General features: G+C 34.4%; 4 protein-coding genes and 6 long non-coding RNA genes across 15 annotated transcripts; 4 read left to right on the forward strand and 6 right to left on the reverse strand.

Annotated features, from left to right (window-relative positions):
• The first annotated feature begins 776 nt into the window (after positions 1-776).
• On the forward strand, positions 777-2,166 carry LOC124454567 (uncharacterized serine-rich protein C215.13-like). The gene is made up of 2 exons (XM_047005341.1): positions 777-1,377; positions 1,691-2,166. The coding sequence occupies exons 1-2, from the start codon at positions 777-779 to the stop codon at positions 1,948-1,950; spliced, it is 861 nt and encodes a 286-aa protein (XP_046861297.1). The 3' UTR covers positions 1,951-2,166.
• Positions 2,167-7,045: 4,879 nt separating this feature from the next.
• LOC124448448 lies at positions 7,046-9,323 on the reverse strand. Of its 2 annotated transcripts, XM_046999467.1 has the most exons (9): positions 9,225-9,323; positions 9,016-9,117; positions 8,621-8,722; positions 8,485-8,557; positions 7,998-8,089; positions 7,699-7,792; positions 7,512-7,611; positions 7,185-7,302; positions 7,046-7,090 (listed from the first exon to the last, which is right to left on the reverse strand). In XM_046999467.1, the coding sequence occupies exons 4-8, from the start codon at positions 8,548-8,550 to the stop codon at positions 7,244-7,246; spliced, it is 411 nt and encodes a 136-aa protein (XP_046855423.1). In that variant the 5' UTR covers positions 8,551-8,557; positions 8,621-8,722; positions 9,016-9,117; positions 9,225-9,323; the 3' UTR covers positions 7,046-7,090; positions 7,185-7,243. The 2 variants fall into 2 exon arrangements, 1 of the variants encoding a protein (XP_046855423.1); XR_006949065.1 differs by lacking the exons at positions 8,621-8,722; positions 9,016-9,117; positions 9,225-9,323 and having other exon boundaries at positions 7,998-8,063; positions 8,485-8,604.
• Positions 9,324-9,466: 143 nt separating this feature from the next.
• On the reverse strand, positions 9,467-10,507 carry LOC124448527. Its single transcript, XR_006949115.1, has 3 exons — positions 9,983-10,507; positions 9,798-9,877; positions 9,467-9,586 (listed from the first exon to the last, which is right to left on the reverse strand). It is a non-coding gene; the product is annotated as an uncharacterized LOC124448527 (long non-coding RNA).
• Positions 10,390-14,228, forward strand: LOC124448624. The gene is made up of 4 exons (XR_006949183.1): positions 10,390-10,468; positions 11,425-11,493; positions 11,839-11,888; positions 14,042-14,228. It is a non-coding gene; the product is annotated as an uncharacterized LOC124448624 (long non-coding RNA).
• Positions 14,229-15,559: 1,331 nt separating this feature from the next.
• Positions 15,560-17,207, forward strand: LOC124448604. 2 transcript variants are annotated; one of them, XR_006949169.1, is made up of 3 exons: positions 15,560-15,715; positions 16,761-16,848; positions 16,998-17,207. It is a non-coding gene; the product is annotated as an uncharacterized LOC124448604 (long non-coding RNA). The 2 variants fall into 2 exon arrangements; XR_006949174.1 differs by lacking the exon at positions 16,761-16,848.
• A 644-nt stretch (positions 17,208-17,851) lies between these two features.
• LOC124448649 lies at positions 17,852-31,032 on the reverse strand. The gene is made up of 3 exons (XR_006949198.1): positions 31,021-31,032; positions 18,702-18,750; positions 17,852-18,167 (listed from the first exon to the last, which is right to left on the reverse strand). It is a non-coding gene; the product is annotated as an uncharacterized LOC124448649 (long non-coding RNA).
• Positions 28,339-29,058, forward strand: LOC124448665. The gene is made up of 2 exons (XR_006949204.1): positions 28,339-28,389; positions 29,019-29,058. It is a non-coding gene; the product is annotated as an uncharacterized LOC124448665 (long non-coding RNA).
• A 4,577-nt stretch (positions 31,033-35,609) lies between the features above and the next one.
• LOC124448428 lies at positions 35,610-44,299 on the reverse strand. Its single transcript, XM_046999448.1, has 14 exons — positions 44,095-44,299; positions 43,504-43,590; positions 42,796-42,972; positions 42,320-42,391; positions 41,214-41,285; positions 41,063-41,140; positions 40,653-40,763; positions 39,607-39,696; positions 38,785-38,846; positions 38,647-38,692; positions 38,460-38,501; positions 37,807-37,920; positions 37,668-37,703; positions 35,610-36,902 (listed from the first exon to the last, which is right to left on the reverse strand). The coding sequence occupies exons 2-9, from the start codon at positions 43,582-43,584 to the stop codon at positions 38,829-38,831; spliced, it is 699 nt and encodes a 232-aa protein (XP_046855404.1). The 5' UTR covers positions 43,585-43,590; positions 44,095-44,299; the 3' UTR covers positions 35,610-36,902; positions 37,668-37,703; positions 37,807-37,920; positions 38,460-38,501; positions 38,647-38,692; positions 38,785-38,828.
• A 9,064-nt stretch (positions 44,300-53,363) lies between these two features.
• Positions 53,364-56,960, reverse strand: LOC124448509. Of its 3 annotated transcripts, none has more exons than XR_006949103.1 (10): positions 56,875-56,960; positions 55,623-55,661; positions 55,265-55,329; positions 55,017-55,127; positions 54,739-54,799; positions 54,578-54,640; positions 54,420-54,484; positions 54,255-54,335; positions 54,078-54,161; positions 53,364-53,568 (listed from the first exon to the last, which is right to left on the reverse strand). It is a non-coding gene; the product is annotated as an uncharacterized LOC124448509 (long non-coding RNA). The 3 variants fall into 3 exon arrangements; XR_006949097.1 differs by lacking the exon at positions 56,875-56,960 and adding an exon at positions 55,873-55,911; XR_006949089.1 differs by lacking the exons at positions 55,623-55,661; positions 56,875-56,960 and adding an exon at positions 55,419-55,484.
• A 4,235-nt stretch (positions 56,961-61,195) lies between these two features.
• Positions 61,196-68,440, reverse strand: LOC124448459. Of its 2 annotated transcripts, XR_006949071.1 has the most exons (7): positions 68,258-68,440; positions 64,878-64,937; positions 64,714-64,755; positions 63,576-63,641; positions 62,199-62,506; positions 61,946-62,014; positions 61,196-61,513 (listed from the first exon to the last, which is right to left on the reverse strand). XR_006949071.1 is itself a non-coding variant. In XM_046999480.1 (5 exons), exons 3-5 carry the CDS (start codon positions 64,750-64,752, stop codon positions 62,279-62,281), a joined length of 333 nt encoding a protein of 110 aa, XP_046855436.1. In that variant the 5' UTR covers positions 64,753-64,755; positions 64,878-64,937; positions 68,258-68,433; the 3' UTR covers positions 62,259-62,278. The 2 variants fall into 2 exon arrangements, 1 of the variants encoding a protein (XP_046855436.1); XM_046999480.1 differs by lacking the exons at positions 61,196-61,513; positions 61,946-62,014 and having other exon boundaries at positions 62,259-62,506; positions 68,258-68,433.
• Between the last annotated feature and the right edge of the window lie 3,649 nt (positions 68,441-72,089).

Below are 72,089 nucleotides of genomic sequence, written 5' to 3' on the forward strand. Positions count from 1 at the left end.
CTGTGTATTAAAACTGCATTTTGAATTGTTGCTTTTATTATGTTTAAATTGTGTTTTCAATTGTATGCATGTTGCTGAAACTGGGGATTAAAAATACACAGTTTTCTTGCACTTAAAGGTTACGTAAATGATGTGATTAGTTTCATGTTTGTAGATGTAGATCGTCCAGGTTAGTAGAGTTTGAGAAGGACTGTTTTTGTTGTTGTTGACTGACGTTTCGACAACCTTAGCGGTAGTCATCTTTAGAGTCAAAGTGACATTAAATAATTTTAACGTCCGTCAACAACAACAAAAACAGTCCTTCTCAGGACTCTACTGACCTAGACCCTAAATAATTTTTACCTAATTGGTGGTGCACTTCTATGTTATAGAGGACTAGCTCATTCCAAAGAGGCCCTCTTCCGTCTCAATACCACAATATTCGACCACGACAAGACAGAAAATGCTGCTAATGAGAAGGGTTAGATATGTGTTCTTTAATGTATCTTACGGTATTGGAGCAGATGTTAAAATATCAATTTATAATTTGATTGGTTTCGGAATTTTCTATAATATCAATGTATAATTTGATTGGTTTTCGGAATTTTCTATAATATCAATGTATAATTTGATTGGTTTTCGGAATTTTCTATAATATCAATGTATAATTTGATTGGTTTTCGGAATATTCTATAATATCAATGTATAATTTGATTGGTTTCGGAATTTTGATTGGTTTTGGACTTTTTTTGTAGGCTCAGACTCTTCATCAGAACCACGGCTATCATGTGGTGGTAATGTATTATCACCTATCAACCACTGGAGGTCCAACCGTCTGGGATTATGCTGCAACTCCTGGCTTGGCGACAGATTTTATTAGCAGCAGTGGTGTAATTGGAAAATCAGCCAGAAACTTGTTTCAAACCGGGATGAAGAAGTTATGGCAAGATAGAAATGAAGATAGTCAATCTACAGATCTTTCATCTACAAATACTATCCCTGCCTCTACTTCCCCTTTCGTGTCGTTTTCTGTTTCCCCTTCTATTTCAGCATCTTCATCTGTAACTCTTTGTAGCTCTGTTACAACCTCTCTTCCAGTTAGTAGCGCTGTTTCAACATTCATTCCTATACGCAAAGATCTTCATTTTAATACGATTTCCGCGACTTTCGAATCTTCCTTCCTCTTTGCTGCTACAAATACCAATACAAATGTCGTCACTGATTCTTTTAGCACTAATCCCACTCTGGCCTCTTCTAGTAGATGTACCTCTATCGGCAATTCTTCATCTGTTTCAACCTCTTCTTCCTCTTCTTCAAGCTCCTTCGTCGCTACAACATCTGTGTCTACCATATCTAAAACGACTGCTCCATCTGTCCCTACAGCAACTTTTAGCAAAGGTCAGGAATAGTGTACATAGGTGTTAGTATTAGAATGGTTGATTTTTTAGTTTCTTAGAAGTTATCAGGTTGTCGCAAAACAAGTTCGATCTTTTGTTGATTAATTTTGTCATCAACATTGAACACATTTGACAACAATAGACATGACCAAACACACATGACTACTTTCAGCTTTAAAATGTTAAAACTTGATTTGGTTCTTTGGCATCTACGTACATGCCGATGATGCGTAGCAATATTTCTTCTGTCATAAATAGTGATTAACGAAGCAAATGGCTATGTCTTGAATTTAAATTGTTTCATGTACACTTAGGAACTGTTGTAGCATTGGCCAACGAGAATGGTGTAGCGTGTGGTTTTGGATGTGTCTCAGGAATGTCGAAGGTGCATAATCGGCCCGTGACTCCCGGCTACCTATCTGTCTTTTTTACTAGTGTGGTACCGGGGAAAACAGTTGCTCCACCATTTCCTGGTCCATTCGACGAAGATGTCGTAAGACCTGGCGAGTCTTACATTTCGCCAGTTGACAGAATGTTTGTTGCTGGACCAGATGATTTTACTCACAATATATAACTACGTAAATCTTCCGCAATTTTTTTCTTTGTGGATTTTATTATTTTCGTAAAGAAACTTCCTTGTATATGTATATTATAGTAAATTTTCTATTTTTGTGCCTGATCTTAAAGTGGAAATATTTTTTTTAATATTGTATTATAAAAAGAACAGATTTTATATTATGCGCGTCGTATCACGTAAGAAGTCCAAATAAAAAATTTCCGAGTCGTGAAATAAGACATTTATAACTACTTTGAACTTCACACTTTTTGTACTGCAGAGGAATTTCTTGTAAGTTATTTCTTAAAGTTTTCACACGGTATATCAATGAATGGAAAATGGCGATTTTGATGGAATAAAAAATGTAGGGTAAGGCAGCGTGCTAAAACGTTTATGCATGTTTTACAACAGTGGAATGAACATGAGCGAGAAGACTTTAGTTTCTCTTACTAAAATGTTTACAAAAACAAAGACATCGTGGAATCTTTATTCAATTCTTCATTTGTTCTTCTTTGAGTTAAATATTTTTTAAGTTTACGTTTATGCGGATGCTTATGTCATGTCCTTTAGAAATCAGCCAATAGTGAAATATTTAATGCGTGATGATATTGTTGTGCAGATTTCACTGTTACAATTTACGTTAAATTTTAAAAAACAATAACTTGAATGCTAGTTGCAACATAGATATATAGTTTATAACCAAATGAAATGAGATGCACTTTCTCACGTAAAAATTGACGTATGAAAAATATCTGTAGTCGCAGCCTATAGTGACAGAGCATAAGAAAATACAACAATAGATTAAATGCTAAATATATGTTCTACTTCATAGATCATACACTCATTCTTTCATAATTGCATTAAAAATATTCCAAAATAAATAGATTAGAAAATAAAATTTGCGATATGTCTTAGAACAACTAGAGCTCATTTATTATCTAAAATATTTATGTAATACACGTACACGATTTTATTCAAGTGTTGTTCACCTATTAATCCCAAAATAAAGATGATTTAAAAGTTTTTCTATGGAGATGCATAATAAATTCAGAAAAAAAGCGTCAACTGTTGCGTCAAAAAAACACACTAAGACGCCAACAACCAACGAACTATATTCTAGGTGTATCAAAAAAGTAGACTCTTGGAAAAAATTTTCTAAAATAAGACGCGCATGTGTATTTTAACGTTCTCTGGTACAGCTGATAATGATTTATTTGCAAATTGAATAAAGTACAATATGAGATTAAGAAGCCAATTCCAAAGGTAAGTAAAGTGCGAGAAAGCAAAAAAACGTCAAGTGTTTTAAAGATCTTGCGTTGACCAGCGCTTGCTCTCAAATTGCTTGCAATTACGATAGCTTGCACAACCTCCTCCATATTTTGACTCAGGATAATTAAATTGTCTTTTCAATGAAAATTTTTCGTGCGCAAGGCCTGTTTTGAAGGACTTTTACCAGCAGATTTTTCACTGCTATAACATTTTGCATTTTTGAAGCTTTCATTTACACTATATACACTGTTTAGGCTATACACATTATTTACGCTATATAGGCTATATACACTATTTACACTATATAGACGGAGTGTAACACAAAAGAAGAAACAATGGAAAGATAAAAGTATTATTATAATGTATAGTAAAAATATTGTGTTTAATATATTGTTTATAACATACATCAAACGACTTTTTCTGCATACGGCATTCCCACATCATACCTTGACGTTCTATAAAGCAATTGGTGACGTATTGCTTGCCATTCATATTAGAAAAATCGGTAAAGGCTGCTTTCATAGAGTTAAGTACGAATTGCACAATTTATTAACCAAATTTAAAACAGAAATGTCTACAATCTTGATGAAACATGTTTTCAATCACTTTTGTTAACAAACAACTTATAACAGCTGCAAATGGTGAATGGCTTCCTTACATCCAGGGTGTCTGAGATATAGATATGTACGTAGTAACCACTTTCTTGAGAGCTATGTACTGGAATTGAACCAGTATACCAGCTAGTGGCTGGTAGCCATTCATAGCTTTTTGGTTACGTGAGTGAGAATGAGCGATTGTTAAATCAATAAATCTATCTCAGAGGAATCAGAAATCTAAATATCCATAATTTGTAGAAGATCATAGATTGTTGCAAAATAGGCCGTTTGCACTGGACAACTACAAATGCGTGTATCTTCTTAGATGTATATACTTGCAAGTGTACGTGCATACATTTTATTTACAAAAGAGGAACATGCAAATAATTTTCTATTTATAAAAGTGCACACAAAAATATGATAGCACAGCTTTCAGCAACAAAACACTACGAATTATATGCATCTTCTTCTTCAACATCTTCATGAACGTCATCTTCATCACTACAGTCTAATTCACTGTCACTACCGTATACTTTGACTATGGACTGTTCTAAGTCGTGAAAGTATTGAAAATTTTTTTCATCTGCACTCTAGCAAATGCAATTCCACTGTTTGTGATAGCGAGACGACCATGCATAGTCTTTTCGCACACAATAGCGATGTTTATATTCATCTAGAAGAAAGATCTATAAAACAAACATAATCCTGTCAATAAGCATGTTCGTATTTTAAAAGATTGGTGTCATTTTCTCTACTTATCTGACCTCTGTTTCAAGGAAAGAATAGTCATTAGATTCATCAACATTATTTGTAAATACTAAAAAAATAATTGCAAAATATGTTAAACGCATGTACATTACACTGTATATAAATACGTAATCTTTAAGCTTGTTTTAACATAATACGAACATTTATCTGTATACCTATCCTATCTTTAGTCTTCTCTTTTCCTTCACAAAGGAGAGGCAAAACATTTTCCAAATAATAAATCATATAATTTTTCATCTCCATGTTCAAAAGTGCTTTTTCCTCTTCCAATCTTTTAACTACCATGTACTTATCGACAATTTGTGCCTTGAAACGCACAGGTATATCTAAATCTTGTAAAGTAAAATAGTTGAAACTAAAAGAGAGCATGGACGTCACAATATACATAGAACTGTAATTGCTATTGTTTTACACACCATGTGAAGTCGTACTATCTATGTCACACTGGTTAAACGACTAAACAAAATCTCCAGACATGACTTCTTCCGCACTTGTTGTAGGAAGCACACAGACTTGAGAGGCAATTTAACTCTTCTACGGTGGATGTTATTTTGGACTTCTCTTCAGCACATTTCCTTCTCATGGAAGATCTTCGTTTGCTAGAATCTACAGAACGTGCGTGTCGTAATTTTTCAGTAATTTGGAAAAATGTTTTGAAATATAAGTCGACATATTTCTACCAGGATGGCGTAGATAGTATTTATCCGTTAACTTTTAGATAAAGCACGATTTATCTCGAATAAAACTGTTCCATATTTTGCATTTTGTGTCGCCTACATCTAAAATCTAACTCACTTTGATTTTGCTACGAACTTTAAAATAATGCTTACAGTTACTCATAAAAAAACCTCCAACAAAACTCACCAGCAATAGAAGTTATTTCTTTTGTGCGTCTAGTGACTGAAAAATACAACATTTCTAATCTCTTCTGCAGCTTTGCTACTGTGATTTTTGCCAGCTGCGACTTTCCTTGCTCAAGAAGCTGCTCCTCTGTCACATGTCCATCTAAAAGCTGTCTTTTCAATTCCAGCAATCTTGTTGCATTTTGTTCAAGTTGTTTCACTTTGTTTTGAGCATCATGAACGAAACACCTATCACCCAAAAATGTCCGCGTTTGATCATCGTTGGCTTTTACAAAATTCTCCAAATGTTGAGCATTATCAACAGTTTGATGCAAAAGGAAGAAATCTTCGGCGGCACTTTTCAACGAAGAAACTCCAATTTGTTGTTCTAGACAAACAATAAAAAAAATTAATTTATCTACGTAATTACTAAGCACTCCCTGAGCCAGGCCAAGAATTATTTAATATAGTTTCGTTTTAAATGATGTTTGAACAAAAATCAACCATTAGTACAGAACTGTAAAATACTAAACCATGTTTCTAAAAAATATTTGAAAGTAAACAATGTTACCTCTCGCAAATTGTTGAACTTCTTCTTTCCACTGCATTATCGAGTCGTCCAAGTCTGAATCCTGGACATTAAGTTCGCTTCTTAACTTTACATAATCGTCTCTGGCAGATGAAAGTTGCCTTTCGGTCTTCGAAATTGCCTTGCCTTGCCTTGCGTCATCCAATGCCAGATGGCTCAGGTAAAACATGAACGTATTCCAAGTGGCAGCGATGGCGATCTGCTATTGCAGTCGACAGGTCTTGTCCAGACAAGCCTGTTTCTTCCTCAATGATGTTCTTGAGGGTGACAAACGGGCGCCCAATTCTTCTTTTTGCTGAGGGTGTCCATAGCAGAAGCCTACCAGCGGGCTCTTCATGACGACTAACATTGCCCGCAAGAGTCAAACGCAGCTGACGAACCGTTTCAGACACACGAGGAAGCGTACCGTACAGAGATTTGTTGCATGGTAGGATGGCTTTTCCAAGAGATGTCATAGGCGTGTCTAAGCATTCTTGTGTATGTGCCGTCGAGACGCTTTTTACGTTTCACATTTAGCGTCCATGAATCTGACCCGTAGAAGTATGATTTCAATGCAAGCCTTGAACACTTTAGTCTTTGTTGACTTCTTGATTGGAGACTTCCAAACTGCCTGAAGAGAATGCAGCGCACTCCATGCCAACGCTATTCTGACAGACATATCATGCTCAGTATCTGAATAACCGCCAAGGTACTTGGAGTCTTCAACATAGTCAATTTTTGAGCCGTCCGATGCAAACAGGGGACACATTATGAAAAACAGTGAAAGGACAATTATAAAAAACAATGAAAGGACACATTATGAAAAACAGTGAAAGGACACATTATGAAAAACAGTGAAAAAGAAATATATTAGCGCAGTAAACATATTGGGTTCAAAAAACACCTATACACAACTATGAACTGTAAATTCATGTCATGTTATACACGTACGTAGCACACATTAGAATCATGGACTCACACTAGTATAATTTTGACAATTAACTGAAGACATATACAACGTGTAACCTTTTCATTCGAATAACAAGGAGTTTGCCAAGTTTAAAATTTTCGCTTGTTCCAACTCAGAAGGTGTTCAGTAATGCATTCTTCTCGTCCTTAATACGTACAACCATTAATGTGCACATTAGTTCGTGGACTTAATCGATCAAAAAACCTGAGTGGATACGCAGATAAGAAAATAATACTCACCGGAAGTCGTCATATTTTTAGTAGTCGAGCCAAGTCTTGACAAATACGAATTTATTTGCTCAACTTCTTCGCCAGAAGTTGCTGCCGCACCACAATGCAATCTTCCGCTCCAAATAACCTAAAAAGTGTGAAAAAAATCATCCATTCAAGACAACCCATTTCAGATTTACGTAACAACGGTTTAGTTACGTGAAATACAGTATTATTACAGTTTGACAAAGCACGCTTCGTCTCATAACATCTTTAATAGAGCATTATCGTCGGCGTATGTGGTATTTAGTTTACGAGTTGTTGGGTAAACAATCATAACCTACGTATGTAACGTACCTGACATGACCAACTGTGTGATTTCCCATGCATTATAGACAGTGCTGGTGCAATATTTCTTAGCGCATTTTGATTTTCTTCCTATGTAACACGTAGAACCCTGCGTAGAACATGTAGAACACGTCGAAAAAATGCTTTAACCTAATAATAGATTACTACCTTTCAATCCTACTTCATAACACATTACCTGAATTGACTTTGAACCAAGACTTTTTAAATGAGAGTCCACAAAACTATTGTTTGCAATCAATACATCACGATAATAACACTGGACTGGACCCCTGTGGTAAAAGTAAGTTATCAATTTAGAACACAAGCCCTCATAAACTTAACAATGCAGGTAAAGAATCAAACATGAGCAGTAGGTCTTTTTCTTGGATTTGTTGAAATTGGTTCAAATTATTAAAACATAAAAATATCTGAATCATTTACAAAGGGTAATTCCATTTTTGCAAGTTTGAGAATTTGCCATCCAATATCACAAACCTTGGTACTTTGCTGAATCTGTACACTTTTTGATTTCCATCAACATGACATGAATGTTGATCAATACTACAAGGAGGACAATTTTTCCATGTCTGCTCATGAAGAAGGTCAATTTCATGTTAGCAATAGCTCCATTCAGCAAACAATTTTCTGAATGTGACTGGATTGATAACATTTCACATCAAAACATAGCACAATTATATACTATTTGTTGATTATGCAAAACCCAACTGTACTATAATATATTCTCATACTTTAACATACACATTATATGAAGCTACAAAATTGACATGTGCTTGTTACAAATTTTAAACAAATTTTCCTTGAATTTCCAGAATTTACTAAAATTCACAGAAAGAAATGATCATAAAGAATTATTTTGAAACCAAGATTTACGTCTTGTAGCTTTTGGTTTGTGAGGGAAAAAATATATACAAAATAAAAAGCACACTAACAAAGACATGTAGATAGCATAAAAATTAATCACCCTTCCTCTAGAGCTGCAAATATCTTCCAAACTTCTTACAAAAGCAGATTGTGATGACCCAGGCATCCTCTTTCTAAATGCATCCCACAAATTAAAGACATCTGACTAAATATGTAATGAACATTTTCAGGGCTACCAGGCCACCAGCCACTCTCAATTATACTGTCAACAGAAATTGGTGACTACTTCCATTGAAAAGATGAGCGATGTACAGTGAACCGATTAAGACCAAATCGTCCTGTTGAAAAAAAATATAATCAAAGATAACCAGTACAGTGCTGAAAATATGTGCTTCGAAGAAATCAAATCCTGGGGTTTCATAAGAAGCCAGCAACTTCATTGATGATTTGAAGTTTTTAGTTTCAATTTAAAGTTCATGAATTAGTGTACAATCCAACCTGCTGCCTATGTATTTTTCTCAATAATCAGCCCCTAACAAATCAGATTTTAATATGATGCATTATATGTACATCCATATAACAAAAAATGTTATTTGGACTCAGTAAATAAATTGTATAAGGACATTTTCACCTTCACATGTGATCATAATCATAAGAGAATTGTTGGTAATTTTCATAATGGATTCATTACACAACTGACATGATGATGGGTAAAGGATGGGACATGATCAATCTACAAAGATAACAGCATCATCACAGAAAAACATTTCTCTCACATAGGGCACAACAAAAAACAACAAATATTTATACAAAATTCAATAGTATCTACATTATACTTACCAATGCTGCAAATCTTTCCATCAGATGAAATGGATTGTGTAGGCTCGATATATTGAAAATAACCATCCAACCACACTTCTCGATCATGGAGAGGATTGTTCTCATGGACATCATTATCGATTCTCTACAAATATATCTCAACACACCACATTGTCTGCATCTTAGTACAGCTTCATTTTATTGCATCTCCAACACTTTATAGAAGATAAAGGAGGAGCAAATGATTACACAGTGACATTAAATAATTTTTCCCTCATACTTTCCCATTTTTCTTCTCGATTTTCCATTTTTTTGCCAGGCAGATGGCCCAGTATCCACTTCTCCAATAACCAACTGAGAGCTTTCAAGAATAGCTTCAAGATCTAAAATGAAAATGAAATGATTTTATGACATAAAGCTGTTTCCTTTTCTATTTTCTTTTCTAAAATATGATACAAGAGTACATTGAAGTCTTAAAAGCACAGTCACATGTGTATAAAATATAAAAACTATGTATAGATGCAGTGGCCTGGACAGCACAAAATTTTTGCTTCTGTTATGTAAAGTTGAGATGTAAGAAGTATTATCAACAACCTCTTTCAGTAACACTGTCATCACATATCATTCCTGTGGAACATCATGTAAATCTGAAGATGTTGTAAGCATTTCCTCACCTATGATAGTAATAACAACAAGTAACATAAAACGTAACATACAAGTTACACAAAATCTAAAATGCTGCTATTTCTTTGATAAAAGTATTATTTCCGAGCACACACCTCTTTGTGTATTTCTATTTCTCGAAGTGCTTTGCTTGGCTTATGAATAATCCGTTCGCCAACTTCACTTCTTTGAAGAACTATATCTCTTCTGGCATTTTTCTTCTTAATAGTTTTATTTCTACCACGAACATCTAGCATTAGGCAAAGAACTGGCAAAGGAGCCACTCATGTCACAAGGCCTGTTGTTTGAATGGACGTTGCAAATTACTTATAGAGTCAATTTGAGGGTATTTTCACAATTAGCGTATAGAGTTAATTTAAGGAAGAGACTGGGTTGTGTATGTCAGTCGTATGTACTTGTATGTACTCGTATGTCACTCGTATGTACTCGTATGTACTCGTGTAGTGTTTTAGTCACGATCATCTCCCACTAATTTATCACGACATTGAGTTTTGTTTGAGATCATACAAACATTTTTTTTATAACGTATACAAGACCATTGCACATAAGTTAATTGGAAGTTAAGTAATCTGGAGCAAAATGTAAGTGAATTCCAGTTGAGCTGCAATGTAGATTATAATTATCTGTTTCTATTCAATGTTAGCTACATTGCCACAACATATACATTATAGGTATATGAATGAGACATGCAAGGCGTTCAGAAAATTTAACATGCATTTTCTGCACGATTAGTATGTACAATTCAAAAAATGTTAATCCTTAACATAATATTTCGGAATTTATGTAAAGAATATTCTTAAGATGCATTTTAAGATGCAAACTTTTTTGCGTTTTGCATGCTTCCGCACACGAGAATTTCACATAACTTATATGAACTTATATATCAAGAAAATGGCATTAGCTACAAATAGACAATCAGGTCGAAAGCTAATCGCATATTGACCATTCCTAAATTTACTATTAAAGTCTAGAGGCAGTTTGATGTTTCTTATTGCTATATAACAGTAAATATAAACAAATACATCGAAATCTACATAAATCTTTGTGAAGGTTTAGTTATAATGAAAAATTCCTAGTGTGCAGCATGCATATAATAATCTTATATAATAAACATGTTTTCTTTACTTTGGTAATGTTAAACTATTTACGAGATGATGAAGATGCTGGATTTGTGGCCATAACTTTTGCTCACGAAAATGAATTGCGTTAAAGGGACTCTACACAAGAAGTCTTTTTCTCCAACTGATTTGCATATATTACCAAGGAAACTATCTATCACATAGCTTGAAAATTATGTCTTGCTGTATTCGCTACGGGCCGTATGACTCAAAACAATTTCTCTTGTGTTTCTTGCACGCAATAAATATATTTCTCTACTCTTTATACTCTTGAGTGGTAATTTCACAAAGTTTGGTGAATTAATTCAATTTGTCATAACTTGTCACTTGCTAAGTATTTTGCTGGCTAAATAAGAGCTTTGAAATGTTTTTATTAATCTGAATTTTTCGATTTTAATGGAGGTTTTATAATGTTTTAGAAAGCAGTTTTGAATTGGATAAAAAATGGGAATATAACTATGGACTTTTACGATCTCGAAGGGACGAAGGTGCTGTTTCGTTTGTCGTTTGAGGGACTGCTTGAGACCATTTGACGAGTTCATGTGTGTTCTTTTATTAGTATAGAATAATGTTTGATCTGTTTTAATAACCATCGTATTGTTATATTCTTTTGCCATATTCAGTTTTTTATTGATCTCCGCAAGCGTCGGCCAATAAATAGCAAAAGTAAATCAGTTTTGTGCTTTTTTTGCCTGAAAAGTGCATCTGCATTCATGAAATTCATAGACTCATTGTAACAACACATTCAGACTATAAACAACTGTTTGAAAATTATGAGCTTTAACGAAAATGTGTAAACACAATCTTTTCTATTTAAATTTATATACATACAGTTATACTACCATTTCTGGGGCTGGTAAATAGGAGCAGTGGCGGATCTAGGGTAAGTCAGAACACATTATTGTACCTCATTTTGAATCCAAAATACCATTATATTAAAACAGCTGGGTAAAAAATTCTAAAGAATATGTTAAAGGCATAATCTTGTCAATCTGATCGTTTATAAAGTATTTTGAATTGTAAAAAAAAACATGACCAGACGACAATTTAAAGAAAAAAATAAAAAGCCAATTCCGAAAACATAAGACATCTTGAGATTGCAAAATATGAATCAAAATAAGACGAGAAGTGAACTGTAAATTTTCGACTTTATTTCAAAGTCATCTTCAGACAGAATGATATTCAAAACCATACATACACATATATATTTACAACGCATGAAATAAGTAAACGGAAGTAAGCAATAAATTGTCGGCTGCTCATGGTTTTTGGTCTAAACTCGGAAACACCGACTTTGATTTACACAAACAATGCATACGCTAGCAAAGATCACGACGACATTATGAGAAAGCTCTACATGATTTGAAATTCTTAATCAATTGGTAAGAATAATCAAGTCTAACCTAAATTTGTAAGATGGAAGAATATCACACAAATCCCCAGCAAAAATAATACGCATCAATATAGCTACTTTTTCTAAATGAATTCGGCGCAAGATGTCTATCTTCCAAAATAGCCTGTTATGTTACAAGCGACATATACAAATTTTCTATTCTGAAACCATTGCGCGAGAACAATTCAAGAATGTTAAAATTTCAATTGGCGTAACTTGTAACTTGATTGATTTCCCCCTTTCTATTTGAAGACATGCGAGAATTTGTCAAAACACATTATTTTACCGCTGACTGCACCATTTTCTGTCATTTAAGACGACGCACAACCTGGAAATGTATAGCTTGTATTGTTTTATGGAATATGTATGGTTTTAGCTTGTTATTATCTAACAAATTATTGTAAATTGCATAATTGTCTTAAACAAAATGAAGATAAAAACCCAGAAATAGATGAAAGGTGAAAGCCGAGCATTAAGATCTTGAATTAAAGAAAATTGCACAGTAGATTGTAATGCACCGCCATTCCATAAATTCCATCTCAGTAAAACTTGACTAATATATGTTGTCTCCCACTAATTTATCACGACATTGAGTTTTGTTTGAGATCATACACATTTTTTTATAACGTAAACAAGACCATTGCACATAAGTTAATTGGAAGTTAAGTAATCTGGAGCAAAATGTAAGTGAATTCCAGTTGAGCTGCAATGTAGATTATAATTATCTGTTTCTATTCAATGTTAGCTACATTGCCACAACATATACATTATAGGTATATGAATGAGACATGCAAGGCGTTCAGAAAATTTAACATGCATTTTCTGCACGATTAGTATGTACAATTCAAAAAATGTTAATCCTTAACATAATATTTCGGAATTTATGTAAAGAATATTCTTAAGATGCATTTTAAGATGCAAACTTTTTTGCGTTTTGCATGCTTCCGCACACGAGAATTTCACATAACTTATATGAACTTATATATCAAGAAAATGGCATTAGCTACAAATAGACAATCAGGTCGAAAGCTAATCGCATATTGACCATTCCTAAATTTACTATTGAAGTCTAGAGGCAGTTTGATGTTGCTTATTGCTATATAATAGTAACTATAAACAAATACATCGAAATCTACATAAATCTTTGTGAAGGTTTACTTAAAATGAAGAGTTAATTTCTAGTGTGCAGCACGCATATAATAATCTTATATAATAAACATGTTTTCTTTACTTTGGTAATGTTAAACTATTTACGAGATGATGAAGATGCTGGATTTGTGGCCATAACTTTTGTTCACGAAAATGAATTGCGTTAAAGGGACTCTACACAAGAAGTCTTTTTCTCCAACTGATTTGCATATATTACCAAGGAAACTATCTATCACATAGCTTGAAAATTATGTCTTGCTGTATTCGCTACGGGCCGTATGACTCAAAACAATTTCTCTTATATTTCTCGCACGCAATAAATATATTTCTCTACTCTTTATACTCTTGAGTGTTAATTTCACAAAGTTTGGTGAATTAATTCAATTTGTCATAACTTGTCACTTGCTAAGTATTTTGCTGGCTAAATAAGAGCTTTGAAATGTTTTTATTAATCTGAATTTTTCGATTTTAATGGAGGTTTTATAATGTTTTAGAAAGCAGTTTTGAATTGGATAAAAAATGGGAATATAACTATGGACTTTTACGATCTCGAAGGGACGAAGGTGCTGTTTCGTTTGTCGTTTGAGGGACTGCTTGAGACCATTTGACGAGTTCATGTGTGTTCTTTTATTAGTATAGAATAATGTTTGATCTGTTTTTAATAACCATCGTATTGTTATATTCTTTTTGCCATATTCAGTTTTTTATTGATCTCCGCAAGCGTCGGCCAATAAATAGCAAAAGTAAATCGGTTTTGTGCTTTTTTTTTGCCTGAAAAGTGCATCTGCATTCATGAAATTCATAGACTCATTGTAACAACACATTCAGACTATAAACAACTGTTTGAAAATTATGAGCTTTAACGAAAATGTGTAAACACAATCTTTTCTATTTAAATTTGATATACATAGTTATACTACCATTTCTGGGGCTGGTAAATAGGAGCAGTGGCGGATCTAGGCTAACTCACAACACATTATTGCACCTCATTTGGAATTCAAAATACCATTACATTAAATCTGCTGGTTAAAAAATTCTAAAGAATATTTTGAAGGCAAAATCTTAGCAATATGATCGTTTATAAAGTATTTTGAATTGTAAAAAAAACTATGACCAGCCGACAATTTAAAGAAAAACAATATAAAGCAAAATCCGAAAAAAACAAGACATCTTGACATTGCAAAATATGCATCAAAACAAGACGAGAAGGGAACTGTAAACTAAAAATGAACTGAAATAAGCAAACGGAAGTAAGCAATGAATTGTCGGCTTTAAATTGTCGGCTGGTCATGGTTTTTGGTCTAAACTCGGAAACACCGACTCTGATTTACACAAACTATGCATACGCTATCAAAGATCCCAACGACGTTATGAGAAAGCTCTACATGATTTTAAAGTCTTAATCAATTCTTAATCAAAGAATAATCAAGTCTACTCTAAATTTGTAAGATGGAAGAACATTACACAAATCCCCAGCAAAATAATACGCATCAATATAGCTACTTTTCTAAATGAATTCGGCGCAAGATGTCTATCTTCCAAAATAGCCTGTTACGTTACAAGCGACATATACAAATTTTCTATTCTGAAACCATTGCGCGAGAACAATTCAAGAATGTTAAAATTTCAGTTGGCGTAGCTGGTAACCTGGTTCATTTTCCCCTTTCTATTTTAAAACATGCGATAATTTGTCAAAACGCATTACTTTATCACTGACTGCGTCATTTTCTTTTATTTAAGCGACTCACAACCTGGATATGTATAGCTTGTATTGTTTTATGGAGTATGTATTTTTTTAGCTTGTTATTATCTAACAAATTATTGTAATTTGCATAATTGTCTTAAACAAAATGAAGATAAAAACCCAAAAATAGATGAAAGGTGAAAGCCGAGCATTAAGATCTTTAATTAAAGAAAATTGCACAGTAGATTGTAATACACCGCCATTGCATAAATTCCATCTCAGTAAAACTTAACTAATATATGTTATCTCCCACTAATTTATCACGACATTCAGTTTTGTTCGAGATCATACACACGAATTTGTGTAATTTTCACAAGTTCCTCTTGTAGAATCAAGAAAATGATTAAAACTGAACATTTTTTTATCACGTATACAAGACCATTGCACATAAGTTAATTGGAAATTAAGTAATCTGGAGCAAAATGTAAGTGAATTTTAGTCGAGCTTCAATGTAGATTGTAATTATCTGTTTCTATTCAATGTTAGCTACATTGCCACGACATCTATATTATAGGTATATGAATCAGACATGCAAGGCGTTCAGAAAATTTAACATGCATTTTCTGCATGATTAATATGAACAATTTAAAAAATGTTCATCCCTAACACAATATTTCTGAATGGATGAAATGAATAATCTTAAGATGCATTTTAAGATGAACACATTTTTACACTAAAGCTATTTTTGTGTTTTGCATGCTTCCGTACACGAGACTTTTCACATTGAACAACATTTAAAATTAAAGAAAAAAAGCTTGAAATTCCTTTACAACTTAAACGAAGCACGAATCAAATCAATCGCAACCTGCAATAAGGCTTATTGAAGAAATTGCAATTTTTCTCTTTATTTCAGCTTTGTGTCATAAAATATCTTTCATCTTAAACAATCAATCACTTTGATTCATTGTTTGATATTTAACTTATATATCATGAAACTGGTAATAGCTAGAAATAGACAATCAGGTAGAAGGCTAATCTCATATTGAACATTCCTAAATTTACTATTAACTTCTGCAGGCAATTTGATGTTGCTTATTGCTATATAATAGTAACTATAAACAAATACATCGAAATCTACATAAATCTTTGTGAATGTTTACTTTCCAGCGAACTGAACAACTTTAAGTGGTTCAGTGAAGCTAACTAACTGGCGTTAAACAGTTACATCAATATTTGATTCCCAGCTTTGCGCAAAGTTTAATTACTGAAATAGCTCAGAAAACGGTAAATGCCTACTATATAGCACTAAGTTAGAGACTATGAAAACAATCTTGTTTGATTTACAATCACTCTTCTGGTACAATCTAGAAAATAATTACAATGGAGTTTTGGATTGAGAAAATGTACAAAAGAAACAAGTAAATTGCAAATTCTGAAATAAAGCAGTCCAGTTGCAATGTTAGACCACAACAGCCACTAAAACTAACATCATTGATAATTATACTTGACACTTACATCATGTTTCCTAGCTCACTGATAAAAGGATCATAGTTATCAAAGCTATGAATATGAATTTTAAGATGCATTATAAGGGGAATTTTTTGTGTTTCCTGTTTGGTAAGTAGAATAATTAATCTAAAAAAAGAATATGTTGGAATTTGCATAACTTTTTTATGTAGCTATTATTTTCATTGTCTCACTCACTATTGTGAATTCATGAGGGAGTTATGTATATCCTCCACCCTAAACGAAATTTTCATTTTTAGGCTAACAGCCTTTAGGAAAACATTGTCGTTGATGGTAACTTTCATGGTGCTTACTTAAAGGTATGAATTTGTACATACAAAGCCTAAATATAGCTTTCAAATAAAAGCATTTTAAAAAAGTGCTTGGGTATCAATTTACAATTGGTGTTAAAATTCTTGAATAAAAACGCACATTTCCGCTGTTCTATAGTTGTTGTGGATTAAAAATAATGTCAGTTATCGAATATATTTTACTGATATTAATGCTTCATTTGCTGTTGCTACACTCCTTTCACAATTATACGACCTATGTAGTTTTTGTTCACATTTTTCTCACAAAGCCGTATGTATATATATATATATATACATATGAAGTTTATAAGTGATGATTATCCGTATAAAACAGTGCTCGATGCCCTAGAGCAGAGCGTAAATATATGTAGTGATGTTGAAAAAACTCACGAAAACTACAGACTTATCCCGACAAGCCTGTTTCGTGATTTCTCACTCTTCAGGGGATTTAATGAATAAATACTTAAATGTTTAAAATATATATACAAGATGACGGAAGCTAGTATATTAATTAAGGTGTATAGTTACAAGTTAAATGACGGAAGTTAGCGTATGTGAATACTGAGTTCGGTCGAGTTTCGTAGTTTTTTGTGGCGGAAAGAGGCAGTGTGATTTCTATGTCTAGTTTTAAATTCGTTTTCTGTAAGTCCAATGTACGTCTCAGTTGTGTTATTTTCCTTGAGTTTCACAGTAGCTTGATAGACGACGGATGATTGTAGGCAGTTTCCGTTAAGTGGGCAGTTTTGCTTTTGTCGGCAGTTGCATGTTTTGTATGTGTCTTTTGTTTGCGGTGTTGTCGTCAGTTTGTCTGATGCTCTCAGTATATGTTTGTTATGATTGTTGATTATTTGTTTATAACTTCCTATTACGCTTCAAGAAAAAATTTTGTCAAGCACTCTACGATAATCCGCAATGGAGAAATTCAACTTCAACTACAGCTTCAAGAACATTCTTTCACCATCACCGAATGAATACTTACAACGACTTATTGAAAAATCTGAGACCTTCCTTCGTAATATGCGCTGGAAAGCTTACTTCCTCCTGAATCCGAATACTACCATCACTTATAAAGATACCTATGGCTTCAAGAGCAGTAAAAACCCTCCACCGATTGACGACCTAAAAGATTTCGAGAAAGACATGACGAAAATGATACAATCAATAAAATTTAAAGACGTGAACAGCACATTCCTTAACAAAATGAAAGACAACACCACTACCATGAAACACGAAACGAAGCTACTAATCGCTGCCGACAAAACAACAAATTTCTACAAACTAGACAAGCCAGCATACTACGACCTCCTTGAACAAAATATCACAAAATCATACAAGAAATCAAATGCCCACACAATAAAAGCCATCCAAACCGAAGACAAAAATATCACATCACAACTGGGTATATCTAACAGAGTAGAAGCCACTGCCCACAAAAAATGCATTCATAACACTCAAAGACAATAATTCAAACTTTACGAATCAATGATCCTGCCAATTATCAACCTAATAAAATCCGAAATTGGCAAAGTTACCAAGAAAATACTTGACAGAATCAACCGCAACATAATAAAAACAACCTCATTCAACCAATGGAAAAATTCATCATCTGTGTGATCCTGTGGTTCAAATCCATCAAACACCAAAAAACATCACCTTAATATCCTTCGACATGGTAGACTTCTATCCATCCATTAACCAAGACCTACTAAACAAAGCACTGGATATCGCCTCAACCTACGACAACATCACAAACACCGGAAAAAAACATCATTATACACGCTAACAATTCATTCCTTATACACAACAAACAACCCTGGCAAAAGAAATATAACTCTACATTCGCCGTCACAATGGGCAGCTTCGACGGTGTTGAGACATGCGAGCTCGTAGGAAGCTACCTCCTTTCTCAACTACAACACATCTCAACAGACCTAGGTCTTTATCGAGACGACGGACTCGCCATTTCAGACACCACACCAAGAGAAAAAGAGAATATCAAAAAGGAAATATGCCGCATCCTCAACAACAATGGGCTACGCAAAACTATCGAAGCAAACAAAAAATCATCGACTTCCTTGACATCACCTTAAATCTTAACAATTCTTCCTATCGACCTTAAGCCTGGGCCACACTATCGTCTATATTGACGAAAACGAAAACGAAACGAAAATTCGTGCACGAAATGCATGCCAGACACGACGAAAAATTTCAAGCATGTTTGCAAAGCCAAAACATTATTGGCCAATAAGCAAGCGGCATTTTTGACGGATTAGAAACAATGGCGATCTCTAAAAGAAAAAGATTACTTCCTCTTAAGAACAAGTTACTGCTAAAATGTTTAAAAAGTAATGGAAATGAATGATTTGATATAAAAAGTTTGTCGGCGGACTATCAATAATACTCACTATCCCACGCCAAGTCCGTAATTTTATTAAATTCATGTAAAACATCTTGCCAGTGATTTCTTTTCTTATTCCTCGAGTCCTTATAATCCGGGTGACTTTTATCATACAAAATTGGTTTTTCTCGCATCAGATTTATAAAAACCTCTTGCCACTCCGCCATGTTTGAGAACAAAGTCTGATATTATCAAGATATTTTTAGCCAATAGTATGCGTTTTCGTTGACGAAAAAGGTCAAAAGTTCAACCCTTCTAATATGAACGAAAACGAAATTTTCGTCGAGTTTTCGTTCAAAATTTTCGTTGCGGAAGTTTTCGTTCTAATTTTCGTCGATATGGACGATAGTGTGGCCTAGGCTTTACACAAAACCCAACAAATCTCTTCAATACGTCCACAGCAAAAGCAACCATCCACGAAGAACATACCCGCCGCCATCAACAAACGTCTATCATCCCTATCATCCGACAAAGCATCATTTGACCAAATAACTGCACCATACCAAAAAGCACTCGACGAAAACGGATACCGATACACACTAAAATTCGAATCGGACGCTACTACAAAATGGAAAAACAGACTTCAACAAAATATATTTTGGTACAACCCTCTATTTAGCAAAAACGTCCACACGAACATTGGCCACAAATTCCTTTTATTAATCGACAAACACTTCCGCATAGACTATAAACTCACGAAAATATTCAACCGTAACACCATCAAACTCAGCTACAGCTGCAGGAACAATATCGAACAAATAATGAACAATGATAACAAACACATACTGAGAACATCAGACTTACAGAAAACGAATTTAAAACTAGACATAGAAATCACACTGCCTCTTTCCCCACAAAGAACTACGAAACTCGACCGAACTCAGTAAGAACATTTGGACCCTTAAAGACAGCAATATTGACTAGGACATTTTATGGAACATCATCACACACAACAAACCGTACAACAGCACTAGTAAAAGATGCAACCTTTGCATCAAAGAAAAATCTTCATCCTCTACCAGTCATCCAAATCATCTCTCAATAAACGCAACGAACTTGTTTCCTCTTGTCGCCAAAGATCTAAAACTCTCCTATGTAATTTGTAACTATACACCTTAATTAATATACTAACTTCCGTCATCTTGTATATATTTTTTAAACATTTAAGTAATTTTACATGTTTGTAAATGAAGATCGTCCAGGTTGGTATAGTCCTAAGAAGGACTATTTTTGTTGTTGTTGACTGACGTTTTGACAACCTTAGGGGTGGTCATCTTCAAAGTCAAAAATGACTCTGAAGATGACTACAGCTAAGGTTGTGAAAAAGTCGAAGTGTCAGTCAACAACAACAAAAACAATCCTTCCCAAGACTATACCAACCTGGACGATCTACATTTACAAACCGCTAACGATACTCCCGGGCTCAAACCATTTACTTTAATTAAGTATTTATTCATTAAATTCCCTGAAGTGTGAGAAATCATGAAACAGGCTTGTCGTGATGAATCTGTAGTTTTCGTGATTTTTTTCAACATTACTACATATATATAGATCGTGGATCTCCCACGTATGAACTATCAAAATATCTTTCTAATATTCTGCACCCACTAGTCAAATCATCACATCATACTATCAAAATGCCACAACTTTCCTCACCAATATTAAAAATGTAAAACTAAAACCAGACGAAATCATGATATCTTACCGTGTAGTGTCACTTTTCACATCCATACCACTAAACATAGCCAAACAAGTCACAAACGAACTACTTACTAACAACAACTCATGGAAAATCACAACCGAACTAGACCAAGACGATATCATCGACCTGCTAGAGCTCTGCCTCTCCACTGAATTCTCCTTCCAAAATTCATATTACCGAAAAATTTCAGGAACACCAATGGGTTCTCCTTTATCCACCTTCCTTGCAGAAGCTGTTATGCAACACCTTGAAAAGCAGTCAGTCACCAACAACACACACATCAGACTATTGGAGAAGGTTTATTGACGACATCTTTGCTATCGTCGAAAAAGACAAAACAGAACACATTCTACACACAATAAACAATACCACACAGAACATAACCTTCACCATGGACAAAGAACAGGACAAACAACTTACCTTCCTAGTTATTCTACTTACCAGATCACATGACGGCACATTAAACACACAAGTATTCCGCAAAAATACACACACAGACCAAATACTCAACTTAAATAGCAATCATCCAACACAACACAAAATTAGTTGCATTCGAACTGTCTTTAACAGGATTAAAACACACTGCAATATAGATGAAGCCAAAAAGAATGAACGCAACCACTTATACTCTACATTCATAAACAACAATTACCCACGAAACTTTATCAACAAAGTATTAAACAAAATACACAACAAACCACAAACTGAAAAACCTAACGAAGATACAGACGAACCAGTAAAAATAGTGACATTACCACATATAAACGGAACATCAGAAATGACATGAAGACTACTCCGACCATTCAAAATAAACATCGCACATAAACCAACACACAAACTCAAATCATACTTCACTAAACATAAAGATCGAACAACGACATTTGATACAACCAACGCGGTCTACATGATACCATGTAAAGATTGCCCAAAACAGTACATAGGACAAACATCCAAGAAAATTGAAACAAGACTCACTGAACACAAGAATGCCATCAAACGACGCGACCCAAAATCACTACCAGCAGAACATACCTACGATACGAACAAAACATTTGACTGGACAAAAACACAACTTCTTGGACGCGCACAGACAAAACACGCATGAGAATTCAAAGAGGCATGGTACAGCGAAGACAACAACACAATAAACAGACATATTGACATCCCCATCATCTATTCACCACTAAAGACAAAACCAAAACAACAAACTAATTGTAGTAAAGTGATACAAAAGCACGAGAGCTGTCGCGTAAACTTGTTTATTGAACTGACAACTAACTCCTACAAGCTTCGGGTGTCCCATAAGGGCAACTATCATTACATCCCCCTTCTTTCAATAGGACAAAATTATAAACATAACTTGGCTCTCAATGGAATACCAGGAAGATAAGAGATTTTTTTAACAGTCTATAAAGTGTTAATATTTGTAATCAAGGCATTACATAGTCATTGTATTTAGTAGGTATTGTTCGGGTTCTTGTAGACTTTTTAAGTGGAGGAGTGGGTGAAGATGCTCCAGGTTCGTCAACAGTGGTTTATGCTTTAGCCTGGTTATCATCATCTGTGATCGGTAAGGCTGTTGTGGTGAAATCGGCTGTTGCCTCAGTCTTCAAGAGATGTCGTCTGTTGCGTCGATACTTTAGGCCATTCGGTGTTGCAACTATGTAAGAGCGAGGTGTTGTTGCGGGATATAGTACTTGGGCTGGGACCCAAGTGTTGTTCTGACGTAGCCTTATACCTTCATTCTCCGTGAGTGGCGACAATGGTCTAGAGTTCTGCTCATAATAGTGTTTTTGTGTCTGTTGGCATCGTTTCAATTCTTTTGTAACATCTGTTGCTAGCTTGTGTTGTAGCAATTCTTTTGATAGAGGTAGTTTGGACCTGGTTGCTCTACTCATTAGTAGTTGTGATAGTGTATATGACATACCGGTGACAGGGGTGTTCCTGTACTCGAGGAGACCAATATAGGGGTCTGAGGTTTTTTTGGGTCCTCTTGACAGTCTCAACAGCTTTTTCACTAAGCCCATTGGATTGTGGGTATGTGGGACTAGATGTGGTGACTTTGAATCCCCAGTTTTCTGCAAACCCTCTAAATTCTCTTCTGTTGAATGTTGTCTGATATGAGTTCTTGTGGTATACCATGACGTGCAAAAATTGACTTTGTGTGTGTGATGACAATTTTTGCAGTTTTATTTGGTAACAGATTGACTTCGATGTACTTTGAGAAATGATCTACAATCACGAGGTAGGTTTTACCTTGGTATTCGCATAGATCAAATGCTACTTTCATGGATTAGTTGTAGCATATCTTTCCTCATGGATAGTGGGATGATGAGTCTGTTGTCTTTAAATAGGAGTCCTTCGGCTTCACTCAGTTCATATCTTACATTTCAGTAGGGTGTGATGCATGTTGGCACTGATTATCGGTGTTTTGGCCAACCTTGCTTGATTGTCTCTTTTAGAGTTTGAAGGGTTTCATCTTCTTTGGTAGCAGCTTTGAGTTCAGCTATCTTTACTGATGTCGCCGGGATATTGGTGACTAAACTGTGAACCATGACTTCTATGACATCATTGAGGTCTAGATGTTCACCGTCGGTCTTGAGAAAGGCTCTAGAGAGAGCGTCAGCTATGAGCATGTATTTATGTATTTTCCAGGAACATATTTCACTGTTACTTGATACTTCTGTACTCTTATTAAGAGGCGTTGAATCCGGGGTGGAGCTTGGCATAGTGGCTTAGCCATTATTGCTTCCAGTGGTTTGTGGTCACTTTCTACTATGATCTCTCGTCCATAAACATATTGGTTGAAGCGTTCGCATGCAAATACTATGGCGAGAACTCTTTCTCGATTTGTGCATACTGTGTTTCTGCATTATTAAGAGATCTAGATGCATAGGTGACAGGGTGTTCATTTTAAATCAAACAAGCTCCAAGGCCCCCTTGTGATGCATCGACTTGCAGAGTTATTGGCTGACCGTTGTCAAAGAACTTAAGGACAGGGCTGCTGGCTAGTGCTTCCTTTATCTTGGTAACAGCTTCATCGTGTTCTGCGAGCCAGATCCATGCAATATCTTTCTTAAGCAATGATCTTAATGGGGCTGTAATTTCAGACATATTGGTTATGTATTGTGACAGGAAATTGACCATACCTAGTAAACGTTGTAGATCTTGCTTGTTGTGTGGTTTGGGCATCTCTAGGATTGCATTGATTTTTTCTGGATCTGGGTGGAACCCTTTGGCGTTTTTAATGTTGCCCAGATATTTTACTTCTTTGACGCGTAGTTGAAATTTCTTCTTGTTGAACTTGATGTTTCGATCTCTGACACGATCGAGGACTTTGATGAGGGTTTTGTCATGTTCTTCTTTGTCTTTAGCAGCGATGATGATGTCGTCATAGACTGCAAGTACACCAAAGATATCTGAAAAATTATCATCAACCATTTTCTGCGCTACGTCAGATGCTGAACAGATTCCAAATGGCATCCGGTTAAATTTATATCTCCCAAATAGAGTGTTGAATGTGCAAAGCTAAGAATATTCTTCGTCAAGTTTCTTGTGCCAGTAGCAGCTTGTCATGTCAATTACAGTGAGCAACTCAGTGCCATTGAGTTTATTTGAGATTTCTTCGGCTGACGGTGGGTTGTAGTACTCTCTTTTGATGGTTTGATTTAGATGTTTGGGATCTAGGCACAGTCGTAGCATTCCATTTCTTTTTTCTACTATTACCAGGCTGTTTACCCAGTCTGTAGCTCGGTCAACTTTGCTGATAATTCCTGTCTCCGTAAGATTTTCTAGTGTTGATTTCAAGCGTGGCATTAAACTCAGTGGGACTTTTCTTGGTGGATGAATTGTAGGTTTAGCATCACTTTTAATTTCGATGTGGTATTCACCATTGACGAGGCTAATACCTTTGAAAATATCTTGATACTCTACGAAAATGTTTTGTTCGGTTTGGTGAATTTCACAGATATCATTTATGCTAATGAGGTCGAGGTCACGGCATGTTTGTAGACCAATCAGTGGCTTCGAGTTGTTGATTTCAACGACGTAGAATTCGCTATGAATTTTCTTGTTGTTGTGTTCGATGTTCATGTAGCATTTGCCACGAATTGGTACTTGGGTTCCTCCGTAGGCCTTTATTTTGGTGTTTGTCTGGTGAAGAGTTGGTTTGTCATTTAGTTAAATGAACACGCTGAGTGGTATTATATTACACTGAGCGCCAGTGTCGATTTTGAAGCGGATGACTTTGTTGTTTACTTTAATGCTAGTGAGTATTTCGTTTCCGTTAGGCTTGTTTATTTCACCGAGGAAAATTTCGTCGTAGTTTTAGAGACCGTCTTGAGTTTCTTGAGGGGTTTCTTGAGTGATTTCGTGGAGTTTATTTCTGTAAGAGTTAGCAAAGCACATTTTGGCGTAGTGGTTTTTGCCTTGACACTTTGAGCACTTTGGCCGTAAGCTGGACATTGGTTAATCAGGTGATGTTTACCACAACGTCCACAAGGTTTTCCTTTTTGTTGAGGGCTTTGCTTTTGGTAGCTAGCTCTCGTAGTTTGGATGGCAGCTGCTTCGAGTGGTTGTGTTGCTAGGTTTTTGACTTGTGCGTGGCTAGTCTCGGCTGCTCGGACGGTGTTGATGGCTTTGTCGAGGGTTAGAGTGTTATCTCGTAGGAGGCGTTCTCTTACGGAATTATTGTCGATTTCACATACGATTCGATCCCTTATCAGACTGTTTTGCAGCTCTCCGAACTCGCAGGTTTTTGCTTTATTTCGTAGGTCCACGAGAAAGACGTCAAGCGGTCAGCCATTTTGTGAGCATGTGTTGAACCTTTCGTATGTGACATTTTTCTTAGGGGAGCAGTGTTCTTCGAATTTCTCGATAAGTCGGTTGATTTTACCTTCTTCTTCTTCGGTGAATGTGAATGTATCGTAAATCTCGAGGGTGTCTTCGCCAATCATGTGGAAAAAGATTGCACACTACGTGTCTTAAACTTTTCAAGTGGCACCGCTTGCTTTCGAGTAAAGGTCCCATCTTTGTCGCTATTTCCGCCATCTTTCTATGGCGTTTTCATCTAAGATGAGAGGCTCTAGAGGTTTTAAGTGTCCATGATAAATTATTTTCTGACACCATTTAGTAAAGTGATACAAAAGCACGAGAGCTGTCGCGTAAACTTGTTTATTGAACTGACAACAAACTCCTACAAGCTTCGGGGTGTCCCATAAGGGGCAACTATCATTACACTAATAACACAACGACTAAAATAAACACTCGAATTTCATTAACCCATGCTATACACCCGAAACCATGACAACGCATCTTATACCATCCAATAATATCAACTCAACTACTAACCAACCAATCAGACGCTCCAAACGCCTACAAAATCTTTGTAAATAATATATTCTAACATTCTGACGACGGCTCAAAGCACCGAGTTGAAAGCTTAAAAAAATCACTTAAAATCCGGAGAAACTCTTATCTTTTATGTATACACACAGTATATATATACATAGTATATATACACTATGTAAATACACTTTGTATATTTCGCCAAGTCTAAGAATGAGTGCTCTACGATATTGTAGAGACTTTGATAGAGCTTGAGCACTCTAGGATTGTGTAGAGAGTCTTATATGGAAACGCTCACCTTTCTAGGTTTGAGCACTCCGGTGAGTCTACAATACAATCCATGCAATGTGTAACCGTACGTCCTGTGTCCCAAGTGCAGGAGTCATCTTTTTACTATGGTGATAGCCGGGAGGGCACATTGTAATTTACTTTGTAAAAGTATGTATATACACATTGTATAGACATATATACACATAGTACATATATACAAAGTATATATATACATTGTATATACACTTTGTATATTTCGCCAAGTCTAAGAATGAGTGCTCTACGATCTTGTAGAGACTTTGATAGAGCTTGAGCACTCTAGGATTGTGTAGAGAGTCTTATATGGAGATGCTCACCTTTCTAGGTTTGAGCACTCCGGGGAGTCTACAATACAATCCATGCAATGTGTAACCGTACGTCCTGTGTCCCAAGTGCAGGAGTCATCTTTTTATTATGGTGATAGCCGGGAGGGCACATTGTAATACACTTTGTAAATATATGCATATACACATTGTATAGACATATATACACATAGTATATATATACATAGTGTATATACACATTGTATATACACTTTGTATGTTTCGCCAAGTCTAGGAATGAGTGCTCTACGATCTTGTAGAGACTTTGATAGAGCTTGAGCACTCTAGGATTGTGTAGAGAGTCTTATATGGAGACGCTCACCTTTCTAGGTTTGAGCACTCGGGGGAGTCTACAATACAATCCATGCAATGTGTAACCGTACGTCCTGTGTCCCAAGTGCAGGAGTCATCTTTTACTATGGTGATACGGGAGGGCACATTGTAATTTACATTGTATACACATTGTATAGACATATATACACATACACATATATACAAAGTATATATATACATTGTATATACACTTTGTATATTTCGCCAAGTCTAAGAATGAGTGCTCTACGATCTTGTAGAGATTTTGATAGAGCTTGAGCACTCTAGGATTGTGTAGAGAGTCTTATATGGAGATGCTCACCTTTCTAGGTTTGAGCACTCCGGGGAGTCTACAATACAATCCATGCAATGTGTAACCGTACGTCCTGTGTCCCAAGTGCAGGAGTCATCTTTTTAATATGGTGATAGCCGGGAGGGCACATTGTAATTTACTTTGTAAAAGTATGTATATACACATTGTATAGACATATATACACATAGTACATATATACAAAGTATATATATACATTGTATATACACTTTGTATATTTTGCCAAGTCTAAGAATGAGTGCTCTACGATCTTGTAGAGACTTTGATAGGGCTTGAGCACTCTAGGATTGTGTAGAGAGTCTTATATGGAGACGATCACCTTTCTAGGTAGCACTCTGGGGAGTACAATACAATCCATACAATGTGCAACCCTACGTCCTGTGTCCCAAGTGCAGGAGTAATCTTTTTATTATGGTGATAACCGGGAGGGCACATTGTAATACACTTTGTAAATATATGCATATACACATTGTATAGACATTTATACACATTGTATATACACTTTGTATATTTCGCCAAGTCTAGGAAAGAGTGCTCTACGATCTTGTAGAGACTTTGATAGAGCTTGAGCACTCTAGGATTGTGTAGAGCGTCTTATATGGAGACGCTCACCTTTCTAGGTTTTGGGGAGTCTACAATACAATCCATGCAATGTGTAACGTCCTGTGTCCCAAGTGCAGGAGTCATCTTTTTATTATTGTGATAACCGGGAGGGCACATTGTAATACACTTTGTAAATATATTCATATACACATTGTATAGACATATATACACACAGTATATATATACATAGTATATATACACATTGTATATACACTTTGTATATTTCACCAAGTCTAGGAAGAGTGCTCTACGATCTTGTAGAGACTTTGATAGAGCTTGAGCACTCTAGTAGAGAGTCTTATATGGAGACGATCACCTTTCTAGGTTTGAGCACTCTGGGAGTCTACAATACAATCCATGTGCAACTGTACGTCCTTTGTCCCAAGTGCAGGAGTCATCTTTTTTTTATAGTGATAACCGGAAGGGCACATTGTAATACACTTTGTAAATATATGCATATACACATTGTATAGACATATATACACAAAGTATATATATACATAGTATATATACACATTGTATATACACTTTGTATGTTTCGCCAAGTCTAGGAATGAGTGCTCTACGATCTTTTCAAGACTTTGATAGAGCTTGAGCACTCTAGGATTGTGTAGAGAGTCTTATATGGAGACGCTCACCTTTCTAGGTTTGAGCACTCCGGGGAGTCTACAATACAATCCATGCAATGTGTAACCGTACGTCCTGTGTCCCAAGTGCAGGAGTTATCTTTTTACTATGGTGATAGCCGGGAGCACATTTAATTTACTTTGTAAAAGTATGATACACATTGTATAGACATATATACACATAGTACATATATACAAAGTATATATATACATTGTATATACACTTTGTATATTGCCAAGTCTAAGAATGAGTGCTCTACGATCTTGTAGAGACTTTGATAGAGCTTGAGCACTCTAGGATTGTGTAGAGAGTCTTATATGGAGATGCTCACCTTTCTAGGTTTGAGCACTCGGGGAGTCTACAATACAATCCATGCAATGTGTAACGTCCTGTGTCCCAAGTGCAGGAGTCATCTTTTATTATGGTGATAGCCGGGAGGCACATTGTAATACACTTTGTAAATATATGCATGTACACATTGTATACACAATAGTATATATATACATAGTGTATACACATTGTATATACACTTTGTATGTTTCGCCAAGTCTAGGAATGAGTGCTCTACGATCTTGTAGAGACTTTGATAGAGCTTGAGCACTCTAGGATTGTGTAGAGAGTCTTATATGGAGACGCTCACCTTTCTAGGTTTGAGCACTCCGGGGAGTCTACATACAATCCATGCAATGTGTAACCGTACGTCCTGTGTCCCAAGTGCAGGAGTCATCTTTTTACTATGGTGATAGCCGGGAGGGCACATTGTAATTTACTTTGTAAAAGTATGCATATACACATTGTATAGACATATATACACATAGTACATATATACAAAGTATATATATACATTGTATATACACTTTGTATATTTCGCCAAGTCTAAGAATGAGTGCTCTACGATCTTGTAGAGATTTTGATAGAGCTTGAGCACTCTAGGATTGTGTAGAGAGTCTTATATGGAGATGCTCACCTTTCTAGGTTTGAGCACTCCGGGGAGTCTACAATACAATCCATGCAATGTGTAACGTACGTCCTGTGTCCCAGGAGTCATCTTTTTAATATGGTGATAGCCGGGAGGGCACATTGTAATTTACTTTGTAAAAGTATGTATATACACATTGTATAGACATATATACACATAGTACATATATACAAAGTATATATATACATTGTATATACACTTTGTATATTTTGCCAAGTCTAAGAATGAGTGCTCTACGATCTTGTAGAGACTTTGATAGGGCTTGAGCACTCTAGGATTGTGTAGAGAGTCTTATATGGAGACGATCACCTTTCTAGGTATGAGCACTCTGGGGAGTCTACAATACAATCCATACAATGTGCAACCGTACGTCCTGTGTCCCAAGTGCAGGAGTAATCTTTTTATTATGGTGATAACCGGGAGGGCACATTGTAATACACTTTGTAAATATATGCATATACACATTGTATAGACATTTATACACATTGTATATACACTTTGTATATTTCGCCAAGTCTAGGAAAGAGTGCTCTACGATCTTGTAGAGACTTTGATAGAGCTTGAGCACTCTAGGATTGTGTAGAGCGTCTTATATGGAGACGCTCACCTTTCTAGGTTTGAGCACTCCGGGGAGTCTACAATACAATCCATGCAATGTGTAACCGTACGTCCTGTGTCCCAAGTGCAGGAGTCATCTTTTTATTATTGTGATAACCGGGAGGGCACATTGTAATACACTTTGTAAATATATTCATATACACATTGTATAGACATATATACACACAGTATATATATACATAGTATATATACACATTGTATATACACTTTGTATATTTCACCAAGTCTAGGAAGAGTGCTCTACGATCTTGTAGAGACTTTGATAGAGCTTGAGCACTCTAGGATTGTGTAGAGAGTCTTATATGGAGACGATCACCTTTCTAGGTTTGAGCACTCTGGGGAGTCTACAATACAATCCATACAATGTGCAACTGTACGTCCTTTGTCCCAAGTGCAGGAGTCATCTTTTTTTTATAGTGATAACCGGAAGGGCACATTGTAATACACTTTGTAAATATATGCATATACACATTGTATAGACATATATACACAAAGTATATATATACATAGTATATATACACATTGTATATACACTTTGTATGTTTCGCCAAGTCTAGGAATGAGTGCTCTACGATCTTTTCAAGACTTTGATAGAGCTTGAGCACTCTAGGATTGTGTAGAGAGTCTTATATGGAGACGCTCACCTTTCTAGGTTTGAGCACTCCGGGGAGTCTACAATACAATCCATGCAATGTGTAACCGTACGTCCTGTGTCCCAAGTGCAGGAGTCATCTTTTTACTATGGTGATAGCCGGGAGTGCACATTGTAATTTACTTTGTAAAAGTATGTATATACACATTGTATAGACATATATACACATAGTACATATATACAAAGTATATATATACATTGTATATACACTTTGTATATTTCGCCAAGTCTAAGAATGAGTGCTCTACGATCTTGTAGAGACTTTGATAGAGCTTGAGCACTCTATTGTGTAGAGAGTCTTATATGGAGATGCTCACCTTTCTAGGTTTGAGCACTCGGGGGAGTCTACAATACAATCCATGCAATGTGTAACCGTACGTCCTGTGTCCCAAGTGCAGGAGTCATCTTTTTATTATGGTGATAGCCGGGAGGGCACATTGTAATACACTTTGTAAATATATGCATGTACACATTGTAGACATATATACATATATATATACACATTGTATATACACTTTGTATGTTTCGCCAAGTCTAGGAATGAGTGCTCTACGATCTTGTAGAGACTTTGATAGAGCTTGAGCACTCTAGGATTGTGTAGAGAGTGTTATATGGAGACGCTCACCTTTTTAGGTTTGAGCACTCCGGGGAGTCTACAATACAATCCATGCAATGTGTAACCGTACGTCCTGTGTCCCAAGTGCAGGAGTCATCTTTTTACTATGGTGATAGCCGGGAGTGCACATTGTAATTTACTTTGTAAAAGTATGTATATACACATTGTATAGACATATATACACATAGTACATATATACAAAGTATATATATACATTGTATACACTTTGTATATTTCTGCCAAGTCTAAGAATGAGTGCTCTACGATCTTGTAGAGACTTTGATAGAGCTTGAGCACTCTAGGATTGTGTAGAGAGTCTTATATGGAGATGCTCACCTTTCTAGGTTTGAGCACTCGGGGAGTCTACAACATCCATGCAAAGTGTCCCAAGTGCAGGAGTCATCTTTTATTATGGTGATAACCGGGAGGGCACATTGTAATTTACTTTGTAAAAGTATGTATATACACATTGTATAGACATATATACATAGTACATATATACAAAGTATATATATACATTGTATATACACTTTGTATATTTCGCCAAGTCTAAGAATGAGTGCTCTACGATCTTGTAGAGACTTTGATAGAGCTTGAGCACTCTAGGATCTTATATGGAGACGCTCACCTTCCTAGGTTTGAGCACTCTGGGAGTCTACAATACAATCCATGCAATGTGTAACCGTACGTCCTGTGTCCCAAGTGCAGGAGTCGTCTTTTTATTATGGTGATAGCCGGGAGGGCACATTGTAATACACTTTGTAAATATATGCATATACACATTGTATAGACATTTATACACATTGTATATACACTTTGTATATTTCGCCAAGTCTAGGAATGAGTGCTCTACGATCTTGTAAAGACTTTGATAGAGCTTGAGCACTCTAGGATTGTGTAGAGAGTCTTATATGGAGACGCTCACCTTCCTAGGTTTGAGCACTCTGGGGAGTCTACAATACAATCCATGCAATGTGTAACCGTACGTCCTGTGTCCCAAGTTCAGGAGTCATCTTTTTATTATGGTGATAGCCGGGAGGGCACATTGTAATTTACTTTGTAAATTATGTATATACACATTGTATATTCACTTTGTATATTTCGCCAAGTCTAGGAATGATTGCTCTACGATCTTGTAGAGACTTTGATAGAGCTTGAGCACTCTAGGATTGTGTAGAGAGTCTTATATGGAGACGCTCACCTTTCTAGATATGAGCACTCTGGGGAGTCTACAATACAATCCATGCAATGTGTAACCGTACGTCCTGTGTCCCAAGTGCAGGAGTCATCTTTTTATTATGGTGATAACCGGGAGGGCACATTGTAATTTACTTTGTAAAAGTATGTATATACACATTGTATAGACATATATACACATGGTACATATATACAAAGTATATATATACATTGTATATACACTTTGTATATTTCGCCAAGTCTAAGAATGAGTGCTCTACGATCTTGTAGAGACTTTGATAGAGCTTGAGCACTCTAGGATTGTGTAGAGCGTCTTATATGGAGACGCTCACCTTCCTAGGTTTGAGCACTCCGGGGAGTCTACAATACAATCCATGCAATGTGTAACCGTACGTCCTGTGTCCCAAGTGCAGGAGTCGTCTTTTTATTATGGTGATAGCCGGGAGGGCACATTGTAATACACTTTGTAAATATATGCATATACACATTGTATAGACATTTATACACATTGTATATACACTTTGTATATTTCGCCAAGTCTAGGATAGAGTGCTCTACGATCTTGTAAAGACTTTGATAGAGCTTGAGCACTCTAGGATTGTGTAGAGAGTCTTATATGGAGACGCTCACCTTCCTAGGTTTGAACACTCTGGGGAGTCTACAATACAATCCATGCAATGTGTAACCGTACGTCCTGTGTCCCAAGTGCAGGAGTCATCTTTTTATTATGGTGATAGCCGGGAGGGCACATTGTAATTTACTTTGTAAATTATGTATATACACATTGTATATTCACTTTGTATATTTCGCCAAGTCTAGGAATGATTGCTCTACGATCTTGTAGAGACTTTGATAGAGCTTGAGCACTCTAGGATTGTGTAGAGAGTCTTATATGGAGACGCTCACCTTTCTAGATATGAGCACTCTGGGGAGTCTACAATACAATCCATATAATGTGTAACCGTACGTCCTGTGTCCCAAGTGCAGGAGTCACTATTTCATTATGGTGATAGCCGGGAGGGCTTATTGTAATTTACTTTGTAAAAGTATGTATATACACATTGTATAGACATATATACACATAGTATAAAATGAACTAAAATAAAATGGACAAGTGTTTGCTGTCGCTACTAGGAGTTTCACGCCGTAGGGCGATCTTTAGGCAACTGACAGATTATATGTTATTTGCTGACTATATACATCGACTAAAAGGTGTTAAGTTAAATGACAGCATCCACTAAACATATCGGAACGTTTATTTAAAATGTTCTTTTTACGTCCTTTCAGGATAAGTAGCCTTTCTTCAAGGCAAAGACGGCAGGTTTTTTGGTTTTTGTTCGGAGGTGGAAGTTGTTTGATGAAGTCCCTCTTAATGTTGTAGTTACGTTTGTTTTCTTTCAGTGTCACGTGTATTTAGAAAGTTTTGTCTCGTTGCGGTATTTAATGTTCGTAATTGATTTAAATAAACGTTCCGATATGTTTAGTGGATGCCGTCATGTAACTTAACACCTTTTAGTCGATGTATATAGTCAGCAAATAATATATAATCTGTCAGTTGCCTGAAGATCGCCCTACGGCGTGAAACTCCGAGTAGCGACAGCAAACACTTGTCCATTTTGTTTTAGTTCATTTTATCTTACGCTCTTCTAATATATAGAATATTGAGCGCTCTTTTATCCAGGAATACTATCCATAATAATACACATAGTATATATATACATAGTCATATATCATAATATATCATTATCATAATATGCCTGGGTTACCAATTTTCAAATATATATATACATAGTATATAAAAGATAAAAGTTTCTCCGGATTTTAAATGATTTTTATTGAGCTTTTCACTCGTTGCTTCGAGCCTTCATCAGAATATTTATTTACACCTGCTTTTAGCTTGGAGACGTTTAGAGCGTCTAATTGGATTAGTGGGTGGATAAATGTCTAAACGTCTCCAAGCTAAAAGCAGGTGTAAATAAATATCCTCATTCTGATGAAGGCTCGAAGCAACGAGTGAAAAGCTCAATAAAAATCTATGCTCAATAAAAACTATGCTCTAAGCTCAATAAAAACTATGCATTTTTTCACGTTTGAATTATAAATGATATAACTGTTTGGAACATAGACTAACTCTTAATTAATTGGCGAACGTCAATATTGGTGAAACAACACGCGATTTAATTGGCATAAAATTATTTTTGGAGGTCTGTTAATTTTTTATAATGAACGGGTTTATTAAACGTAATTTCACAAAAACATAAATAAATTTCATGATGAAAAATAAAATTAAGATATGAGTTAAAAAACGACAAATACCATTCCTATGACAAGGCAAAGAATCAACTATATAATGAAGGAATAAAACCAAAGGGAAATTAAAACAGCAAAATCGTATTATTATACTCTTGAAACTCTATTTAGTTTTACTGTTGATATTTGTTTGTCTATCTGTTGTCAATGATAGTTATAAGACAGTAAACTATAATGCCAAAGAAATATGAAACTTTTGTAATCATTGTCAACAATAAGACTAGACTTGAACAACAAGTAGATTTTGAGAAATGGAAATTATACAAAAAATGAGATGACTGGCTACTTACAAACTTAAATGGTCATATTTTGCATTGAATTATCTAAAAGTCTTTCGCGCAATGGGTCTGGGTTCCTTTTTGAGGGAGAGTTTTGTGTGAGCTTTGTGCAATTTTTCTATAGCTTCTTAAGATCTTCCTACAGTCTATTATTCACGCCGCTCAGTTGTATTGTGCAATGTGCTTTCTTTGCAATCAAAAATAATTTATCATCATCATAATTATCATTATTAGTATTATTATTATTAAAAATATGTTATACGTAGCAATTAACTATAACGATACATAGTTATACGAAAAGTTCTCACAAAATTTACACTTAAACAAACGATTTTTAAGAAAAAGATCATTGTGATTATATGATACTCAAAAATTTGACATCTCACCAATAAATAAACCGTAAAACTGTGACAACTTACTACATGCATTACAAAATTGATTGCAAATCACTACAAAAAAGAAAAATCCAGTTAATTGGTGGAGATATTGTTTTTGTGCGCTTCATTATAGTTTTTTGCACAAAAACACTCGTTGCACATAAACCATTCTTTTTTAATGAGTGGTATCTTATCATTTTTATAGGTCAATACGAGGATTTGTAAGCTCTGAAGATTTTCCAAATTTTCGACTTCGTCTTCGTTGATAGTAGCGTCGTAAATATTCACTTCTTCACCATTTTCGTCCTTAATCAAGACAACACAATGACTCTTCTCGGCAGTGATATAAATCATAAGTCCTGCTTTATGCTGCGACATTTTAAATTCATTAATAGCCGTATTTAGAAAATACTGCTTTCTGCCAACACCGACCTCTTTTTTGAAGATTGATGTTAAGAAGCCTTTTCTTTGTAGGGCAATAATTATGTTTGTACATGGCATTATCGTTGTTTTCTTTAGTTTTGCTAGCACTTTCTTCATTGGCTTTTCCCAATCCACATTTACTTTCTTCCTTAGTTTTTTCCAATCCACATTTACTTCATTCATTAGTTTTTTCTAATCCACATTTTCTTCCTTCATTTGTTTTTTTAAATCCTCATTTTGTTCTTGCTCATATTTCAGCAACTCCAAAATTTTCATCACAAACTTGGTCCCCAACGAAATCTGACCCAATTTTTGAATCAGCTGTACAGGACAGAAATAAATTTACAAGGTAGTTAACAACAGTAGTAGGTTAGCCAACGTACATGGTGCAAATTTACAGAAAAACGCTTTTCCATCGTTTTTTTTGATTTCTCTTGAAATTGAGTCTGCTTTCTATAGAAATCAGTTGGGTACAATTGAATACATGAATAAGCACGTCCCTACTAGCTACGTCCTAGCTACCTGGCACGTTCCAGCTACGCCCCTGTAGTTTTTACTCAAATTGAGCTTTTTTTGCCTCCTTGTTCACTTAAATGGTAAATTATCTCCTGAATTTATAGCATGCAGATTTTAATTGGCAAAGTATAAAATACAACAGAGGATAAATGACATATGAAAGATTCACAATTTTTTAACTTAAAACGTTGTTTCTTAAACGTATTTCCTCTCTTATGATGTTTCTTATAGAGTATAGGATATTATCATGTGATTCATGACTTATACTAAGAAAAGTATTCTGAAATTATATTGTCTATAAAATAATCACAACAAATATACTCATACATTGTACAGTGATGTACACGAAATATTCCATCAAAATGGTTGCGGAAGATTTGAAATTTTAGATAGTATAGAAAAAGTCAGTTATTGTTTCGTCATTGAGCAAAAATGTGTCATCGTTTTGAATAGCTTGGTGTTAAGAGCTTTTTCAGTCAGCAAAATTCTTAATTAGAATGCAAAATGTCCCGACGAAATTGTATAAAAAATGTTTACCCTTTTGATGAATTTTAAAGAATGTGCGAAAGGTTGTAAATCTTGATTGCTCTTTAAATGATTTAAGCCGTTACTATCGACATTATAACTCGAGTGTACACCGTTTATTTCAGGCTCCTCGGATGAAGATTCAGTAATCTCATTTGTTGGAACAGCAGGACCTACCTCCATCTCATAGTATGTGTCATATGATCCATCGTCCTACAGGTTAACAAAAATTCAATAACTAATATTGACAAGAATTAAATTTTCAAAAATTTTCCATGAAAGTATATATTGTAAAAACTGAAAAACACTACAATACTTTGTCCATCTCCAATGACGTAGATTTGCTCTCGCATGATTCATTAACGATTTTAAATTTATCATTGTCTTCATCAATTATTTTAATTAGTTGAGCGAAGTCACGTTCCTGAGACTAAAGAAACAAAACATTATAGGTTCCAAGGACACAGCTGCTATACATTTTTGTGACTTTCTTCTAACTGAATTTGGGTTGACGTGTTTTTTAGTATTTACTTTACGCATTGTAACAACACACAAAAAATCTGAAAATAAGTTAGTAAAAAAATTGCACCTAATTCCGACTCACATAAAAATACCCTTTGCAATAGGTTCTAGTAGTTTGACATGGATTTTGTTTGGTCTAAGACATAAAAATGGTTATTTGAGAATCTTAAGCAACTAAGATTAAGTTCAGATAGTGTTAGTACAATTCTTTCTTTCTATAATACAAGTAAGAACAGGAAACATAAAAAACACTGCTGAGGAGCAATATTCATATATGCATGTTATAGTTCACAGGAAACAATCAATTTCAAAGTAGCTCGATACGCCAGAACAGGAATATATGGATATATGCCCCTTTTTGTAACAAAAGCTTTTCTACAGTTGTGTTAGTTGGTCTACAATTTTAGAACTAAAAGGAAATTATGGAAAATTTACAGTTTACTATACCAGAGAGATTGTATCGTTAGAGACATCCTTGTAAAATTCTGTCTATAAAATAATAATTTCATAATTAACATAATTATGTAAATTAGTTCCGTTTGTGTCTTGTTAAGGTTGTAATATTAAAAACAGCAGCTTTTTTTGTATTTATCATTTATTTAAGAAATTAAAAGATAATTTGAAGATACCTTACCGAATAGGCTTTTTTTATGAGACATCTTTGCACTCTTTCGACGACACTGTATAATTACATTGTATAATTTATAATTTAGTTGCTATAACTTAAAAATTCTTGCACAATTGTATTCTGCTCCAATAATGTGTAAAATACCTTATCATCAATTGCTTCATCATTTTCGTGCCCAGGCTCTCCACTTATGCTATCTTGCACACCTGAAAGCAACAAGTAACAAATGAACACCATTGATAAAGTATACACTTGTATCCATACATTTAAACTTTAATTGGATGTTTAAAAGCTATAAAACTAGGGCCTCAGTGGTGAAATATAGTTCAAATATCCCGTACACGAAATACTCCTCTAAGCATTTGCCATGAGTCTCAATATGAACAAAGCATTAACATTGAAATTGTGCAAATTTAAAATTTTTTTCCAGTATAAAAGAAAAGCTGATGGTAATCGACATGCTGAGATATTGTAATATTGAATTAAAAGCTTTCAGTGAATACTGTTTTATACACTGTACACAATGGACAAAGAGGCTTCATGCCAATTAAAAAAATGTAAAAGGGCAAATCGAGGGAATATTTCTTTGGCGGCTTGATAAAATTGTCATTGCTATACCCTTAGGTAAACACAAAATTCTAGGATCTTACCATCTCATACGCATAATTAAAAAAATCATGATAAAAAAGGTAAAAAATTACAAAAATTTTCTTCTTGTGATTATGCATTACTTTCTTTATATTGAATTATAGTATAATATATCACCATGTTATAAAAATAGTTTTGTTTTATATAATTTCGTAAATCTAGATACACCTCATGCACGGTACACCTCATGCAGTTCTATTTTCCTCCCATCATCCACACTCTAAACACATTCCAATTAAGATTTGGATCTTCAAAAATTCCCCTAGACTATCACCGAATATTGTATTGTTAATGGCCTGCTTTCACAAATCAACTGACCTCGTTATCCTTGTATGACGAAGTATTATTTATAACTGACTTGTCAGTATGTTCCTTGGCTTTTGTGAACTGTTGAAAAATTGCCTCTGGCTAAAAAATTTATGAAGTCATGTAAAATAAGAACGCCAACCACACGTCTGTGCCAACAAAATATAGAAGATATAGCTAATAAATGGAAAGACTGAATTAGTCTGGAGAATCAGTAGTGAACCAATTCAAGGTAGCATTGATGTAAATACTCAAGCAATTGTTTCATACAAAGTAAAAAATCACGTAGGTGGTCATCTATGACAACATCCAGTAATGACCAGTGTCATCCAGTGATGATGAATGACATGTAATAATGTTGAAGCAAGTGCGTAAGTTAAGTGATGATTTTTTTCGTACAAATATTGACACAATGTGTGCAATCACAATCAATCCGGTGAAATGAAAGTGAAATCGTAAATAAGTTGATTATAAAGTTTTTACTAAAGCCTTTATCTGGTCAGAAAAAATCCAAGATAATTTCAAAAATTTTGAATTTACCTCAAAAAATGTCCAAAAGTTTAAAAATTTGATCAGAAATAAAAACAAAGTATATAGTCTAATTTTACTCACAATATGCGCAGTGTTTCAATGATATTCAAAAAATAATTCAGAATAATAAAATTCAAGAATTTCACTGTTTTGTGAATTATAAATTTAAATCTAGAACTTAAAATAGCATGCCAAATCTCATGTTATAAAAATGTTTTCCTTGAAGTTTTTTACAGAATCGAAGAAAGAATGCGAGTCTTGATGATTTGTCAACTAATTCGAATGGTTGCTATTGACATTATGACCTGAGACCAAACCATTAATTACAGGTTTCTCAGTTGAGCATTTAGCAGTATCATGAGTTGAAACAGATGAATGAGCATCCACATAGCATGTGTCAGCTTTAGCCCATCAGGCTACAAGTAAACAATCAATCTTGTGGAAAATATAAACTCAATATATAACTTACTGAAAGTTCTCCTTAAATATATATACATTGTAAAGAAGACTGAAAAACAGTACAGTACCACGTCTGTCTCCAATGGCGTTGATTTGCTGTCTGATAATTTATTAAGGGTGCATGGCACTTGATCATTGTTTTCACCAATTAATATGCCTTGAGAACTAAAGCCATTGTCCTGGGAGTAAATATACAAAACATTATAACTGACAAATTTACAGGCCTCTATATAAGAGAGGTTGTTTTCTTAGAGACATCTTCCCACACTTCTGTCTTTAAAATAGTAACTTCATAATTTACATAATTTATAACTTACTAACATTAATCTATAAAATACTTCTTTCATTTTTCTTTCAATAGACTAGGATTTTTTAGGAGTTTTGAAATATTTTGGGACGTAGAATTTTAATTAAATTACAGTTGTTGACACATAACAGCACGGCTCATGAAATGTTAAGCTTTCACTAATCAACGAACCTCATCAACTACGTGTTGCACACTGTCCTTTACAATGGGCTCATTTTCCTCAGCTATCCTGGACTGATGTCTGCTTTCCTAGGAATTTTGATGAATGTGATGTGAAATTAGAGCACCATCCACAATTATTTTCAAAAATAAATAGGCATACTTTTGGATCTGCATGTTGTTCTCCTATTTCTTGCACTGCTTGTGCTTTCAACGTTTCTTTCCCATGTTGTGACTATATGCAATAAATAAATATTGAATGAAATAGTTTCATACGCAGCTGCTATGTGAAAGGAAAGTTTTAAGTTTGGCCATCCACATTAAAATTTGTGAAAATAGCAAATAACTGCACAAGAATAAAATTTGCCAATGAACAACAATTTTGTGAGCTAGCGGATATGGAACCTAGAAAAATCACCTCCTTTTCGGGTTTAAGGAAGAGCTTTTGTAAAAGTATTTTCGACCAATAAATGATTTCGCCACATAGTTATGAAGTTAAACTACACTGTTACGGCCCCGTAGTTTTTACTTAAGTCGAGTTTTTTGTCTTCTTGCTCACTTAAATGGTAAATTATCTCATGAATTTACAGCATGCAGCTTTTAATTGGCAAAGTATACGATACGACAGAGGCAAATGACATATGACGGATGTACATGTTTTTAACCTAAAACGTTGTTTCTTACTCGGAGCAAAGCTTCTTGCAAAAAATGTTAACAAGAATTAAATCTTCAGAAGTTTTTTCCGTAATAAATTAGGAAATTCTTGAATCATGCTGAGATAACATGTGAAAGTGGAGTACATGGGCAATGCAATGAAGGAGTTTACTTTCTTGCTCATTCAAATCATTGCTAGGAAATATTTTTCTTATGAGATGAATAAGAATTCTACTTTTATGTTATAAAACTGTCCTGATTATAACAATCTCGATAATTGATCGGTAAATTTTCCCCTGTGCAGCCCCTTCCCCTGTCAGAATATTTGTACTGCAACAGCTGACATATTTCTATTTGCTTAAAACGTCTTAACCTATGTTATATTTGGAACATTGATATATTTCCTTAGCTATCACCATCTGTGATCTAACTGCTTTTAGCAATCAACTTTCCTCATTAAGACTTTCTCTTTCGACCTCATTTGAGTTCGGTAGATAGCTAAATTCCTGAGCTATCAACAATTCTTGTATTTCTGACTAAAAGGTATGATCAAAGAACATCAAAAGCAATATGAATACTCTCCATACTATCATCTGAGAAAAGCGTAAAACATACCTTTTTATCACTACTTAGTTTACTGTGATCGTGCTTTGCTGGTTCTTTTATCCCTTCTTTCGCAAAATCAACCTGTAATTGACGAATAATTGTTAACAATTTTCTTTACCAAAGTAACAAGAAAATTTCTCATGGCACGTCGTAAAGTATGTCTTTATTAGCAGATGCATGGTCTTCAGTTCGAGCTATCGCTTTTTCAGAGGTTTTATTCAAGATATAGTACGCCTAAATGATTGTTATGGTATGAATACACACAGGATGAGTAGTTTCTGCCCAATTTCACAGGTTGGCAGTGACAAAGTATAGGCAAAAAACAGTGTTTCATTATCGGCTGTTAATTGTCTTTATATTAAACTCGTAGTAATACATCATTTTCCTTATATTTAATAAGAGTTGTATTATCAATGGAATAGATGTAATAGAAAACTTTTTTATACTAAAGTATGATGTATACAAGCCCCACACCCCTTATTCATCTTTAAACTGTTTTTGGACACTTCAATCTCCAACTTTTTTGCATGAAAGAATTCTATCGTGGAGCATACAATCTGATAACATTGCTCATTATTTATTGTCTTTTCTTTTTCTACGTAGCGATTGAAAACGTTATAAATAGCTTCCAAAAAAACGCAGATGTCCATCTCAGATTCACCCTGAATTAAATGAGACAATATTATCATTTCTGTTCCGTTAAGTATTATAACACGTTTCATCGTATGTGCGTTCACAAGTTTTATTTGCTCCGAACTATGTTTTATAGCTTGGTCTCTAACTATGTGTAGAAAGATTTGTGTAAATCTATATCCGCAGTTACAATTCAAACCTTTTTTTTTCATCTTGTTGTAGTAGTAAAATACATTATTCCTTTATATTTCAGTCGGCAAAAAGCTGCTAAAACCCTCACAACAGCCACAGTTTCACACAAAGAACCACTTAGGTAATGCGGAAGAAAGCAAACGGGGGGATCATATTCATATTCATATTTTACTTTGTTTAAATCAATCACAACAGATTTCAATAGTAGCTAATATCATAACATGCGTGTATGAATATTAGCCCACTAATTGATCTTCAGTAGTCATTGCTAGCTCACAAAAATAGTCATGAAATACCACGCTTGATGTATATCTATCTTTCCCAACAGTAAATCAAGCTTTTGCTTGTATTTAATACATCATGTGTACCTCACAACTGTTTTCATTCGATACATCTTCCTCCAATGAAGGTTTTTGCAAATGTTCATTGGTCACTGGTGCCTTTGCCATGCTGACCTGACATAAAAAGTCAATTTCACATCAATGATTAATCTCTCATGATACATCCAACATAGGGTTCATTTCGTTCAGTAGCAATCTTTTCTAGTAATGACTTTGATCACATGCAAAAAAATAGAAAATTTTACCACGGTATACTTTATGTTGGCAATATCGAGGGCCTAGTCTCCCCTCCCAATGAACAGAGGTAATGCTAGCAAAATTACAAAAAAAATCTGTGTGGAAACTATGAAGGCCAGAAAGGTGGAAGGCAATGCGTATTGACTATCTAAATATGTTACTACCAAACCCAACTGTTAACTTAATCTTTTATTTTTTTCCGGAAAATAATGTTTATTTTGGCCACTTAATTTGCTTCTAAATGTGCTTCGTAGTGTCAATGAAATTATTGTCACTAGTTAAAATATTGAAATTGGCTATGAACCAGGAATGGCTACAAAGTCTTAAATTTATGCCAGTCGAATCGAAAATAATGGAACTTGTATGAAAACTATACATTACCTTGTCAAATGTCACTTAATGGTTGTCCTTCGAAAGGTAGCTTATAACAGGAAATGGTGTCGCGAATAATGTATCTGTTGATTGATGTTGTGATAATGTAGAAGTATTCACCTGAAAAAATGTAATTTGATATAGCCGGTGATATTGAAAGCATTCGCTTGTAACAAATCTCTTCTGGTTGAGAACGTTGACTTGTCATTTATTTGGTTTGCATACACAACCAAAACATTGTAAATTATCTGTAGGTGACGTAATTTTTAATATGAAAATTGTAAACGCAAAAAGTATTATGGAGTAATCTATGAGATTTGCAAGCATTTCAGACGGAATGAATTCTTGAATTCTTTAAAGTAATAACAGGAAAAACACTGATGTGAATAACATGACAACACTGACAATTGAGAAATGTAGTGAATCAAAAGAAATCTGTCGTGAAATTAAGAGAAAGACGGGTATGACTCGAATGATGCGTTTCATGAAGTCCTTCCGTGGTGACATAAAATTGATAAATCACGTTTGGAGCCAATGCATGAAATCTAAAATGAAAACATTCATACATATGCAAAAATCGATTGTAAAAGCGTAAAGACAAAGAAGCTCTTTGTTTGAAAAAGTACTCTAAGCCTCGAACATGCCAAACTTACAAGCACTTTGCATTCCTAAATTGCTGGGAACGCTGTTATTCTGAGCTTGGCTAAAAAATAGTTTGACTTCTACGATTCTGTTGACGTTTTAACAGCTACTGTGCCTTTTTGGAACATATCTAGACTATTTGGTAGACGAACTCATTTTAAATTCAATTGACCAGAGAGTAAAAACTTTGAAGCTCACGCAATCTGCATAAAACACAATACAATGCATTAAGTCCAATATCCTACACTAAACAAGACACTTTCAGCTACTACAGCACTGTTTCCTTGAACTCCTGATCTTTTCAAGATGTGCGTAAGTGTTTGAATTGATTTCCAAACTGAAGTCAAGCCTCAGTTTATAAGAACATCGGTTCACATGATTGTACATTCATATGTAGATGGAGTTGAGTCTTGCAAAATGATTTTTCCTGCCATCTTCATAATGTACTTCTCCATGCTTGCCAGTCTTTTGTACGCATACAAGCAACTTGACCTGCTCAGGATCTTGAGACCCTTCAGTCGTTCATCATTGTCCAGGGAATTCTGCATTGCCATTGTCGTTTGGAGTTCTTGTATTCTAAAAAAATGGCAGTAAGCTGCAAAAGATGATGCAGACGAGATTATTCCTGCTTTCACTACTGTAAAAGACAAGCTTGTCCACACAATTAATGAGGACTGTGTTAATAGAGAAAACATTACTTACATACATGCATATCCTTGTTAGTCACACAATGCAATTACTTGCATATTGTTGAACTAAATACAATAAGGTTATAATAAATAATAGGAACAACACAAAATTGAACTTGTTTGGTGCTCGTACAGCTGAAGGAACATAAAAATTGAAAGAATCCAAGCCTTGTACAACAGAGGAAACCCATTCACCCGCAAAAAATAATATTTCATTTGAAAGCATTCAAGCCGTACAGTACATTGGAATATACGAGATTTATGACGATAAAATTTGACGTAAGAAAGAGTACGAACGAAAGATGCGTCATTACGTAGTTGCACTTCAAGTGCTGAAAGGAAAATTTGATGAAAATAAAGCTTTTCATTTATTTCTATCCTTAACTCCTTCGCTAGCTGTCTGTAGAGTTTCGTCATGAAAGCCTAATTGATATAGTTAAGTACTTCCATTCTCCTAAGTACATCATAAGCTTACTCGATAGAAATTAAATAACACTTTTGGGGTTTACTTTTGATGTAAAGGAAGTTCCAACAGTCAACAATGCATCATTACAATAAAACTTTTTCTTGTCTCACATTTTTGTTGAAAGTATTCTGTGTATCTGTGAAGATAGTATTTCTGAGTAATGATTGCAAATGTGATCGCCTACATGGACTGAGCTAATTGGATGATAAGAGTGTTGCTTTCGTTCACTCGAGATCTATGATACCGTGGATAGCTTTAAACGATTTCGTTTATCTACAAAGATCTACGAAGGAAAAATGGAATTGTTACTTGTTTCAAGCGGCTATATAGTTATTTTGAAAACCAACTGTTTTTCTTCTAAAGAACTGGTACTTTAATCTACATTTATCTATGCAGGTTGTGAACAGGATTTGCAGAATATTAGCAAGGATTCAACTGTTTTAAAACTTCTCTATCTTTATCCTATATTCAATTTCGTGCTGTGAAGAGAAATAACTAGCCGAATACCAGCTTTCATTTTACCAAATCATTAATTATTTCACGTCCTGAAATTGAAAACCTTCTTGGGCGCATCCAGAATTGCTTAAAAGATATCTAAAGCATATAAAAGTAATGATGTAAACAATTTCCGTATCTGTTCAAAATAGATAGTGAAATACAAATGAATTATAAAACCATGTGTGCGGAAAGCAATAGCTAACAAATCATCGGGCCTTCCCTAGAACGCTAATTGGGGGATGTGTGTTTTATTCATATATTCATCATCATCATCATCATCAGCCGTTCACGCCACTGCTGGCAGATGGCCTCTACAACTTCTTCCACTCGATTCGGTCTTTAGCTCTCCTCATCCAGGTCTTTCCAGTTTCCTCTTCGATCTCGTCTCTCCATCTTCTCTTTGGCTTTCCTCTTCCTCTGGTGCAGTTTCTTGGGTACCATTCATATATTAAGATATGCCTACTGATTTCTTTTGAAAGCAATTCACCTAAGGAATTAAGCAATTCACATTCAAAATTAAATATATGAATATACACCCCCACCCCTATTAACGTTCTCGGGAGTGCCCTAAAAATTGTAGTACTTGTTGTGTTAAGATAAATTATTCTTTATATAATGAAGTCTACCAAGCTCTTGAAAATTGTTACTGTTTAACAATTTACGTATTTATTTCATTTGAAAATTAGTTGGAAATCGGAAAATTTTCAAATATTTAAAAATCAATAAAAGCAATAGTGGTTCCACGTGGTGTAATTGAGAATATGTTTCACAAACTATTTATGTGACGTCTTTCACCATAATACAGTGAAAAGACGTTTTACACGTAACGTACTTTACAGTTTAAGCCGACAATAATCACAAAAGAAAACCACATCACAAAAAATCCACAGTCAATTTCCATTACAAGGATAATCACCTAATTTTGTTACGTCAAACTTCGAATGTTAAGTTTCCTTGAAACCTTCGAATTTGAAATTTTTTAAATTTTATTAAAACATGAACTTTTTAGTAACCGGTTAACTTACAAAAGTTCTGACATGTAAATTATAAATAACTAATTTATACACATTTATTTACAACAAATAAACAATTAAGAACTAATATCTACTTACGGTTACTTCATATAATACTTTGTGGTAAAAGAAATTTTAAAACGTTCGGTCATGCAACAAAATGTTAGTAAGATCCACAGCTTCTTAGGACGTAATTAGGAAGTGGTGTTTAGGATTCATATCATTGTTCATAAAAATTTTTAGACAGATTGTCCCGTCGATTTTTAAGGTTAAAATATTCACGTAGTCCAAAGCTTTTCATATTTAATGACGGTATAATTCTTCTCAACGCACGTTTTTATAGCTACTACTTCAGTTTCTTCCCATAAAAAATCAGGGCTGTTAAAGTGCCATACTTTGAAGGCATATTCATGTACAGATCTTATGACAGTGGTATATACTATTAGTAAGTTGTTTATATTAGCATTTGATCGTTTTAGTATTTTTAACATATACAATCTTTTCATAGCTTTATTAGCAACATAGTCAACGTGTTTGTTCCATTTCATATTATGTTGAATAATAAGTCAAAAACAAGAGACGATTTTACCCTTTCGATCTCAAATCCTCCAACATGTAAAGGTGGAAACGTTCTTTTATGTTTAGAAACATCTACGATTAGTTCTTTCCATTTAGATACGCTAAGTTTCATTTTTTTTTTGAGTTCCATGTGGGATGCTTTCGGTAGCAGTACAGTCATCGGCTAATTTCCATTGACCCGGCCACCATTCTGAAAAATCTTTAATCATTACTTGGAAAAGTATCGGACACAAATTTGTTCCTTCGGGTACACCACTGTTGATGGCTCGCCATTTAGAGACGCAATCGTTTAGTTTCATGTGTTGTTTTCTTTCAGTTAAGAAGTTTTGTACCCAGTTCTTTATTTCTTCAGAGACTTTCATGTTTTATAAAACTTCTTTAGTAAATTCTTTAGTAAAATTCTGTGGTCGATAAGATCGAAAGAGTTTGAAAAATCTAGCATCGAAACTTGCACTGAGTTACCGGTTCTGTCAGTTTCACAAAGCAGGTGGTGAAAGAAACTGATGAGATCGTGAGAAGGAGAAGAATTAGGAATTGATCTAAATTATTTTAGATCAATAACTTCCCATATGGAATTAAAAAACCCAATACATGAATTCTTAATATTTTCACTCCTCTTTCTTTACTGACAACATGGCGGCCAATTGCGCGAGGACAAGTTTTTGCGAGAGTGAGCCATTGAGTTCTATAATAACTGGAAGGGCTAAGTGGACTAGGGCGATGTTGTCAAAAACATGGATGCCAATTGACCTATTTCCGCTGAAATGTTCGCTTTGCAAAAAAAATTACTCTCGACCTCCCCCTGTCATTTATAGTAAATTATATAGGATTTATTAAAAACAAGCACAATATCTTTTTTGGTATGTCTATTATAATGCTAACACTTTTATCGTTCAATTGTTGAATATCGTAATGAGCACAAAAAGGAACATCTCACTTTAACAGGTAAGATATATGCTTGAATTGTTTGTTCATCAAAGATTGAAAAGCAATTAATACTCTTAAAAAGCCACAAAATCTAGAAAACCGTATTAAAAACACTGACTTGCGTACCAAATATACTGATATTTTCCTGTTTTTGGTTATGAAATTCAATAATTTTACCCATCTATTGGCAAAATAGTTTTGTTGATGCCAAAATAGAGCCTGTACAGTTTCTCAGTGGATAGATGACATGAAGAAACTGCTACCTCAAACTGTAACCATAAAATGGATCAGAATTTGTTCTGATCTATTTGCTGACAACATGAAGAGATAATGAGGTAGCAAAGTGTTTCAGGAGTACGATGCAGTATTAACACCATTTCAACATTATTTTAGGAGTTTTTGACCATGGTCTAATTTTATGGATGGAGACAATGTATTAAGGATTCCTTGAATGCTTTGAAAGGAAAGTAAAGGTAGCAAAGAAAGATGGCGAGGCAAGGTGGCTGTAAGCGCTTGGATACTTGATGCAATGTTAATTCACAGTACTGTAAAATGGCCATTAAGTTTGTGTTTATGTGGATATTGATATTGATACTGAGATTGATGATTGATGACTCACTTTTTATAAGTAAATGGTCAAATCATGTTATACCTTTACTAAAATATTTCTGTAGAGTGTTGTTTAAATGTTAATAATATCTAATGAATGCTATATTGAAGCATTAAAGAAAACTTTACAGTTGTAGTACTATATATTTCTTCCTAACTTTAGTTTTTGCCTTAAATGACATTTTGAGCTATTTACTTAATATAGCAAAGAATGGAAATGTGGCATTTGCTTTATTTCCTGCTTTTTTCAAAACTGGAAAACTTTTCGACTTTTCCAAGTGTTTCTTCAATATTTTGCATCGTCAGTTTGTTCATGATATGGATGAGAAACAGGTAGTACAAATCTGTAACTATGTAATTTCTAAAAAAGTCTTTAAGGTTACTTTAAATGATAGATCTAAATTTTTAAATGTTAAAGGTTACTAGGTAATTTGTATACAATATTTATTTTTATTTATCAATGACCTATACCCATCATCACTTATGCAAACTTGAGTCTTTTAGAAATTTGAATGAAAATTAATCACAAAAAATCAAAAATATTGAGTCAAGAGGTAACTTTCCAGCCATTTATTCATTTATACAGAGTGGCGTGCGTATACAAGAGCAAATCTTACAATTGTGACGAAAACCAAAAGGCCATTACATGAAAGAAGGCAAAAAAGTAATGAGAATGAATGACTCAAAATGAGCTAGCACTTCTAACGGCAACCGTACAGATAATCCAAGATGTACTTTTTCTTTGTATAAACCATAAAGTTTAATCTGGCAAACAACTTTGAATGTTGACGTCACTGCGTCGTGCATCCGCGTTGTTATGTAGCCAGCAAAAGCCTCTTCGTTGGTAGTTATAAAACGGATCTTCGTAGGAGCAGACAACTAGCACACACAGTTGACTCTCTGTAATGAATTTCAGTTTTTTACCTTGATTTTAGATCATAAATTTGCTTGTCAAATGCCAAATAAGAAAAATTCTTTTTTCTCACTCTTTCTTTGGGGGGGGGGAGTGAGAAATTGCAAAATTTTCTGCAAAGTAGTCAATTTAGTAAATGCCAGCGGAAATAGGTAAATTCCTCCATTTTTTTTAAACATTTGACAACTAAAGCCGCGCTTGAGATAGCAGCTCCAGTTATTATAGAACTCAATAGAATGAGCATACAGTATAATACCTAAATAGTGATTTAGTCTACTGATTCAGTAAAAGACAATTTTAGGACATGGAAATATTTGTTAAAAAAATTGATTTCAAAAGAAAGCAAATATCTTTACTATTTACATAAATCGATGAATATAAAACTTTAACAAATTACTTGGCTGCCTCTAATTTTACCAAATTAGTTAACAGCATGGGGGGCGAATCATTAAGTTCTATTAAATTACTTGGACGGGAAAAGGGCCTGAAACATGTTGTCAAGAACATGGATGCCAAAATGATTTTACAGAAAGCGAAACCAATGAAAATAATGATGAAAACAATCACGATTGCAAAGAACACAACCACTGACATCACGAGCTACCGCAGGCTAGTGTCCAGGACCCGGCATATCAGAATGCAATTTTCGTCAAAACGGTATTTTTCACAACCGATATTTTCACTTCTATTATACTTATTAGGAAAAACAAACGCTCATCACACTCAGTGCATTCTGAAATTTTAACTCATACCAAAATTTATAAAGGGGAAGCTTTATTTCATAAACACGTTGTAGAAATTTCACCAATTGTCGCAATTCGTTTTATTATAGATAGTGAAGTTTGCATAAATCTACTGATTTCTATCAGTAGTTCATTCGTAGTTTATATCCTGGGATAAATGCTTTTGGTAGTTGGTAGCTCATGTCTATCATCAGTGCTCCCTTGTAAGCAAATATAGGTTAGAAGTAGCCAAATTTTAGCAAAAGACCAAATTCGTTTCTTGAGTTTCTTCGTTATGTAAAGCATTCAGTGAACTTTAATATACACTGGAACAACATGTCAGAGGGGGAAATTGATGCCAGATGATGGCAGCCATCCAGGTCGCTCTAGTCCTTTGGTAAACTAAACAGAATTTTTATTTTTATAAATTTTCAAAAGTGAACTTATCCTTGACATAGCTAATCGTTCAAACGACCCAAATATTTTAGTTCCATGATAAATACACAAACTCAAAAGGTTTTTTAAAAATTGAGCAATTTGCAAGAGAAATTGGTGTTTTTTAGAAACCTTTTTTGTGACATGAAACACATACAATACAAATATATATACAGCTCAGATCCTTAATAATAATGCAAGATCCTCGTAAATAGAGTATTAAAAGAGTCTTAAAATCTTCATCTTATGCATTTACTTTTTTTTTATGTAAATGTATATTTTAAATACAAAACAATTAGTTCTTGTACTGTCAGTGTAAAGTACAAAAAGCGAGAAAATAAAATAAACACATTGTTAAAAGAAAACAATAAATATTGTTAAAAGAAAATTTTGTTTTAACAATTAATATTGTTAAAAGAAAACAATAAATAAACAAGGAAAACAGTGGGTCATCAAATAAGATATATCAATGGAACATTTTTAAACGTAAAAGGTCGTAAATTATAAACTATCAGTTTTATAAAATGCTTTAAATATTAATATGTGTTTTTCTCTACTTTTTGGCATTCAGTCCATCATCATTCATTGTATTAGTTAGTCGATCAATCCCCTATATTATTGCCGTTTATTTTCTCCTTACAAATATCCTGCTGTAGCATACACTAAGTATGAGCGATACAATTTCAAAGCACAAAATCTGTCAAAAAAAACAATGAATACTTTTTCACGTTTGTCAACTGCCAAGAAGCCAAAACAAACGTCAGTCGCAAAGAAAAAAATTAAAAAATGAATTATTTCAGAGGACAGTTGATTAATATTTAGCTGAATTTTTGGCTTCAACCAACCACAAGACAAAACTATACAAGTTATGGTTCCAGTTAATTTTATACATTTCACTCGTGATTATACGAATTTACCACGGTTACATTTAATACAATGATGTCTTTAGTAGTGTTATTACGAGCATTGAGAAATCCTTTCTATTGCTTCTTATTGTGTTCTGACATATTAACTTATCATAAAGATACACCATAAACGTAGCTATGTGATAACAAAGGCGCATGGTCTACACCCACTTGGTTTTCACTAAATTTACATTTTAACAGTCGTTTTTTTTAAATAAAATCATTATGTTACTCAAAAATTTTGCATTTTACCAATTAATATAATGTTTAAAGTGGCCGATTACTGAATATACACTAAAAAATTAATTAAAAATGTTGATAAAACCCTCTGCATAAAATTCAAATTTACTATGAATTCTCATGACTGAAACATCAATTGAGATACTGACTCTTTAGGCTTTTTACCAACATTATTTGCGTGAGCTTCAAGATAGTCTTTTAGACAGTAGCACATTTTCAATTTGGACCATTGTTTAGCAATAAGAGGTTTCTTATCAATGAGAGGTTTCTTATCAATGAGAGGTTTCTCATCCTCCAAGACAAGAACTTGTAAGCTGTGAATAATTCCAAAATCCACCATTTTGTCTTCATCAATTGTGGAGTCATACAAATTCACTTGTTCACCTTCCTCGTCCCTTTTTAAAATTAGACCATGACTCATTTTGTCAGTAACACAAAGCAAAATTCCTGCCTTACGCTTACTCTCTTTGAACTTCTTTTTTGCATTATCAATGAGTTTGTCATCGCCAAAGTCACTATTGTATATTGACTCTAAGAATTGTTCTTCTTGTAGGGCAATAAGCACCTGTGTACATGGCAGCACAGGTGTTTTCTGAAGCTTCTCTAATATTTCACTCATCAGCTCTAGCAATTTCTTTTGGTATCTCCTCAAGTGGTAAAATTTCCTCCAAGATTTCCCATAGATCCTCCAAGAATTTTGTCCCTAACGAAATCTGACCCAATTTTTGATCCACCTGTCCAGGACATAAACCCGTTTCTTCGATATATAGTAAATGTTTCATGCAATTCCTAGCACATGGTGCGTATTTACAACATAAAGCTTTGTTCGTATCAAGTTTGAATACCTAAAACAAATTTTCGTCACAGAGTGAAACACATAGCTATGTAACAAGTCCATTTTTGGGGCAAATATTTGGAAGTTGTGTTTATCCTTCTAAACGTACGGCTCTTAAGTTTTGCTCTATTCGAGTAACCTAGATGCCTCCTTGATCACTTAAGTGGTAAATTATCGTTACGTTTTTGTCACATTTTTTTGGAAAATAACTTTACTAAAATTGAAACTTACTATTTTGGCTGGGCTAAAACGCTATCTTACAGCTGACAAATGATGTGATAAACTAGTCATCGACCTAGCTAAAACATTGTTTCTTAATTGAATTGTCCATTCTATAATATTTCTTATGGAGTAATACGGAATGATCTTATTACTAAAAAAGTATTCGTGAAAAATTAAGATTTAGTATAAAATAAAACGAAAATGATATGTTATAGTCATCAATAATGACAGCTAGCGATGATGAATGTCAAGTGATAAATGATTTTGATATCATAAAGTTGTTACCAAAACATTTACCTGGTAAGAACCACGCCGATTCTCTTTCGAGTTTTTCCAAAATGATTTTTTTGACATCAAAGATGAAGGAGTAAAGATTGTGCTCTAAAAAAACAAGGTGGACTTAGTAATTCCTCGACAATTGGTTTTTTTCAGGAAAACACGTGGAAAACACTAGCAAACAAACCGATAGCTTACATAGCTTATTAAACTAATGTGGTTGCTCCTCAATCAGTTACTGAAATGTGTTTTCACATTCTCAAGCCTTGCTTTTCAGTGCTAGTTATTTAAAAAGCTTTTGTTCAGTTGGTCCATAGTTTTAGAATTCAAAAGATTCACTGAAGAATTTACAGGTTACTTTACCGAAAGCACTGTATTGTTAGAGATATCTTCGCCCCCTTTCGACACTCTCCACAAATGAAATCATCCTGACATCATAACCAAAATTTGCATGTTCGTAATTTACTATAACCATAATTTATAAAAGGTTTTGGATTCATCATAATAATTCATAAACATACCTTACTGTTTGTACCTGGTTCGTGTGCAAGCCCTTCTCTCTTGATCTTCTGCAAATTTTTCGGCTGCAATTGACAAATAACCAAGCAATAATAAAATGTACACATGTAACGTATCAAATGTACAAGTACGAAAGAGCTGTGTTGTTTAGGGAAAGACTCACTTTAAAAATACACTATCTGCAACAAGAATTTGTAGTTTTGAGGGGAATGGAACCGGAGAATCTATGGTGCACATAATAAAAGTTAATACAAAATTCAACAACAATTAAACTCTAATACTTCAAACCTTCTGCTCATAATTGCCCAAGTACATTTTTCCAGTGAAAATTCTATACATTAAATCACAAGCGAAATAACACTACATGTTGACATTCAACCTTAAAAGCGAGTTTATTTAAATGGTTGATTGAAGGGAAAACTGTTTGAAAATTGTACATACAGATTTCGTAAATACTTGTGCATATTTTTTCTTCAAGCTCATCAGACATTGAAGATCAGCATCATCAATTGCTGTTCTCGATTTTTCTATGACATCTGCAAATTCTCGTAACTAAAAATTTAATTTGAAAGCTAAAAATGAACAAAAAATACCTAGCAAATACTATGGTCCATAATGTTCTTATCATGAAGTGAAAATCATCTGACAACCCATAATGCGCTGTTAGACAATCACAATTTTCAACAAACCTTTCAATTGTTGACAGTTATAGTTTGGCGATCATCTACTGCGTCTTACATAAGAAGCATATGAACTATAACACAAACCAAACTTTCTTGCTACATATTTACATGTGATGTTTGCATGGTTTATTTAATTTTCATTTTTTTGTTCAAATACTACCATAAACTCTTGGCAAATATATAATTGAATCATCGACAGCAAGTTTGAATAATCGTAATCCTGCGTGGGCAGAAAAGAAAAGCTAAGCAAATTACTCCTATAACTTTGGTAGTTCTCATTGCCTGATGGAACTCTTAAAATATTTCCTAAGCCTTATTTTAAAGATGGTTGATCACATCATCACAAAATTTATCTTTCCCGTACCTCGTTAATGAATTCCTCTGTTCTCGCCATATTAGCTACCTGAAAACGAATAAGAAGAATAAAATCTTGTTTAATGTATCCTTCTTTCCAATGCGGTTTTCTGTGGATAAAATGAAAGGTAGTGCAATTTAACAAGATGTACATTATAAGTGCGGCACTTGATTTGACAAATGACGCATAACAAATTCCCTATCTCGCGAAAAAGAACAACACTAAAGGTATTTGTCCTAATGATCTTTCAAATACTCACTTTCTTTCTTTTAAATCGCAGAACAATGTTTACAGTTTTGTTAACTATAATGAAACGAACGCCTTTCAAACGAACTCTGTACAAAGTCTTTTAACGAAAAACTGAATACGTATGCAAAATTTTTCCAAGGTCACATGAAATAGCACTTGATTATAATAACAATTGATTAAAATTTTAGTTGTTTGAGGAATGTAAACATCTTGTTGTTGGGTATAATGCATAACGTAATAAAAACAGACGCAGAAAAATATTTAGATTAGCTACGTTCACTTTCTTCTCCCTTTACTCATTTAATCTGATCTTTGGCAAATTTAATATTGAAAACAGCGTTTGAGTATTCACGAAAAAATTAAATATTGAAAGTTACACAATTGCGTTGTGTTTTATCTGATGAAAACTTAAAACCCACAATGTGAATGCTGATGATACAATTTTGTATTTAATGCAAAATGCAAATTTTGCTAAATGCAAAACCTAATAAGTGGTGGCAAGAGGTCAAACAACCCAGTGGAAACTATGAATTTAACTGAAAAATTGAAGACATGTTATCTACAGAATTAGATAACGATGAAAAATTTTATGCGATAAAATCAACACATCCTTTATAAATGTGATGCAAGAATATTCTCCGCTATCTCCTGATGAATATATGTCTATGGATGAGAACGATCAGTTCATCGAAGTCAACAAAATCGAGGTTGTTAAAAAAGTTAAGAAAAATTTGTCACTCAAAGGCCGGCAGTCCTGATGGTCTCCTTAATTGGGTACTGAAATATCAATGAGTGTTTACTTTATGTTGGCAATATCGAGGGCCCAGCCTCCCCTCCCAATGAGCAGACGTAATGCTCTAAAAAAAAACACAAAATCAGTGTGGAAACTATGAAGGCCAGAAAGGTAGAAGGCAATTTTAATTGACTACCTAAATATGTTACTACCAACCCCAACTGTTGTCGCGAATAATGTATCTGCTGATTGATGTTGTGATAATGTACAGGTACTCACTTGAACTAATGTATTTTGATATGGCTGGTGATATTAAAAGCGTTCGCTTGTAACAAATTTCTTCTTTATTGAGGTCGCTGACGTGTCATTTATTTCGTTTTGTTTTTAACTGCGCAATATGGACTTTGAATTGTTTTTACACAATGATGATGCAATGTCGATTGTGATTGATTAAGAGCAAACAGATAGTTATCAATACGCAACATACACAACCAAAACATTGTAAATTATCTGTAGGTGACGTAATTTTTAGTATGAAAATTGTAAACGCAAAAAGTCTTATGGCGGAATCGTCGAGGTTTGCAAGCATTTCACAAACGGATTTGGCTTGAATTTTTTAAAATAATAACAGGAATAACATTGATGTGAATAACACGTTCAGTCAAAAAACAAGAGAAGATTTTGCATCTTTCGATCTCAAATCTCCAACATGTAAAGGTGGAAACGTTTTATTATGTTTAGAAACATCTACGATTAGTTCTTTGCATTTAGATACGCTAAGTTTCATTTTGTTCTGTGTTCCATGTGGGATGCTTTCGGTAGCAGTACAGTCATCGACTAATTTCCATTGACCCGGCCACCATTCTAAAAGACCTTTAATCATTACTTGGAAAAGTATCGGACACAAAACTGTTCATTCGGTTACACCACTGTTGATGGCTCGCCATTCAGAGACATAATCGTTTAGTTTCATGCTTTGTTTTCTTTCAGTTAAGAAGTTTCGTTCTTTACTTTTTCAGAGACTTTCATGTTTCATAACTTCTTTAGTAAAATGTTGTGCTCGATAAGATCGAGAGATTTAGAAAAATCAAGAATTGAAACTCGCACTGAGTTACCGGTTCTGTCAGTTTTACAAAGCAAGTGGTAAAAGAAACTGATCAGACAGTGAGAAGGAGAAGAATTAGGAATTGATCTAAATTATTTTAGATCAATAACTTCCCATATGGAATTAAAAAACCCAATACATGAATTCTTAATATTTTCACTCCTCTTTCCTTACTGAGAACATTGCGGCCATTATGCGCGAGGATAAGTTTTTGCGAGACTGAGCCATTGAGTTCTATAATAACTGGAAGGGCTAAGTGGACTAGGGCGATGTAGTCAAAAACATGGATGCCACATGACCTATTTCCGCTGAAATGTTCGCTTTGCAGAAAAAATTACTCTCGACCTCCCCCTGTCATTTATAGTAAATTATATAGGATTTATTAAAAACAAACACGTTTTTGTGTTATGTCTACTATAATGCCAACACTTTTATCGTTCAATTGTTGAATACCCTAATGAGCACAAAAAGGAACATCTCACTGTAACAGGTAAGATATTTGCTTGTTTTGTTTGTTCATCAAAGATTGAAAAGCAATTAATACTCTTAAAAAGACACAAAATCTAGAAGACCGTATTAAAAACACTGACTTTCATACCAAATACACTGATATTTTCCTGTTTTTTGTTATGAAATTCAATAATTTTACCCATCTATTAGCAAAATAGTGTCCCTGATGCCAAAATAGAGCCCGCACAGTTTCTCAGTGAATAGATAACATGAAGAAACTGCCACCTCCACCAGTAACCATAAAATGGAGCACAATTTGTTCTGATCCTATTTGCTGACAACACAAAGCGATGATCAGTTTGCAAAGTGTTTTAGGAATATGATGCAGGATTAACACCATTTCATCATTATTTCAGGAATTTTTGACCATGGTCTGATTTTAGGGATGGGGACGATATATTAATGATTCCTTGAATGCTTTGAAAAGAAAGTAAAGGTAGCAAAGAAAGATGGCGAGGCAAGGTGGCTGTAAGCGCTTGGATACTTGATGCAATGTCAATTCACAGTACTGTAAAATGGTCATTAAGTTTGTGTTTATGTGGATATTGATATTGATACTGAGATTGATGATTTATGACTCACTTTTTTATAAGTAAATGGTCAAATCATGTCATATCTTTATTAAAATATTTCTGTAGAGTGTTGTTTGAATGTTACTAATATCTAATGAATGCTATATTGAAGCATTAAAGAAAACTTCAAATTTGTAGTACTATATATTTCTTCCTTACTTCAGTTTTTACCTTAAATGACATTTTGAGCTATTTACCTATTATAGCAAAGAATGGACATGTGGCATTTGCTTTATTTCCTGCTTTTTTAAAAACGGTAAAACTTTTTGACTTTTCCAAGTGCTTCTTCAATTTTTTGCATCGTGAGTTTGTTCACGATATGGATGAGAAACAGGAAGTACAAATCTGTAACTATATAATTTCTAAAAAATCTTTAAGGTTTCTTTAAATTATAGATCTAAATGTTTAACTATTAAAGGTTACTAGGTAATTGGTATACAATATTTATTTTTATTTATCAATGACCTATACCCATCATCTCTTATGCTAACTTGAGTCGTTTAGAAATTTAAATGAAAATTAATCACACAAAATCAAAAATATTGAGTCAAGAGGTAACTTTTCAGCCATTTATTCATTTATACAGAGTGGCATGCATGTACAAGAGCAAATCTTACAATTGTGACGAAAAACCAAAAGGCCATTACATGAAAGAAAGCAAAAAAGTAATGAGAATGAATGACTCAAAATGAGCTAGCACTTCTCACGGCAACCGTACAGATAATCCAAGATGTACTTTTTCTTCGTATAAACCATAAAGTTTAATAAGGCAAACAAGTTTGAATGTTGACGTCGCCGCGTCGTGCATCTGCTTTGATATGTAGCCAGCAAAAAGCTTCTTCGTCGGTAGTTATAAAAACGCATGTTCGTAAGAGCCGACATCTAACAACCACAGTTGACTCGCTGTTATGAATTTCAGTTTTTTACCTTGATTTTAGATCATAAGTTTGCTTGTCAAATGCCAAATAAGAAAATACTTTTTTCTCACTCTTTCTTCAGGGGGGAGTCAGAAATTGCAAAATTTTCTACAAAGCAGTCAATTTCAGTGAATGTCAGCGGAAATAGACAAATTTTACCACCTTTTTGACAACATCTGATATCTAAAGCCGCTCTTGAAATAGCCGCTCCAGTTATTATAGAACTAAATGAAGTGAGCATACTGTATAATACCTATATAGTGGTTCAGTTCACTGATTCAGTAACAGACAATTTTAGGACCTGGAAATATTTGTTGAAACAATTGATTTTAAAATATAGTGTCTCTAATTTTACCAAACTAGTTAACAGCATGGAGGGCGAATTATTAAGTTCTATTAAATTACTTGGACGGGAAAAGGGGCCTCGAACATGTTGTCAAAAACATGGATGCCGAAAGGAAATTTTGGGTGAAAACTTTCCTCTTGAAAAATTATTTTTGTCATTCACTCCCTCGTGATTTCTAAATACTGAAAGTAAAACCAGTGAAAATAATGGTGAAAACAATCACGATTAGAGAGAACACAACCACTGACATCACGAGGTACCGCACGCTAGTGTCCAGGACCGGGCATATCAGAATGCAATTTTCGTCAAAACGGTATTTTTAACCGCCGATATTTTCACTTCTATTATACTTATACGAATACTATAGAAAAGCTAAACGCTCATCACACAAAGTGCATTCTGAACTTTTAACTCATACCAAAATGTACAAAGATGAAGCTTTATTTTATAAACACGTTGTGGAAACTTCTCCAATTGTCGCAATTCGTTTTATTATAGATAAGTTTGCATAAATCCACTGATTTGTACTAGTAGTTCATTCGTAGTTCATATCCTGGGCTAAATGCTCTTGGTAGTTGGTAGCTCATGTCTATCAACAGTTCTCCCTTGTAAGCAAATATTGGTTAAAAGTAGCCAAATTTTAGCAAAAGACCAAATTCGTTTCTTAAGTTTCTTCATTCTGTATGGCATTAAGTGAACTTTAATATACACTAGAACAATATGTCAGAGGGGGGAATTGAAGCAATATGATGGCAGCCATTTAGGTCGCTCTAGTCCTTTGGTAGACTAAATAGAATTTTTATATTTATAAATTTGCAAAAGTGAACTTGTCCTTGACATAGCTAATCGTTCAAACCACCCAAATATTTTAGTTCCATGTTAAATACACAAACTCAAAAGATTTTTTAAAAATTGAGCAATTTGCAAGAGAAAATGGTGTTTTTTAGAAGCATATATATATACAGCTCAGATCATTACTAAGAATGCAAGATCCTCGCAAAAGAGTTTTAAAAGAGTTTAAAATCTTCATCTTATGAATTTACTTTTTTATGTAAATGCATATGAAGATTATATTTTAAATACATAAAAATTTGCTCGTTTACTGTCAGTGTAAAGCATAAAAAGAGAGAAAATAAAATAAACACATTCATAAAACGGGCCGGTAAGCTTAGTATATAATATTGTTAAAAGAAAACAATAAATAAACGAGGAAAATAGTGAGTCATCAAATAAGATATATCAGTGGAACAATTTTAAACGTAAAAAGTCGTAAATTATAAACTATCAGTTTTACAAAATGCTTTAAATATTGATATATTTTTCTCTATTTCTTGTCATTCAGTCCATCGTCATTCATTGTTTTAGTTAGTCGATCAATCCCCTAGATTATTGCCGATTATTTTCTCTTTACAAATATCCTGCTGTAGCATACACTAAGTATGAGCGATACAATTTTAAAGCACAAAATCTGTCAAAAAACAACAGTGAATATTTTTTCACGTTTGTCAACTGCCAAGAAGCCAAAACAAACGTCAGTTGCGAAGAAAACAATTAGAAACTGAATTATTTCAGAGGAGAGTTGATTAAAATTTAGCTGGATGTTTGGCTTGAACCAATCACGGGATAAAAAAAATACAAGTTATGGTTCCAGTAAATTTTATACATTTCACTCGTGATTATACGAATTTACCATGGTTACACTGGGGAGTGTAGGTCATGCAATGTTTATAGCTTTCACCAATCAATAATCTCATCAACTACATGCTGCACATTGTCCTTTACAATAGACTAACTTTTCTCAGCTATCGTGTACTGATGTCTACTTTCTTGGGGATTTTGATAAATGTCATGTAAAATTAGAACAGCATACACAATTATATGCAAAAATAAATTGACATACTGTTGGATCTTGTAGTTCTCCAATTTCTTTTAGTGCTTGCTGTTGTAATGTTTCTTGCCCCTCCGGCCGCTATATACAATAAACAAATATTGAATGAAACATTTTCCTATCCCATCTTTTATGTGAAAGGAAATTTATAAGTTTGGTCGTCCAAATTAAAACTCATGAAAATAAAAAATAACTGCACAAGGATAAAATTTGGCACTGAACAGGAACTTTGTGAACTATGGGATATTGGACCGAGAAAAATCACCTTTTTGACTTGAACACGTTTTTCGGGCACATTTTGATCTTTTTCCATACATTTCTTTAGTTCTTGTTCCAATCTCTGTATTACATTGTTATTTCACGGACTTGCAACTCGAATCTTCGTCTTTCATCGTTTATTTTGCTAATTTTCAACTCAAATCTCCGTCTTTCATCATTTTTTTCGATAATTTGCAACTCCAATCTCCGTATTTCATCTTCTTGTTTATTGTTAGAAACAATGCAGGAACTATTTTTTGTAAAAGCTTCATTGTCACTTGATATCTTACTTGTATCACAATGGATTAAATTTTCCTAAGAAAGAGCAACTATTAATGTTTTCACTGGTCAATTATTTTGTTCAATAAATAGTACTGAGACACAAGTCTATTGTGTTCGTAGTGACATTGTTTTTTTACACTCAGGATTGAATCTGTGAGTTGCCATTTTAAGTAATGTTTCTATATGGAGCAACTGTCCGGGTGCGACTTCAATTATTTAAAAAAATAAAACGTTTCGAGCATTGAATATTTGTTAGCTGTTATTCGGGACACTATAAAAACAAATTATTTGTCCATGTATGGCAGGATTTTCTCTAAAAGATCTCAAATCAAGCAAGTGAAAATTCCCTCTTCGAACAATTGTGAGATGATTTTGAAGCCCCACTTAGGGCCTGTTTATATGAGCCAGGCTGGCCCACTTTACCGGGTTAGCCTGGCAGTTGCAAAATCTCGCCTCTTTTAGTATTTACATTTAATTTCAAATTTGATTCATATGAGAGGCAGGCTGCCTCGTAATGCCGCTTGAGCGAGGCTGGATCTAATAATAAACGGGCTCATGTGAATGCACTAGACGAGCTATCCCAGCATGCTGTGCCAAACATTGCACTAGAGCGCATGCTCATAAAATTCAATGTGGTAGAAAATACGGGGCACGTAAAGGACAACTTTCGGTGAGTTGTGCATAAGTTGTCCATAGAATAATGCATAACATTACAGAGTTTCTTTCAGCTTATGAAAGTAATATGAATATCGGGATTTGGACTTTTATCCTGCTTTCGTAATTAATTATTTCTGTACTTGCCGGGCCAGCCTGCCTCATGTGAATGAAATAATAAACTGGCCCGGCAAAGCCAGCCAGCCCGGCTCATATGAACAAGCCCTTAGTGAGTGTGAGTCTTAACATTTAACTAATTTTGACAATCACAAATGAATATATCAATAGCCCATTGACGTCCAGCAATTGACCAAAATTTCGTTTTGTAAACCATGTTCGACTATGATATTATATTCCTAATTTTCTGTTTTGGAAAGCAAGAAAAACCACTGGCGATCAACTGCAAGGGTTAACTTAACAATATATTTTATACGTATAGCCAACATACTGAAATAATCCCTCTTCCGTAAGTCTCTTGAATCTGGTCTCCTATACTCTCTTCTTTTGTTAGTGTCTGTAAATTAAAACAATAGCTTTTCTTCAGTTGGTCCTCAATGTTAGAATTTTAAGAACACACTGGAGAATTTACAGGTTATTATCGTTATACAGGACATATTCTTCTTCGGGCTAACGAATGAAAGCCCGAGTTTGAAATTTGGATTATCCTATGTTGGCACGAGAATACATAAATCAGTTATGACTGATCCGAAGTCGTTGAACTAATTTAATTCCTTCTTGCATCGTTTCACACGCGAGTGTCATTTAAGGCACGAATTATTATAAAACATGATTTACTTGCATGTTAACAATATGTTGCCACATTTGAAATCATTATAATACACAAATATAACCAAACACTGTTCTCGAGTTGCCCGAGTGAATGCCTGATAGGTGTCTTGTTTTGTGAGAAATATAACACACGACTGACAGGTCATTCAGTGAAACTTATTTGTGTTTATATTTACTAACCATTATTTACATAATGCACATGGGTTCTAAAACATAATAATGTATGAGCACACTTTATTGCATGTTCTAGGTTTATTTAGTCTGTACGCGATCTTTCGATACAATAAAAAAATAACTAAGAAATGATAAAATATGTATGTGTATTTTAATGATATTCATTAGGGAGAGAAAGGAATCTCTTTAAAAATACACTGACTGAAATTTAATACTGACGAATTTGAGCCACTTTCTTGATTACAAAAGAAACTTAAACTTTGAAATGGTATAAAACGTACGCATTTATGCTTAAAAAAGGAAAAGGATCAAGCTCATACGGGTAATAATACATTGTTTTTAAACATAATATGCCATGGCGGAGTAAAATACAGTTTGTTCTCTATATTACTCTCAAGAAGAGTACTAACACCCTTTAACAGCCTAAAATTGTAAGAAAAACGGAAAATTGATTTGGAGTTGCATAACCTATAACTAAACTATATGCTTTTCTTAAAATGTATGATGTTTGTTGTCGTGGTGCATCTTCTTGCAAAAATAGTCGTACTATGCTACTGCTGATTTATTTTATCTTCCCCAACAATTCATCAAGCTTCTGTTTATTCTCAACTTTTCATGTATACCTCAAAAATGTCCAAGTCTGTATCTTGCGCCTCGGCCATGATCTGACATAGAAAATGAATTTCACATTAATCGTTCAGGACATTGCCAACATGGTGCTCATTTCATTGAGAAGCAGCCTTTCAAGTGGAATTTTTGACAACATGTAAACAATTTAAGATCTTACCACTTTTATTTTTATACTTCGTAGATCTTCCTAACTATATTGAATGAATTTCAAGCCCAACTGCAAAAAAGAGTAAAAAATTAAGAAAATCAAAAAATTTTGTCGCAAAAAATTCTAAATATCCGTATTTCAAGTTCAAACATCCGAATAAATTATAAAGATCTATGATATGAAACACGTAGAGAATGTACTCTATTGCATGGAGTATAGGCAGAACATCACAGTGAACAAACGTACCATTACGTAATTATGTCTGGATTATTATGCCGGGTTTTATTTAATTTGAAAAAGTATTCTTATATGATTTTTTTTTAATAGAAGAATTTTCAAGATTTTTGGTACAAGGAACAACGTTTTTGGCGAGCAGCCTCCTAACCCCTCGTCAAATTGTTGAGATGTCAATTTTTCGGGCATGTCAATTTGTCCATTTAATCTCGTGCAGTTAATTTTATGAAAATTTTGAATCCAAACCAGCGTAATTTATACTATAAAAGAGTGAAATGAAATGCACGTAAATCTAATCTAAAGAAACTTATGCTCTAAAATGGTTGAATTGTAAATCTAATCTACGGAAGGCCTGCAAATAACAGTATCCAAATTTTTCGATACTTGGTGTAAAAATCGACATTTTGTAAATATCGACAAGTATCAATACTTGGTATCAGGTATCTTACAAACGAAGGTGCGAGAAAAATTCCTTAGATGCTTGTTTTTTTGGTAATATTTTGTTGATTTGGTGATTTGGGAAGCTTGGCATAGTAATTTTCTAGTGATAGTAGTACATAGTAAGTGATTGCAATCTAATATTTAACGGTTTGATATTATAATATATTGCAGAAACTGATATTTAAAAGCACCAAGTCAGTGTTTACTAGATCTTACACAGCATGTACTTGTTGGTATAAAAAAGATCTAGGGACTTGCCACAGGGACAGCGGAAGCAAGAGACAAAGCAGACAGGACTAGCTTAACTTGAATTTGCAATCTCAAAAAACTGCAATTATGATCTTCACATGGTATGTTGCCTCCAATCATTTCTTCTGCTGAGTTAACCATGCGAATGACCGTTAAAATATGTTCTGACCTAATGACGTTCAAAAGAAAGCTTGCATAGTACAAAATATGTAAATAAAATTTAACTGATAAGTTCCTATTCACATAAAATTTGCAACAATCCTCTCCATTCCGCAAATAGGAAATGCTGCCTATAAAACTGCGCCTGTTAAAAAAAGCCAATCTTTTGCTTCAAGTGTTACGTTGCTGTATTCATTTGGTAAAGACTTTAAACCAGACTACACATTTCGTGTTCCACTGAAAATATGACTCCCAAATCTCGATCAATGCCAACCTAATACTCTCGTCCTCTAGCTCTTCCGATGGAGCTTTACCAACATTGGAGAACAACGACCCTTCTTCTCCTATGTTGGTATATAATTCGTCAAAACTTACTAGCCGAAGGTTTGTCTCAGAATTTAGATTTCTGGGTGGATGTCATTAATACGAGTTAATTCCTGTACCGCAAACCCCCCTGCCAATTCCCAACTCATGAACACAAATTTATTTACGGTGTGATGATTATAATAACGGTGTGATGATTATAATAAATGATAATTATTTGCTTATCTTCGCGGGGGGTATAAAACTAAACAATAATGGCAGGCACAGTGACACACTCTTAATGTAAAATGTGCAGTACAGAAATAGCCTTTTTGTTTTTTAAACATCCAGTCAATTATTTGATGTTGTCACGATATTTAAAATATCTACGTACGACAGTGTTTATGTATGTCGAGGATAGAAACCGTCTCAACGACATAATCGACATTAAAGAATCAAGTGCACGCTTGAATTGAATTGAAACCGAATAAAGCGTCTGTTGATTAACAGCTGGGCAGCAGTCATGATTATAATAAAAAAAGTTTCACTTGGCAGAGATTTTGAAAATTTTTGTATCTACCAGCAAGCAAAGTTCAGAAAGTTGATAATTTTTACCATAAATCATAAATCTCTGTTTTAGTGTTTTGTTTGCAAATGTGTGTGCAGGACTGCAAGTGTGTTTATCGTATGCTCATCAATGCTTAAGAAAAACAAAATTTTCCACATACCACAGCGCATGTAATAAAAAAAGACAATAAATGTAGTTTGGATGTGATAAGACAATGAAAAAATTCAAAGAAGAATATATCTATTATATATATATTGTCATTGCTGCTGGCTCATAAGTCATTCATTATTAGATAACTAGCTCACCCGGATTAAGAATTTTTAGTTTCTGGGGGTGCAACAAAACATTGTCGATATTCATTTAAGTTTAGTTTCACAGCTTTTACACGGATACATAGGTACATAATCCATTTATTTCTCGATTTTCTCATATTTTTATTCATGTTATAGGTAATACTATTTAATGTACACTGTGATTAGTTTCAAACAATGGGGGCTCTGGGATAGAGGTGGACAATTAGAATGAACTCGGATGGCGGGAAACTTAAGCTGAACGAAATTGTTGGAAAAGCCTTTTTAAGGAGTTTCCATGCTGGTTGTAGATGTTAAAATAAGTTAAGAAAAGTGATTCTTATCTTATGATGAGGATTCAAACATTGCATAAAATTACATTGCAAAGTGTAATTACTTCAGAATTCTTTTGCAGTCAAAGAATTTAAGGCTAAAATGTAAAAATCACTAGGGCCACAACATTACCAAATGTAAAAATGTATTTGTGGTTTAAGCATTTTTAATTTCAATTTTAAAATAACATGATGTAGTCATTGTTTTGAAGCTTTATTGATGCTCATTTGATTTTTCCAATTGATTATATGGACAAAGATATTTTGTGGTACTGGTGTCATAAAGTTGAAAGGCAAAGTTGTATGATTAAATTGCTCCATGGGAAATTTAGGGATCAGATATTTTCCATTACATGTGATTTGTCCAAATACTATTCATGGTATACACAATTTACTGGCATTAAAAGTTTTGCCTGAAATATTTCATGCTTAGATTTCAGTGAATTACTTTAATTAATTTTCAATTTCAGTAAATGAACAATTTTGAAGTTGTAAACAAGGCGAATTTGGATTGTAGATGGCATGTAGAAATAAGAACTTTCAGAGTGAGTTGTTTCTCATGGTCTTTAACCCAAAATCGTTAGAGAATGATTTCCGCTTCTTCAAAAGACGAAAATACTTTCTAGTTCATCTAGCTTTGTGAAGTTGTTTGCTTATTAATGAATAAAGTCTTTAACACGCGATCGACAGAACTAGAAATTTATGCGACATTACAACGAGCTGGAGATACAAATTGCAAAAGCGCAGCACTAATTCACGGTTCACCTGGGATAAAACGACGAAAGAAAATGTAATGGATTATCAAATACTTACTTCTTTCCTTTAAGTTTCTTTAAGGACAATACTTAAGGGATTTGTTTGACAGTGATCAAAGAAAACAAACCGTTACTTTCAATAAAATGATTCTACGAACCATCTCGATGTTAGCATCTGTTGCACCAAGCTTATAATATGTATGCGAAAATTTTGATTAGAGCACAACATGGCCTCCAACTTTACAAAAGCTGCATTAAATTAAAGAAATAAATTATAATAATAATTGTTGACATAATTTCGTAAAAGCACTATTGCTAGTGCGCTTTTAATATACACGACGAGTTTTTTTAAACCTTGTATCATTTATTATTTCATTCATACTGAAGATGGCATCATGAGATGTCGAAACATGTCTATTCTATTAACATGTATATTAAATGCGCATTAATAATTGTTGAAAAATTGAAGAGTTTCGTGGAATGTAAACATGTCATCGTAAGGTAATTCTTTACTGAAGAAGGCTAAATCTACGAAAAATATTCAATTGACTTTTTTTCTTCCCATCTAACCCATTTGTATCGATTTTTGCTGCATTTAGTATTTAAAACGGCGTGAAACTACATTGATTCAAGTTTTGATGAAAAGCTAAGAAATAAAAGATGTTTACTATTGTTTGATAAGACTTATGCAAACCGAGGGAGAACTTGAGCGCAGATAAGTACAAGCACGAGACCGAAATACATACACAAAAGATACATCGATATCAAATACATCCACAAAGACTTCACAGCCAAATATTTGAAATAAAGCCAGTTTTAAAATGTTGAAACTCTTAATCACAATCGAGATGATTGGTGTTTATTTCAATTCAGTTCACTTTCATTTCAGTTTTAAAATAGACGTGGCTAAAATCAACTTTTCTCGAAGCTTTCTGTACGCTAAGCGTAATAAATGTCGATATCACCGTAAATCGTCTAAAAAGGCAGACATTAAAACTCAAAAACTTACAGTGATTTTTCTTTTATTTAACAGCAGCATCTGCTGTCTATGTTTTATCGAGAAAAGGTATCAATGACGTCTAAATTGTGCAACGCATTTAAGAATAACATAAAGTTTTAGACTAAGACTAAAAATCAAATAGTTACCCGCGCAATTTGACGCAACAATATTTAGTTACCAGCTTTCTTGCTGCTCATTGTCTGACAAATAAAATGGCGTTTGTATAAACATAGCAGATCTTTATGTATGCCACCTGCATAAAAACCATAATGATAGGCAATAATCTCGCCACAATCTTCATTGCCATTGTTATTACTAGGTTGGCTGTCCCCCCAGTTGGTGAAAACCGGACGACGGCCATTAGTAGTGTAGAATTTCAAGCCGAGGCCTAGGGCCGTCTTGAAGAAACCAATAAAAGCCTTATTTATCCTTTTTTTACTCATTTCTGAATAAAGATAGTCATTGTTTGTCTTTGAGAAGGGAACTGCAAGTTCAGCACCTTTATCCAGACAATACTTTCTTGCATTAAGCCAGGTGGTTGTGTGATTACTGAAATAGTAACAATTTCCATGTACATACTCCCAACCTATATGAGAATTTTAACTGTTTTCAAAATTTCTCAGTTAAACTAGTTTTTTATTCTAAGACAATATTAGTGCTAAACTCTTATGTGCACTTACCATTCAACCGTCTCCAAGCACTTGCCAACACAAACAGCTGTAGCAGTACTTCCATGTTGCTGTTCATTTTCTCAATGATGTTATTTCTTTAAAAATGGATAGTGTTACTTATTACTTGTGTACCCCATGTATTTTTAGTGAATCCTATTTCTTTGAGAGTATTTTATTGTATCGTGTATTTTTAGTGCTTGTCGAGGTGTATCCTTGTGCATCTTATTCGTTTAGTTTTCCTGTTCGAATGATGTAGCGTCAAGACGAAACATGTGACTATTACGACCCAAGTGATACATAAGGTATAGTATAAGACAAAAAAATTGTCATCAAATCCGGCAGGGACATAGGAGGGCTATTTCCCTCCCCGCCCTTTATTAATTTTGCCGACGTTTTACTTTCTGAAAAGAGCCCCCGCACGCTTACTTTTTAACCAACTTCAGTGCTAAGAAATTCCATATAAAAGTGTCAGATGAATGATGTAAGAAAACTTGGGACGCTAATAATGTGTGAATTACATGATAGTTCATATGCATTGAACAAAAGCAAGGCAAGATAGAATTGAGACCAATAACGGTTGGCGTTTTGGATTGATCGACTTGCCAAGCTAAACCCAGAGCGACTGCAGTGTGTGTGTGTGATTGGCGACGAATTCAAGTTTGTCATAGTATATAGTTGCAGCTCTTGATAGTAACGCTGTGACAGCATGTACTCTTAGAAGAGTGGCAAGAACACAATGAAAAATGCAGTAGAAATGCTGAGCTTTCAATTCGGAGTTGCAAGAACTTATGTCGCCGAAATAGGCTCGGTCATCCTACTCTTAGGCAAATTTTTTCAATTCACAATTTTATTGTATAAAGGCAGTTTCATGTTTAGGTTTTAATCATACTTGTGAGTTGTCTACTCATGTATACAGTTTTGTGTGTGTTTCACTTCCTGTATCCTACAATGCATTGCGTTCCGCTTTGTTTTTTTTCTTAGTTGATTCTCTCTCTTGCCAAGAGATATATATTGTGTTAAATAAATAAGCATCCTAATCCACATCAATCTTAAATAAACAACAGGTTATGGGCCCAGACACCCATTCCAACTAAGAAAATAAACATCAGTGATCATGGATGATAAAAGCTGGAGTGTGGATAAGCTCACTACAGACAATTACTCAACTTGGAAATTCAAACTCAAACACCTTCTCATAGCAAAGGACTTGTTTGGATATGTAGATGGATCCATTACTCTGAGCAGTGAGGCCAGTGAAGCAGACAAGACCGCTTATAAAAAGAATCATAGCAAAGCTTTCTCCCACATAGTCTTATCAGTAAGCGACAATCTCATCTATTTGATCACTGAATGTGCTAAAGCCCAAGCAGCATGGGATAGGTTGAGTGCTCATTTTGAGCGTGATACTCTTGCCAACAAACTGTTTCTCAAGAAACAATACTTTAGAACTGTTATGAAGGAAGGTACGTCTATGCAGGAACATCTCCGACATATGAAAGCCATAACAGACAAACTCGCAGCGATCAAAGCTAATATAAGCGAAGAGGATCAGGTCGTCACTCTGCTCGGTAGCCTCCCCGATAGCTACTCAACTGTCGTAACCGCTCTAGAGGCACGAGGTGACGATATATCGCTGGAGTTTGTGACTCAGACATTACTTAATGAGGAACAGAAGAGAGAACAAAGATCTCTGGCTTCGGCTGGCGTATCTGGTAGTGGCAGATCTCAAGCCAATTCTGACACTGCCCTGCTGTCGGCCAATAGCAGAGCTGATCAGCAAAATAGAGGATGCTATATATGTGGTTCTTTGGACCACTATCAGAATGTCTGTCCCAGAAAGAGCAGTAGTGGTAGGGGAAGTCGCGGATCTCGTGGTGGTAGAGGACGTAGAGGACGTGACCGTGGCTATCAAAATAACTCTGACAGACCTCATCATGCTAAGATGTCACAACAGGATGATGGTGATAGCGGTGAGACGGCGTTTGCGGTGTCCGAGGGTAACGCCGAACCTCAACTCTGGCTAATCGACAGTGGAGCTACTAGTCATATGGCCAAAGAACGAGATGCTTTCTGTGACTACACGCCTGCTGCACCAGAATCACCCGAGTATGTTATGATAGCCGATGGTTCCAAGATACAAGTGAGGGGGAAAGGTAGTGTGAAACTTCAGGTCTGGGAGTGTCGAAATAAATCCAGATATGCTACTCTGTACAATGTGT

This window comes from Xenia sp. Carnegie-2017, unplaced genomic scaffold (assembly GCF_021976095.1).
Source record: "Xenia sp. Carnegie-2017 unplaced genomic scaffold, XeniaSp_v1 HiC_scaffold_13, whole genome shotgun sequence".
Taxonomy (NCBI): Eukaryota; Metazoa; Cnidaria; class Anthozoa; order Malacalcyonacea; family Xeniidae; genus Xenia; species Xenia sp. Carnegie-2017.

Coding starts and splice junctions, on each gene's coding strand:
- LOC124454567 (XM_047005341.1), top strand. CDS start 777: ATGTATTATCACCTATCAACCACTGGAGGTCCAACCGTCTGGGATTAT. Junction 1,378..1,690: donor TACAGCAACTTTTAGCAAAG/GTCAGGAATAGT, acceptor ATGTACACTTAG/GAACTGTTGTAGCATTGGCC.
- LOC124448448 (XM_046999467.1), bottom strand. CDS start 8,550: ATGCCTGGGTCATCACAATCTGCTTTTGTAAGAAGTTTGGAAGATATT. Junction 7,612..7,698: donor TTGGTTCAAAGTCAATTCAG/GTAATGTGTTAT, acceptor TGTTCTACGCAG/GGTTCTACGTGTTACATAGG. Junction 7,303..7,511: donor CACACAGTTGGTCATGTCAG/GTACGTTACATA, acceptor CACACTTTTTAG/GTTATTTGGAGCGGAAGATT.
- LOC124448428 (XM_046999448.1), bottom strand. CDS start 43,584: ATGGCAAAGGCACCAGTGACCAATGAACATTTGCAAAAACCTTCATTG. Junction 40,764..41,062: donor TGCAACACGTAGTTGATGAG/GTTCGTTGATTA, acceptor ATTTACTCCCAG/GACAATGGCTTTAGTTCTCA. Junction 39,697..40,652: donor CGCCATTGGAGACAGACGTG/GTACTGTACTGT, acceptor TAAATTTTTTAG/CCAGAGGCAATTTTTCAACA.
- LOC124448459 (XM_046999480.1), bottom strand. CDS start 64,752: ATGGCCGAGGCGCAAGATACAGACTTGGACATTTTTGAG. Junction 63,642..64,713: donor CAGACTTGGACATTTTTGAG/GTATACATGAAA, acceptor TTTAATTTACAG/ACACTAACAAAAGAAGAGAG. Junction 62,507..63,575: donor ACGGAAGAGGGATTATTTCA/GTATGTTGGCTA, acceptor GCTCTTTCTTAG/GAAAATTTAATCCATTGTGA.